General features: G+C 33.9%; 2 protein-coding genes across 2 annotated transcripts; one reads left to right on the top strand and one right to left on the bottom strand.

Moving 5' to 3' along the window:
* Nucleotides 1-5264: 5264 nt before the first annotated feature.
* LOC145626769 (uncharacterized) lies at nt 5265-14198 on the bottom strand. The gene is made up of 6 exons (XM_081679247.1): nt 13903-14198; nt 11784-11995; nt 8138-8455; nt 7907-7981; nt 7546-7620; nt 5265-6069 (listed from the first exon to the last, which is right to left on the bottom strand). The coding sequence occupies exons 1-6, from the start codon at nt 14114-14116 to the stop codon at nt 5509-5511; spliced, it is 1455 nt and encodes a 484-aa protein (XP_081535373.1). The 5' UTR covers nt 14117-14198; the 3' UTR covers nt 5265-5508.
* A 31188-nt stretch (nt 14199-45386) lies between these two features.
* Nucleotides 45387-48472, top strand: LOC145627729 (uncharacterized). The gene is made up of 4 exons (XM_081680081.1): nt 45387-45539; nt 45622-45693; nt 45791-45936; nt 48424-48472. The coding sequence occupies exons 1-4, from the start codon at nt 45414-45416 to the stop codon at nt 48470-48472; spliced, it is 393 nt and encodes a 130-aa protein (XP_081536207.1). The 5' UTR covers nt 45387-45413.
* Nucleotides 48473-52098: the final 3626 nt, after the last annotated feature.

Below are 52098 nucleotides of genomic sequence, written 5' to 3' on the forward strand. Positions count from 1 at the left end.
AGAACCTTCTAGAAGAATCTAGAAGACTAAAATCATTCCTAATTGCATTAGGAATGATAAATCTATATTAGGCCCTCCCCTGGATCATTGGGCCGCATATAAGGCTCAAACCGGGCCCAGTTCAGTAAATTGGCCATAACCTCCTCAATATTCATCGGAATTGGGTTTATAATATACCGTTGGAAGGCTCTTGTCAAGCCCCATCCAACTACACAACTATTGGACCCATATCATGGACCAACCAAACTGGATTGGATGTTTTCTTAAAATAAGTTTTAAAAAACAGAGAGAAGAGAAAAGAAATTAAAACTATCTGCAACACTAAACTTTCCACACTTTCACTTCATTCGATTATGATTCAACATGAAAGGTACTCATCATTGGGTTTGGTTTTGGGGAGACACAAATGGGTGTCTACACTTATCCGTCGAGTCTTCATATATCCAGTTCTTCAATGATTTTCATTAAGCGCTCAACTACTTACTCGTATTGCCTTAACTTTGATCCAAATCGTTGATTTTTCTGTTTATTTTTCGAATATGTGTAAATTGCCGAAGTTACGATTTTTATTATTATTATTATTATTATTTGATTGAAAATTTTAATTTCAATTGTTGTAATTAGGGTTTTTAGTCGAATTTGTATAGTAGTATAGTTTATTTTAATGTAACTATTGTTTTTGTTTGATTTTCATGTTTTATTGCTGTTATTTTTTTGCTTTCAACTTATTTGTCATGTTCCAAATCTTAGGAATTGCATTCGAGTATATATCCTAAGCTTAAGGTTTTCATACTACCTGGTTTGAATCTTTCCATCATGTGTAAGTTTATTTGTTATATGGGGTTGTATGATTTGTAAGTATGTTTACTCTACTTTGTTTGGGAAATCGTTACATTCTTTGTTTCTGAGATTGCTACATCCTGTAATTGACATATTAGACTGTCTTCTGTCATGTACCTGAGAGTGCACTTATGCTGATGTTTGAGTATCTGTAATGGATGTTGTGATTTATCCACTCCATGGGTCGTTGCCCCCGGAGTTACAGGTTCGTATTTTTAGCCCTCCTCTGAGTAATTGTAGGAGATTTATTGTTTCAACTAATATTGCTAAAACTTCTTTGACCGTTGATTGGGTTTTGTATGTTATAAATTCTAGTTATGTTAAGCAAAGACAGTATAATCCTCAAAATGGGATGTATTCATCAGATACTATACATATTAGTAGAGTGCAGGCTATATTAGAAATGTTAGTTATAGGTTATATTCATCTGTTGTGTATAAAGATGATTTTATGGAGGTCGCGGTACTTGCAGGGAGTGTCCTGTATTTGAAGTCCTTGGACCTCCCTGGCATTGATATTCTTAAGTTTGATTTTTAGGATCCACCTTCTTACGCGTCTTTAGGTGATGCGTTTAAGCAGTTGTATCTCATTGATGTAAAAGATGAGAATGGAGCAATAACGAGTGTTGGGAGAACCATGGCTGAGCTTCTGTTGGAGCCTTCTTTGTCTAGGACTCTAAAAACGAGTGTTTGGGAGAACCATGGCAGTTGTATCTCATTTACTTTCTAGTATTTTTTGTATCAATTATATTTGAAATAGATTATGGATGGATACAATGCGAACCAATGGACTCAACCCCAATGCACTCAACTGAATTCACTCAGGCAAACCCCATTCCCAAAGACCCAATTGCCACTTTTACATTAGCTAAGAAAATGTGGAAGAAGAGAGAGAAAGTATATATATATTCAACTAGGACAAATACCACTGAGATAATACTACATCCCATTGCTGCAATGATGTCGTTAATGTTGTGGTACTTATGATATACAGGATGAATACCACGTGGTTGAGACTTTGGATAGATATGTATTACGAGGCGGAGGTCCATGCGGCCCAATCTATACAACACATTTGTAGATACTCATAATTATAATCCCTCCGATGGCTAAAAGTTATTATTATGACCCTTAAAACACCAAACCTAGTTCTTCATTTACACAAAGACCTTAAAAATTGGTTGTCATTTTTCATGTGATTTGAGCATGGTATGTGAATGCTTTGTTTTGGCAATAGTTGTAAATTATTTTGTAAATTTGTAGTAACCCATATAAAGCATCAAGTTCAAAAACTTACATTTTAACCACTAAGTTATTACATGTTACATGTCATTCTTTCATAAATTAATATGAAATTTGAATCATGATATTAATACGATAACTTGGGCAATACTCAATTTCAAAACAAAAAAAAAAAAAAAAAAATCATGATTGAAAAACAAGTAATTAAACAAAATGAGATAAGCAAAAAAATCAATCAAAAAGCTAGGTAATAATTAATCTAACGAACTAATCAAAACATCCCTTTAATGAGATTCAATTGCTCGCTATAGAATGATTTTGCAATCAATCAATCAATAATAACTTTATATACTAAAAGACACACCAGCAATGACACATATCAATTTCTGGTGTGTTTTTAGTTTTTTATAATTTTTTTTTAGAAATTTTATTTAAGGAAGTTATTTTGAAAAAATCTTACAAAAAAAAAAAGTTATTTTGAAAAAAAATTGTTTTTGTCAACAATATATATGAGCAACAATATTTACCTTTTTGTTTTTTTAAAGTTAATATGCAAGTAATAACTACGGTTGATTAAGGAAATAAATTATCATTTGTAAAACAATGTAATTTTGATGGAATATTTTTAAAAATATAATCTCGATTTAATTTACATTAACCCATTTACAAAATTTTTTATTTATATTTTTCTATATAGAAATCACTATATACTCCCTCCGTCCCTAAATTAGTCCAAAATCTTTTGACGCATTAAATAGTCCAACATAATATCATTTTTTTTTCATTTTATTAAACTGTAGGAAAAAAAATAATTGTGACTCTCTTAATTAATAATTACAATGAATATCGTTTCAAAAAAAAACATTGAATATGGAGTAATAAATCTATTAAAATATGTAGATGTGAAGCTAGAAAGATTTCTTTTACTACATATATATGAAAGAAATTCATACATTGAATATGGAGTAATCTATACTAATATATTAAAAGGCATTACTAAGAACGTCTCTGTGCCACGTAGACCACGCCAGCCATGTCACCTACTCCATCTCCCATTGTGCTACACCATCAATACTCAATTAACTAGAATATTGCTTCATATAAAAAAAAACGATAATAAGGGGAATCAAACACCGAACCTTTTATAAGAAAGATAGTTACTTAACCATCTAAGCCAATCATAAATTATGTTATAAGTATGAAAATAAATGTATATAATTGATAATTACAAGGTCTAATTAAAGTAGCAACCGGTACAACGCCCGGGCTACACACTAGTAAATCTATTAAAATCTATACATAAAAAAAAAAAAAAAAAAAAAAAAAAAAAAAAAAAAAACTATGTGAAGCTAACTTTTTTCAAATTGTATACACGAAAAACATTATTGACCTTGCACTATCGTTTGACTGACTTGATCACTGTTATTCATCGCATTTAAGAATTTCAATTCAATTAAATTTTTTTCAAAATAATATAAATTTTAATATCTAAAGATAATTTTAGCTCTTTAAAAAAGATATTGTTTATTTTTTTTATATAAATTAAATCCTAATAAATTACTATTCGTTATTTTTATCTACGTGGAAAAATTCTTAAATCTCATTCGTCACTTTTGCTTATGTGGCGAGTGAATTTTTTTAAATCTAAAATAAAATACAAATCTAATTTTCAATTGGTCTAAATAATACATCTGCTTATGTGGCGTGTCGAATACTCCCGAAAAATTCCTACTTTATTTATATATATTAGATTAGATTAAATTATATTATATACTCATATTCATCTATAATAATTTAAGTATCTCACTTTAAATGTTGTACAATTTGTACGTACTTAGACTAATCAGTCGAGTCAGATTTAGGTCAAGTAACTCCGGGTCATAGGTCACTTTGGGTCATGGGTCAAGGTTTGCTCGACCCTAACCTAAAGTTTTAAGTAGGGTCAACCAAACACGTTATGAAAAAGTTTTTTTTTTTTTTTTATTTATTTAATTGATTTTGGCTTATACTCTAACATTCTCACTAATACGAAGTATTAATTTTAGTCCCTACATGTTGAGAGAGCCCCGTTTTATCACCTTTGTTTATCAATAGGCAAAATCATTTAGGGGTTAAAAGTGTGGATTTTTAGGGACTACTTCAAGGAATTAGTTGGGGGAGCAAAAGTTGGATTATTAGTTTCAATTTTTCTGAAATGAACTGAACTTATTAATTAGTGATTTTTAACTACGAATTAGTGATATTTGATTATTTATTGATTATTTATTATTATAAATATGTGTGTATACAGATATACATATAAAAATATTTAAGAAAAATATACTATTATTATTATTATTATTTATTGATTATCATCATCATCATTATTATTATTATTATTATTATTATTATTATTATTATTATTATTATTATTATTATTATTATTATTATTATTATTATCGTCGTTGTAATAAGAGCTTAAAAGAATGAAATTTGGCTTTATATCATTAGCAATAACATTAGATATAAACCGAACTGAATTGATTAGAGCTGAACTGAACTGAACTGAACTGATTAGAGCTAAGCTGAACTAACTGAACTGAACTGAAAATAAATGTATGAGAACCGGCCCTAAGTAACTTAATTGAAAATTTGTAACTTAATCCCTCGATCTTTTTTAATTGCTTCACTTTGACCAACACGAAGTTTTATGCCATTGAGTTAAATATGGTGAAATATTGCGCAAGTGGGTTTGTTGGAAATTAAAAGATAAATAAAAGTGATAGTATATGAATACTGCGTAGCATATATAAAGTAATAAATGTAAGAAAAAAAATTTTAACGGATCATAGATAATTTCATCCTAAATATTAAATCTTTGCATTTCATTTTTCACAGATACTTACAACTAGCCTAGAAACCCATACTTAGGGTCTGTTCTCTTAAGTTGAAATTCAGTTTAGTTCAGTTCAACTCAGTTCAATGCCGCTCCTAATTTCCTTCTCTTATAAAATATTCAGTTCAGTTCAACTCAACTCAGTTCAATTCAGCTCAGTTCAATTCAGCTGAGTTCAGTCAATGAGAACAGACCCTTAATGCGTAGTATGAATTTTAATGAATCCAAACCATACTTAATATGCAATCAAATATCCCCAAGGCGGACATCGAAATAATGTCAATGAAAACACAGGTAGATGAAATACAAAGTTATAATTCACAAAAATGGTGGCTATCACTTGCAAGTACAGCATCAAAATACACACATCTCATGTCTATTAGAAGCACCCTTAACACTATAGTATGAGCTAAAGTTAAGTTCATTCACTCCCAAAGCTAACAAAAATACAGAATACAGATGAACAGGTCAGGTAAAAATAGAATCTTTAAGAGCAACCATGCGGGTCAGAAGTGGGCTACAATATCTGAGATGCACCTAAAATCATGTACCCTAAACATATTTCCCTCGATATTTGGGCTTCGATTCTTTGGAGAAATTTGATTCCCCATTTTCTCCCTGCTTGTAGCTAGTTGGAGCTGGAGCAAAAACAGCAGAATGAAGGTTGCCTTCATCTAACCACTTCAAATGGTTTGCCTTAAAATCTAAATGCATAACTTTAGCAGCGTCAGCAATTTTTTCAGTATATGATTCTACCTTCACCATCGTCAATAATACCCTGCTGTAACGAAAACTAAGTATTTGCTCAGAGACAGCAACCAGTTTGAAACATGGATGTTCTGGAAAAGTGGGATCAGGTGAATCCTCCTCTCTTAGCACAGGATAGAAGTAAACAAGCCTTCCGCCCATTACAAGCATCCTAGCAGCTAGATCAAGCAGATCATGGACACATTCAACCAAGCTATATGCTGCAGTCGATGGTATGTGGCCCGCTCTTTTGTCGTCAGGAACTGTGTAAGGGCCCACCACACCCTTGAGCAACTTTCTACCACCAGATTTACGTCCCCCAGCACGAACGCCATAAGGTGGATCGCAAATTATTGCATCAAACATCTTGCAAAGGAGCCAAAGCATCAGATTATTTGGAATGCCAAAAAAAATATCAAATTGAAGGTGGGGAGCAAATAGGACAAAACTATGAGCTCTATTCCTTTTATTTTTAGGCAACAATATAATGTGAAGATAAAAGGCATACTTGGAAAAATTTCTCAAAGCTTCTTCATCCCTTTTCCCTCTCTTTCATTCTTGTTCTAGAATAGGGTCAAATTCCATAAATCTTTATGTTACCTAATTTATAGTACACTTTGCCATGCAGAAAGGGTACATGCAAGCAATTTGCTACCAAATGTGTTAAATTAGTCCAAAAGTGTACCACTGTACCAATCAGTATTTTAAGTCGTAGCTTGCAGAAAGATTAGCAAAGCAGGTAACAGTGTAACACCATTCCTCATATCGTCATGGGATACATTTACACATTTTTTATCAAAAAAGGAATAAAACTTTTATCTTCACAGAATGATGGAAAAGAATAAGTACTTTGTTAGGGCATTATCAGGTACTGTATACTATTGAGCATTGACATATTCAGCTTTTGAAAAGTATTCACAGCTTGACAAACAGATTAAACTTCCATACACAGTATGTCAAAGATGTCCACAAGGGTTTATATTTACCCTTGAGAGCCGCCTAGAAAAGCAATCAACATGCTCAGAAAATAAGGTTACCACTTATGTGACAATTACTAATGCATCAAAATTTAAGCAGAATGTTCACTTTACCCTGATCAAGAATTTCAAGAGGAATATGGAGATAAATATTCACATTAGCTGCTTCATGACATAAATATTGAACTGGCAGCAAGATACTAGGGTCATTGCGGAGGTTATTTCTCAGCCAGAAAACAAACATCAGCCATGATCAGTTGTATACCTATTCAAGACAATAGAAAGACTGGAGAAAAAAGACATTGGCTTTATGATTACTGACATAACATGCTCATCATGCTACTACAAACAGTACATAGCCCAAAATCCAATGTAGGCTAGAGCTAGAAATTCCAATCAATCAATAACTATATATTAAAAGACACACCAGCAATGACACATGTCAGTTTTTGGTGTGTCCTTAGTATTAAAATTTAATTACTGTATAAATAGAAATGATATTTACCTTTTTTTTTTATATATATATATATATTCACATTCAATTAACTAATTAATATGGAAAATAGAATAGCAAAATATAATCTTTGTAAATATTTTTAAAAAATACAAATCTTCTACTATAAGTTTTTATGTGGCGAACATAATATCCGTTTCAAAGATACAATTGAGATAGACAAAAGTTAATGACCAAAAACGAGATATTACAATATATGATCACTGATAAGTATATACGTACATAATTTTTTTTGTCAATAACCGTGCATGGCAAGGGACCTAACCTAGTAACATCAAATTATCAGGTTTTATTTATCCGAGTGTTCACACTGATATAAGAAATGCACATCATATAAGAGTAAGAAAGTACCTCTTTAAGTCCAGCACGCCATGGAGGAAGGTTATTATCGGCCCTCAAAAGGGATATCGGTTCTTGCAAGCCATACTGCATAAATTACATGAATCATAGTCATAAAAAAAAGTGCCAGCACAGAAAGCAGGACTCAAACTACCTTTAGATTTTATATAAAAATAAAAGGCATAAAGAGAGATTTAGATCGAATAAACAACCACGTGGCTTCAAATTCTAGCTTGCCAAATACAATGGTAACTTAAACATTTTGAACAGTGAGCACGAGATCTTTTGATGCATGCAAAAAAATTACTGCTGGTTATCTTTGACATGTCCAAATATTTTTCTAGTAACTTTAAGAATAGGAAGTTGTGATTACCTGCTTAAAATTACTCCAAACATTACGGTCAGGTCCTCGTCCATCACGAACCACCCTTATATCTATGTCTGCACCCTAAAATTTACATCAGTGTCCTTGCCAGATAGCCATAATATACGTAACAGAGAAAAACACACACACACACACACACACACACATACACACACACACACACACAAAAACTTCTACTCAAAGAAAAAAAAAAAACTCTCAAGTGCAAAAAGGACCAACCATTGTCATTGCACCAAAATGTGCAGCAGCAACTAGGACACTCCCAGTGCCAACAAATGGATCATAAACAAGCTTCCCAGGGGCAGCAAGTCCTTGATTGGCCATTAGAAATGCCATTTCAGCATCCATTGCAGTTGGTCCTATGTAAACTCTGCTTTTTAGCTGATATGTAGGCAAGAGTTTTCTGTCTGCTGCACCAATCTCTCGCCCAAAGAAGATTCTCTTTTCAACAATAGGTGGCAGACCATTATTAGCTTCGTATTTATCAATCTCTATGAACCAAAAATTATGATCTGGATTTCGAAGATCCACTCGACCCTGAAATAGAAATTCAACATCTAAAGTAAGTGGTACATCTTAAATATCAGCTATCTCTAAGGATTATATTAAAAGACCAGAAGATAGCGACAAAATTAAGTCTTATATAGAATTAGGTTAATTTTTAAATTACCACCAAAAAATGTAACCATTTTTGAACTAACCACCCGTTTAATTTTTTATTTTAAATTACCACCCCTTAAATTAAATAAATGCTCAGATCACCACCCATTTCAAAAATCCAGTGGATTTTCCGTCTGTAGGCCCCACCTAACACTTATTCAAACCATTTTGACTTATTTTTTCCCCGATTTTTCTCCTTAAAAACGCTCTCTATACTTTAATTCACATTTCCATCCCCAAATTCAACCAAATTTCAAAGAGAAAAAATGTGAATTGGAGTTAGGAGAGTGTTTTAAAGAGAAAAATTGTGGAAAAAAATCAGTCAAAAGGGTCAAAATAAGTGTTAGGTGGGGCCCACATACGAAAAATCCACCGAATTTTTGAAATGGGTGGTAATCTAAGCATTTATTTAATTTAAGGGGTGGTAATTTAAAATAAAAAATTTAATGGGTGGTTACTTAGAAAATGGTTACATTTTTAGGTGGCAATGTAAAAAATTTCCATAGAATTATGAGGGCACAAAATATATCAGATAATTTATATATTTTTTTTTTTTTAAATATGGATGTTAGTGAGCAAAGAACTGTAACAATGTGCAGGAACAAATCAATCAATCAGAGCCTTAATCTCATAAGTGGGGTCGGCTACATGAACCAAAAGCGATAAATCCGTCTAGTCATCGACAAAAATCTTCCTCCATCCCTTACTATCAAATGCCTCATTCTCATGCAAAACCATATATTTCATATCCTTCCTAACTCTTTCTAACCAAGTCATTTTTGGTCTCCTTTTCCCTCGTTTAACCCCTCCATGGTCCCACTCCTCCACTCTACATACCAGTGCACCCTCGGGTACAAATGCCAACAAAACATCAACTAAAATATAAGAAGTTTGAAAGGGGGTTTTCAACACTTCATTTCCTGTCTAGGTGGGGAGTCAATAACCACTGATAAAGTTACAGCAATCCTGAACTTCCTATCAAAATTACAAAATAATTTCTATACTGCTAAGATTACATTGATAATGGCATATAGAGTACAAGATGTGGTACATGGACCTGATACTAGGATAAACTGATAAAGCCACCAAAGAATTTACTCAAAATTGCATGGTCTTAGTCATATTACTCATATAGGCTGAATAACACTAGAAACATGATTGTGCATTACTAAGCACAGCTGAAATTTTTAACTATATTAATCGTTCTATCATTCCTCAACATGAAACTTACACTGTCCAAGTAAAAATGGGGATCATCTTTTGATAGTGATACGAGCAACTATGACAACTAGTAAATGTACAAGTAATTGATATTTATCGGTGTAACTGCCTGGAGCAGGGGTATATTCTCTCTTTGTTTGGTCAACAGGAAGGGGGTGAGGGTTAAGAAGGGATGCTTTTACAATTAAGATCAGCACTAGCTACCCAAATGTGCAAGGCTGCAAGCTACATATGAGAAAAGCGAAATAATGAACCTCCAACTTAGTTTGACTTTCATGTTTGACAATGCACAACATTGACCATTAATATCTTTAGTGTTTTTTTTTTTTTTTTTTTTTTTTTTGACGAGAATATCTTTAGTTGCCTACAAGTAAAAATAATAAAAAGTTGATTTTTGAAAGTACATGTCAAGGTGAATCTAACATGATCTCACACGACTATATTTTTCCTTATATAGATCACAAAACATGGTCAAAGAGGTGTGTGAACAAGATCTCACATGACTATATATTTCCTTATATAGATCACAAAACATGGTCAAAGAGGTGAGTGAGAAAAGCATTGAAATGGTTTCAAAAAAAAGAAAAGCATTGAAATGAACAATGAGTAAACTAAAACAGGAAAGGGCAGTATAAATGAGATCAGTAGTTTTCTGATAACTGAGAAGGGCAGAACTGCCAATCAAAAAATATAAAACTAAAGTCATGGCAAAGTGTGGCCTCAAAATCATAGAGTATATCTCCGGTTTTACTTTTTTCACTTGTTGAAGCATAAGGTAAGAAAGGATTCAAGGAGATCATATAAATAGACCATTATGCTCCAATATGAACTTTTACAAAGACTTTGAATTGAGAAACTCTTTCAGCCTAATATTATTTTTCAAGTCTCTTTCCTTGTATCTCGCTTTAGTTCGGAGAGAACCTTAAATATTCTCAATAGGAAAGGCAGATTGCAAATTTGTAGGTCACAAAAACTATGACACCATTTGTCTGTGGTTTTAATGGTGACAACGCAAGCACCATTACTTAACATTGCAGCATAGCTACTCAGTTTCACGGGTAGTGTGGCTGGCATGGTTGAGTCATATACTATTTTAGAAAATTGCAAATTTCCAGTAGGAGTGCTAAGAGGCGTAAGAAGAGATTCTATAGCAGGCACACAGGACAGCTCTGTAGCTATTTTGAGAACCCTATGGTAAAATAGGAACAACAAAAGTTTTGAGATCATGCTTCTCGACAATTACTTTCGAGGAACATATTATGGAAGTCCATGGTTAAATGAAAACAAAAAAAATGTCTGAGATCATGCTTCTCGTCAATTATTTTCGAGGGACAAATCCTTTTACTTGGAACCACATCAGATTTTCAACTCATGCTTACAGGCTTTACCCTGGAATGCCTCTAAAAGATTTGCAGACTATCTGGGAAACTAACTTTGTAGCTTCTCTAAAATAGGGAAGTTTGCAAATTTATACCCTTCTCAATTTGATTGATTACTAAATTTTTCAATTATTTATTCCAGGGAAAGGGTTGCAAATCTTGTCATTATGTTAAAAGGTTTATGACACTGCCATTCCATTAATTTACCGGTCCAGCAGAAGAGAGCTTAGAATTACATGATGGACATAGATAAAAACTTCTATTCCATAATAGTTTTTATAGCTATCACAGAGAAAAAAATTGATAGACCATCTATTTCTTCAAAATGAAAAGTCAAAGGCCAAACAGTGAATAAACAATTTAGTGTTTTGTCTTTGAAATTCTAAGGGGTGAATGGCTTCAATTACAAGATTTATATCAACATTACAAGATAATATATATTGCAGCCTTTATCAATATCAATTCTAAATTGATATTCACCTAAATTCACTACATTATTAACACTTCATTGTGACATTGAAAGAAGACATGCAGGCACAAATAACACTACACTTGAATGCCCCAATATACAAATGATAAGCATGAATAACTATAATAAAATATACCTTAAAAGGAATGAAAGCTAGCTTCTGGAGGAGTTCTTTCTGCTCTTGGGTAGAAAAGGTCTTGCCAAAGCTGTCAATATTTATCTTGAAAGTATTTTCAGACGTCAAGTATGGCAACTTCCTATCATCAGGATAGGCATTCACAGCCTCCTCTAGCTGATCATAGCTAGTTCCTTCCCCCCATATCTCATACATTCCTTTTACAAGTATGCCTGCAAATTTTTGGTAGATAAAAGTGAAAACTAGCATAGCTTTTACTGACAGAGCTGAAAATTCTCAAAAGATTCAAGTACATTTGACACTACAACACCCTTTCTTTCACCTAACAAAACTGTTAGACTGCTTTGAAGAAAAGAACGTATTGATGGTATTCCTAATATGTTGCAAGTACAAACACATATAATTAATGTCATAGGTAGGTAACTGCATTTTTAATTTCTTTGTTATAACTTCAATTGGAACACACTTCATAGAAAAACTAGCTATAGGCTGTGTGGGTAATTGCATGTAATATGAAATGAAAAGATTTTTTTGTTGTATATTTAATGCAATTATAAATAAGTGGGGACAAATGATTTTATCATTTTGATGAGTGGTAAGAAAATATAATTGATGATAGTTTATGAATGTAACAACAACAAAAATCAGTCTTAATTCCAATATAGAATTGGCTACATGAACCAAGATTTTATCCTTTGTACACGCTAACCATGATCCTCTCCTCTTATTCCATTCTGTCTAAAGTCATATGCTCCTGCAAACCCAACTTCTTCATGTCCTTCTCAACTCCTTCCATACAAGTCATCTTTGGTCTTCCCTTGCCCTTCTCTAAGATCCCCTTGATCCCAAACCTTGACTTTTCTTATCAATGTGTCTTCCAACCTTCGTCTAGCATGCCCAAACCAAACACAATCAGCACTCCCTTATTTTATCCTTAATGTACACAGCTCTAACTTTCCTTATAATATCTTCATTTCTAATTCTATACTTAAAGGTGGTCCCACACATCCATCTCAAACATACGCATCTCTGCTACTGCCATCTTCCTATAATGATCTTTCTGAATGCAACATTCAAACCCATATAGCAACTGTGGTCTAATAACCATCCGATAGAATTTCCTCTTTAACTTTAAAGATATGCTACGGTTACAATGTTTACAATACCCTAGTTGTTGCTCTCCTTTTGAGCCAATGTGTTACATCTTGGTCAATTTCTCCAATCTTTTACAAAATCGACCCAAGTTCTTTAAAACAATAGCTCATGGGCACTTCCTTACCATCCAATGTTACCCATTGAATTTTGTGCACCTTTGGACAGAATAAATAAATTTGCATATATCAGATAGTAATTCCTTTTCTTTTCAAGTGAAAGGTCGTGGATTTGAGTCTTAATTGATTGATACATATTTAATGTGAAGATCATTTGAGTTGAGAGATTGTTATAGAAAAGGCATCGACATATGCCAAAATAGCATTTCTTTGTCTTGGATTTAAGTAATAGCATATATATGTTGAAAAGCACAAAACTCCTCAACAAATTTCAAATGATATTTTCTAAATGGTCAAGAAACCTCTATCATCCAATAATGAACAAGGTTTGTCACAGTTTAGTTTTGACTTGATCATCAAAGAATTCATCTACTACATGAAATGGACAATAGCCACTATCACATTCAACCTAATCTTCGTTGTATACTATGCTAAACATTTATCCCCCAAGGACCCAACATATATAAAGTACTTCTTTCAATCTAGAAATTTAGGACATGAGCTTCTTAATTTTCGGCGAAAAATACTCCAAGAACCAAAAAATGGTAATCGAAATCCTAAGGACAAAAGAAGGTTATTATGTAACTAGACATTCATTTTGGGTTTTTCCCCAAATGCCAATAATCTAACAACCAGTTTTATCACACTTGCAATCAACAAAATGGCACCAATATTCCAAAAAACACTGAATAGCAAACAAATCATAACAATCTCTACAAAACAAACCCAAGAACAAAATTCAATTCTTGAAAAGCTAGAGTACCCAATAAATGAAATCAAAACCAGAAAATTGTCAATGGCTAAAACCCACCAAAAAAAAAAAAAAAATAAATAAAATTCCTGCTTACTTCGTTTGGCGATGTTGCGAGCAATATCCTCAGAAGGGATATTGAAGAAATGGAAGGGGTTATCAGGGTGGAAGTTATCTGGTAGTTTCCACTCAAGTGAGTGGATTTCGCCATTGTTGTCCTCTGCAAAAGCTCCAAAAAGCTCAGCAAGAGCTTCAACTTCAGGCTTGCGATAATCTAATAATCTATGGAAGAATACGCACATATACCACATTTTAAACTCTCCTTCTCTCTGTTCTCTGACTCTCTCACACTCCTCTTTTTTCTGGCGATTCTCGATTTCAATGGTGGTTATTGAGGTTCAAATAAGGGTTTTAGAGTGTAGCGACTATTTTCGTTTCTAAAAGTCTAAAACCCAAATTTACTTCATTTATCAATGAAGTATGCCTAGTTAATTGACTTAATTCCCTATATAAACAAATTTGTTTAATTGGGTTATAATCGTCTTTTCAAGTACCAGTGGAGGGGTACATGTGTTATTTTATGTACTAGTTAAGGGGTACATGTGTAATTTTATGACCAAATAGTTTAAGCAAGTTGCATACCGTTATTGGACACCTCACCAAATTACTGAACAAATGACCACACTTTTTCAATTTAACACCAAATTAACAAAAATTCGTTTATGTGGCAGATAAACTTGTATTTGTCGTTTATCAAAAGGGTTAAAATTGTAATACGAAAGTATATGAGCAAAATCGGTACTTTTAAGGTAAAAATCGCTACTTGATTCGAGGCGGGGTTATACCTATGAGGAAACACAATTTTTTGTATGCGGCCTGATGTATCGTGTGGTAGGTTACCCAAGTTTCTTGGTTAGGGGTTACTCGAGTTGTCGGGGTTACTCCAGTTTCTCGATCAGGGGTTATTTGAATTGCCGAGGTTACTCAAGTTTCTCAATCAGGGGTTATTCGAGTTGCTGGGGTTACTCGAGTTTCTCGGTCAGGGGTTACTCAGTCAAGAATTACTCAAGTTACTCAGTTAAGGGTTACTTGAATTACTCATGACCTAATAACCCCTCGAGTAATCCATGACCGAATCACTCGAGTAACCCCTAACCGACTAACCCCTCAAGTAACCCCTGACTAAGTAGCCCCTTAACTAAGCCTTGATCGAAGTCCTTAAGTAACCCCTGACTGAACTTCTTAGTCTGTTTGGATAGAAGGAAATGGAGGGAAAAGAAGGGAAGGACAATGGAGGAAGGGAATATATTCTATTTGGGTAGCAATTTAGGGATGAAAGGAATTGGAAGGAACAGAAATGGAGGGATTAAATTCTAAGAAAATGATCCCTCCAACAATGGAGAGATTTGGAAGGAAAACTCTCCATTCCTCCTTCCCCTTCACCTCCCTTTCATCTCCCTCCCCTTCTTTTCCTACCCTTAACTTAACCCAAACAAGTTGTAAGTAACTCCTGACCGAAATTACTCGAGTAATCCCTGACCGAACTCCTTAAACAACCCCTGACAAAGTAACTCGAGTAACCCATGCAAGTAACCCCTCGAGTAACCCCTAACTAAGTAACTCGAGTAACCCTTGACCGAGTAACCCTTCGAGTAACCCTTGACCAAGAGAAACCTTCGAGTAACCCCTGTCCGAACCCCTCAAGTAACCCCTGATCGAGTAACCCCTAACTAAATAACTTGGGTAACCCCTGACCAAAAAAACTCGAGTAACCCCTATTAAAAAAACTCTGGTAACCCCTACCGCATGGTGTGGCCTGCTGCACCAAAAAATTACTAATGAGGAAAAGAGATGGATTTATTTACATCTTGGTCATTTGAAAAACATATTTTGTTTATCAATAAGAGAAACTTGAAATTTCTCCACGGTTACTACCTCTAATTTAATTGACGGTCGGGTAAAATTGTGAATTTGTGATTAGAGGGTTAGAGGCGTCGATTCAAATATATGGGTCGTGTTCAGTGAGATCAAATCAGGTCAAATGGAGTCTATTTTAAAGTTAAATCATGCTTAATTATTGTATCCATATGAGTAGAAATTGAATTGGGTTTTAATGGGTCCGATCAAATCAGTCAGTCGGGTCAGATTTTGACACTTTTATTGCGAGCCTATTTATCATCGTCTTTTTACTGGTGATTTTCTAAAATAAACATGATATTGATTGGTATAGGTTTGATTAATCATCAATAACATAATACTAAAACAGACACCAGGAATGACACATGTCACTCCTTGTGTTGTTCTTTCCCTCCAAAACTACACCTCCCTTTTTAGTAAAAAATTTTTTTTTTTGAAATATTCGTGTAATACAACTATAATAACATAATACTAAAACAGACACCAGGAATGACACGTGTCACATCCTGGTGTTGTTTTTTCCCTCCAAAACTACACCTCCCTTTTTAGGAATTATTTTTTTTTTTGAAATATTCGTGTAATACAAATATAATAATATTAATTATTATTAAATCAGGCTATGCTTACATCGATCATTTTGGACATATGTATAGCTAAATTTTCTGTCAATACAATAAATGATTTTGCTTTAAGTTTCGTATTTTTTAAAAAAAAAAAAAAAGAATTATTCTACTTAGCTTTTTTTTTTTTTTTTGGAAGTACATTGTATAGTATTTTTTTTAACTAAATTAATTCATTAATATGTTTCAAAAAAAATAATTAATTCACTAATAAAAGGTTAATTTTAAAATTACCACCCTTAAAACACACCTTTTTTTAAATAACCGTCCGTTAAATTTTTTATTTTATTTTACCACCCCTTAAATTAAAAAATCAAGTTAAGTCCCACCTTTTTCAAAAATCCGATGAGTTTTTCAGTTAGTGGGCCCCACCTAATGGCTATATTAAGCCTCTTTATTTTTCTATAAAATAGCTCCCCCAACTCAATTAGTTGATTCTTCTCCAATTTCTACCAAATTCTCACATACTTTGCTAAGTTGTATTTGAAGACAAACCCCCCACAAGTGCAGACGCAGAATTTTGCAATCAGGTATGATCAATTCTCTGTTAAAATTAAGGTTCTTGGCACATTATAATTGGGGAATTGGGGGATTACTGAATTAGGGTTCTTCGCACAAATTAATTGGGGAATTTCGTCAATTAGGGTTCCTATTGCTGATGAATTAGGGTTTCTATAAAATTTCAGAACAAAAGTACAATTTTATAACAAAAGTTTTGAAGAACCCTTATTTCATAAAAACATCCAATTAAATTGTGTCGAGAACCCTAATTTCATAAAATCCCCAATTAAATTATGTCAGGAAACCTAAATTTAGAAAATCCCCAATTAATTTGTTTGAGGAACCCTAATTCCAAAAAACCACCAAAATTATTTGCCAAGATACAAAAAGAATTGAGCTTACCTAATTGGCACTTAAGTGAATGCACTTGGTTGGGTCAAATTCTTCAAATTGAAGCTTATAAAAATTGGGAAAATTTGAGAAAAATGGTTCCAAGGCCGGAAAAGTGACTGGAAAGAAAAAAAAAAGGTGGTGATTTAAATATTTTTTTAATTTAAGGGGTGGTAAAATAATATTAAAAATTTAATGGGCGGTTATTTCAAAAAAGGTGTATTTTACGGGTGGTAATTTAAAAAAATTTCTTAATAAAAAGCCATACAACATTTACATTGTATAGGTTATTGGGAATAACATGCATTATTGATGTAATATATTGTATACTATTTTTAAATATTTTCAACACAATTAATCAAAAATCATTTTTTATTCCTCAATTGTAGTTTTAATAATTCTTGAATTATTATTTCATCTTTCTTATATACATTGCATTTATTTATTCCGTATAAGTTGCCCCATTTTTATATTATATTACAATTTAATTATGGGAAAATATTATTACTATCAGGCATTGCACGGGCACTAATCTAATATTAATTAGTTTTAGGGCGCCCTGAGTATAGCATGTCTATTTCTATCTTATCATTGATTTTTGTTTATTATGCTCGGAGTATCTATTTTGTTCGTAATAAAATCCATGTATTATGACATATCTCAAAGCTTAAGTTTTCGATGTTTACACGTGGATTTGACTCAAAGCGCGGTTAAATATTTCGTTCGGTTCAAATTAGATGATAAGTTTTGAATATTGATACTTGTAGACACCTATTTGTGTCTCCCAAAAACCAAACCCAGTGATGAGTACCCAATCATAATCGAATGAAACGAAAGTGTGGAAGGTCTCGTGTTGCGGAAAGTTTTTATTTCTTTTCTCTTCTCCCTGTTTTTGAAGACTTTATTTTAAGAAAACAACCAATCCAGTTTGGTTGGTCCATGATATGGGTCCAATAGTAGTGTAGTTGGATGGGGCTTGCAAAGACCTTTCCAACGATATATTATAAGCCCAATTCCGATGAATATTGAGGAAGTTTTGTCTAATTTACTAAACTGGGCCCGGTTTGAGCTTTATGTACGACCCAATGATCTAGGGGAGGGCCTAATATGATTTATCATTCCTAATGCAATTAGGAATGGTTTTAGTCTTCTAGAAGGTTCTTTTCATTCCTAATTCAATTAGCATTGATAAGTTGACTTTGTTGACTTTTCAGAGTTTTAATCAAAATCAAATAGCATTTTCGAAGAAATTATATTATTTTATCTTCCAGTATGGGAAATTTATTAGATTTTCGAAAACGCGTTGAAATCCAGTTTGGCGTCCAACCCCAGGCCTTGGCGCCTGGAACCAGGCTTGGCGCCAGGCGCTAGCCATTGGCGTCTGGCGCCAGCTAGCCAGGGTTGGCGCCAACCCTGTTTTGCGATCGTCAGACTCTGTTTTGTTAAATTATCTTTTTTGGATGATTTTCTCTATAAATATCGTATCAAAAACTCCGTTTTGATTCACCAATTTTCATTCATCTACAATTCATTCATCTACGATCATCATCTTTCATTCACCAATTCTCAACAAACATTAATTCTTTAGCATTCTTTACTTTCTTTAATTCTTTCTTACTTTTTCATACAAAATTCCGCATTCACAAGATCTAGAAACACCTAGCCATATTCGAAGTTGCCTTCGCCCTAGACGTGAAAGGTTTTAATTTCTGAGGGTTTGGTCCCAAATCTCTCTTTCAATTATTTAATTTAATTGCTTTGATTATTATTTTCCTTGAAGTTACTAACGTGTGTATTTTGTTATTAGAAAGAGGTACGAGGCATCAAAGTAAGTACTTTAATGGTTTTATTGATATTATGATGTAGAAATCATGTTTACATTGTTATTATGATTCCTAGTATCATGTCTAGGGTGATTTTAATATTAAATATGATTGTTATGATGTTTCCTATGTTCTTTCTAATATTAATTCATGTTAGTATCATGTTAGGGTTAAAGATTTGATTTTTATTGCTTAGTGACATGCTAGGGTTTGTTATTAATCTTGTTAGTATCATGCCTAGGATCTTGCTATTTTTATTATGCTTTAATATTAACATGAATATGATTATGATTGTTACAATGATTATGAATATTATTATTTTGATGATTATTTTATTTATGATAATTATTTCAATTATTATTAATATGATGATTATTTTCTTTTATGATTATTATCATGATTATTTCAATTATAATTTATTTTTATGATGATGATATTCATTATTATGTTGCTTGATGCTTATTATTTATTGCTTGATCACACCTTTTATGCATGCTTAAAGGGAATTTGGTACTTGTAATCACGCTTAATAAGATAATTAATAATCTTGTTAGGGTTAATTGTGATTAAAATTCAAGTGATCGCCAATAATAGATTTATTTGTGCATTAATATTCAACCAACATAGATTAAACAGGTTTAGGGTTAATCTATTGATTGTATGTTAATTAGAAAGCGCACATGAATACGAGCAGAATAAAGTAGAGGCCTATTATTAGGGCAAGTTCAATCTCTTTTAGGTTGGATTTGTACCATCATCCCCGAACCCTTATTTGGTTCATGACCTTATGGAGTTGACGATCTCTTGGATCGTTAAGGGGTGTAACCTTCACCTCGTGAACGGTTTACAAGTTCCTTAAAAACTTGTTGGCGACTCTTTTGCTCTATCTTCTTCCCTTTTGGACGCCGCCGTACTTTAGTGTATGATCACAGTGGGGTTCAAGCTAGTGGGATTTTTAAAGGCTTGAAATTATTCCCTACAATACTATTCATAAATTTTGCTTTGATTAACATTTGTGGTTTATTAATAGGAAAATTTACCAATCACTACTATGTATTAATGTCATTTTTGAAAGTTACTACCGCAAATTAAAAACTAACTAATCAATACCGTAAAAAAAAATTTAAAAATTTTATTTTATTACTAGACTTTAGACCATTTATGACGTCACTTTTTCCCCTTAACCCACATTTAACCCTTAGTTAAACATTTAAACAACCAAAAAATAAAAAAAAAAAATTCCTCCCTAATCAATGGTTATCCCAGCTTTTTTTTTTTTTTTTTTTTTTTAATCCCGGCTAAACTAAAACCCTCATTTCCTTTCTTTCTCTCTCATAACTCACTTTGACCCTCTGACCTTCAACCTCCACTAGGGAACACTCTACAAATTGATGCCACGAATCTTCTGCTCTGCAATGAATTCTTTACTTTGCAAAATTGACCAGTAATTCGAGCAATGAAGGAAAAGAGAGGGATCAGTGAAGGAGGAGACCGAAACAGAATCAATTTAAATTTAATCTTCTGCTTTGCAATGAATGTGTACGTAAGTTAAATTATTTTTTGAGAGTGAGATATGGCTCAGGTAATTAGAGTTTCCATCCTGGTTCCATGAGATCTTGGGATCAATTTTTATCACCCGTCCTAGTGGCTCTCTAAACAAAAAAAAAAAAAATTAGTTCTATTTTTAGTACTTTGGTACAATAGTATAATTAAAGATATTTTTGAATGAATTTTGCATTGGCAGAGGTGATAAAAGAAGCGGTGTGTGAACTAATTTGGAATAAAGGAAGTACATATATTATAGATTCAATATTCTATTTAAATCTTATGAAAACTTAAATCATAAAACAAGGGCTTGTTTGCCAAAAATTTTTTGTCTTCAATTTTTTTTTTTAAACGAACAAAAATAAAAAACATGAACAACTATTGTCATTTTTCAAAAAAATTTCATGATTTTAATAAATTTGACTTTATTTTTTTTTTTTAAAAAAATTGACTAAGTTTTTATTCATTATATGAAAAAACTAAAAAATAATAGAAAATCACAGCAATGCCAAACAAACCAAAATATTAAAATTTGATTATGAAGCAGAACATGCATAATTACCGAATTTGCTGGAATTACATAAGTACATGAACAAATGTGGAGCTTATGCCCAATTTTTATTTATGAAAATAACAATATGACAAATTCATCCAAGTTCCTCTTATGACTGACTGTATACTTTTAACCTTAGGGCTTGTTTACTTTACCTTAATTTTGCTTATCTGATTTGATCTAATCTGAATGTCAAATTTGACCAAACTTTGACTTTTAATATACAATAATCTATACGGAAAAATAATATCAAGTGGGGTCTTGTTAGACTCGTAATAATGTGTATTTTATTAATATGTGATTTTTATAATTTTTTTCATTACGAATTTAAAGATATTTAGCGATAAAAAACTGCACATAAAACGATGATCTGATTTAAACTTATTTTTTCTGATATGATCTGATCTGAACTTTTTTTTTTTTTCTGAAATAAGTATTAATAATTAAGGTGAACTAAATAAACAAGGCCTTATTCTAATTAGATACACACAACAACACAATCGAAACTGGCCTGGTATGACACGAACAATGAATTACTAAGTGAAACACGAAGTCGATACAACACAACACAAAACCAACCCAAACACGATCCTTTTTGATAAATTGGTCAAATTATACATGCAAATACTGAGTATCCTACATTTTACATGATGTTTTTATACTAATCACGTGCTGAGTTGCCGACACATATCTACAAACTTGTTATAACAGGTTAGATGACCGATTAGGACCAGTAAAAGCAAATACCCCCCTAAAGTTCATATTATTTAAAAATAACCAAATTTGGGATTATTTTAAGGGAACCAACCAAAGTCGGGATTATTTTTACTTATATTTCCAAATAAAAATTGGTTAGGGTGCGTTCTATTCTCCTGATTTTTACTTATCTGAACTAATCTGAACTTATCTGATCTTATCTGAACTTATCTGATCTTATCTGAACTAATCTAATCTTTTCTGAACTTATTAGCTCTTATTAGAACTTATTTTAGTTATAAATTGAACTTGGGTAGTTCTGATTAACCCTTATTACAACATATTAGAACTTATCTCATCTGAACATATCTGAAATTAACCCTAATCTAAACTTATCTAAACTTACTTTTCTTGAAATAAGTGAAAATTAGGTGAAAAGTATATACAGATAAATAAATTAATTTTGATTATTAATTGTTTAACAATTAATCCGTATGATCGTGATTACGATTTTTTTTTTTTGCACACCCTTTGGTATGGGTGATAATCTTATGATTAAAAGAATTAAGTGTACATCACAATACACAAGGTAGGAATCAAGATTTTCAATCTCGAAGCTAAGAGCATTGCCACCAATGGGGAGAAAAATGCCCATGGGTAGTTTTTGGGGTTTAATAAAAAAAAATAACTCCCCATCAATGGTCTAAATTAAAAATGCCCATGGGCAAATCAATTTTTGATCAAAGTTTGGGCAAAATTAAAAAACTGACCAAGAAGAAGTGGGCCCCACGTGCATAGCTGCATTTTAATTTTTTTTTGCTAAGCTTACCTCAAAACGCAGCGTTTTGAGGAAGCGTATGCTTTGCTTCACCTCAAAACGCTGCGTTTTGAGGGTAGGAAAAGCAAAAAAAAATTATATTCGCAGCCCTGACAGGCGCGTCAGCACGCCCAATCAGGCGCTGACATGCGTCCTGTCAGGTGAGTTGGACCAATCAGGAAATTCCTGATAATTGCAACGGTAACAATTTTGTAACGGGTATTTTGTGCTTATAAAATTAAAAAAAAAAAAAAATTACCAACGGCTAGAAAAAAAAAATCTCTACAAATAGAGACCCATTTTGCCTATATTTTCATATTTCCAAAATTCACATAAATTTGTTGTATTTACATTTTCTCTCAATTTCTCCCTCATAATTAGTCATCCTTTTATTATTATTATTATTATTATTATTATTATTATTATTATTATTATTATTATTATTATTATTATTATTATTATTATTATTATTATTATTATTATTATTATTATTATTATTATTATTATAATTATTATTATTAAAATAAATATTATTATTATAATTATTATTATTATTATTATTATTATTGGAAGTATAATTATTATTGTTATTATTTTAGCTTATTAATATTATTATTGTTGTTCGTTATTATTTTTGTTATTAATATTATTATTATTATTATTGTTATTATTGTGTTAGTTTTTGAAATTAATAAAAAAAAATAGATATGGATCCCAATAACCCCTTTTACTCAATACTTTCTCAAAATTGTAATGATTTTGATGAGAATTTCATGAATCAACCTCAATTTCAACTTTTCCTACAAAGATTGAGCAACACCTCTCTGCAAAATCCTCCACAACAACAAATACCTCCACAACTTGAAATACCTCCACAAATTCCAACTGAAAACACTGATTACGAGCAATCACCTCCTGTCTACCAAGGAAGTAACTCTCAGTACGATGATAGCCAAGAAGAAAATGTGCCTGAGACACCTCAATACCCTTCGTCGACTCAAAGAATGCGGGTGGGTTCCAACCAACAACTCACTAAAGCTAGTCGTATTTGGTCAGTCGCAGAAGATGAAGCTCTTATTGGGCTATATTTAAAATACAGTGGAAATGCGATAGTGGGTACGGGCATGAAAGCAGCTGAACTTTGGCGACAAATATCTGCGGCGTACGACATGGTTCAAGCTAAGAAGCCAGAAATACTACCAACCAGAAATGCGAAGAGTTTGGAGAACCGTTGGAGAAGGATGGCGGCAGATGTACTGTTATGGACAAGTTGTTATGATGAAGCGAGTCCGTTAACTAGAAGTTGATTCAACGAAGTTGATCGAATTCAAAAGGCCTCGAAGTTGTTCCATATATCAACCAAACCACCACACAATTTTGTTTTTCCCCACGCTTGGGAAATGATAAAGAATGACCCAAAGTGGAGGCCGAAACTCAGATGGGCATTGTCACTAAAGGAACGACAGGATTGTCAACTGCGTCCGGAAGGGGACACCGAGGATAGTAGTGGAAGTGGAAAGAGATCGAGAACTGACAGTGAAGCTGAAGGAGATGTTCCCGTTGGTGGGTTTTCATCAAGAGGTATACCCAGACCCGACGGGGTAAAAAAAGCAAAGGCTAAGCGTAAGGGAAAAGCTATTGCTCATGATAGTGCAATTTTAAGTATTGGTGAACAGATACAGGCTTGTACTGAAGTTAGAAGTTTTGAGGCAAATTTACGGCAGCAAAGGTTGGAGCTTGAAAGGGAAAAGGAAAAGAGGAAAAACAAACAAGTCGAATTACAAGAGAAGAAGATGAAATTTGATATGTTGCAAGCAATTATGTCCAAAACGACGCCACTTACACCAACTGAAGAAGCGTGGAAGGAGGAACTAATTCAAGAAGTGTATGGTGGAAAGTAGAGTAGTTTATTATGCATTATGATTTCAAGTATTTTGTTTATTTTATGTTGCAATGAATTAATTTTTATTATTAATTATGTTCCAAAAATTTATCAAATTACATTACATTTTCATATATTTTGTTCAATTATGAGTAAAGTACTAGCTACTGTGTGTAGATTTTGTCTTATACAATTATGAGTCAAGTGGTTGGTTTTATCAACCATTGAACTGTCAAATCCCAAAAAGTAGTCAAGTCCAATTGTAGTTTTTGTTTTATACAAGCATTGAGTAGTCATTTCATACATAACTTCAACCGTATGACAAGCATTGGTATTGATTATTAAGAATTGAGTAGTCATGTATTTTGTTTTTACTATACATTGAGTAGTCAGTTCACACTCAGTTGAAGGACATGCACTGATAACATTTCCTATTTAAAGGTGTGAAATCCATAAATTGATCCACAACACCAAAACATTCAAAAACCAAACACAAAAAATGTTTTCCATAAGCTCAACCTCAAGCTCAAATTCTTCTGATTCAGATAAATATGCGGAATTTGATAATCTAGTTGACGAATTTGTCACAAATCACTTACCTAACATAATGCTTCCTCAACCACCTCCATCCGAGACCGAAATTGTAAATGAAGATGAAACAGTCCCGCAACATAGGGGAGATAGAGAAAGGGAGAAAGGGCATTTGCAATTGTACAATGATTACTTCGCAATAAATCCCGTGTATTCCGAAAATCAGTTTCGTCGTCGATTTCGAATGCACAAACCTTTATTCTGTCGGATTATGAATAAAGTGGTTGAGGGCGATCCGTTCTTCCAGCAGCGTAGGAATGCAGCTGGTAGGCTTGGCTTATCACCTCTGCAGAAATGCACCGCTGCAATAAGAATGTTAGCGTACGGTGTTGCTCCGGATGCCGTAGATGAATACATACGCATGGGTCAAACAATATCTAGAAAATCAATGCAACATTTTACTCAAGGGGTGATCAAGCATTTTGAGGCCGAGTACTTAAGAAGTCCAACAGATGAAGATTTAAGGAGAATCCTTCACCAAAATGAAATGCGTGGATTCCCGGGCATGATCGGTAGCATCGACTGCATGCACTGGGAGTGGAAGAACTGTCCTATGGCTTGGAAAGCACAATACGCAGGTCGTAGCAAGAATGCAACCCTTATCCTCGAAGTTGTTGCGGATCAAGATTTATGGATTTGGCATGCATTTTTTGGAATACCCGGCTCTTGTAATGATCTTAACGTCCTATACCGCTCTCCGGTGTTTGACGATGTTTTGAAAGGTCGGGCACCACCAATTAGTTTTATGGTAAACGACCATGAGTACAACATGGGATACTACTTAACAGATGGTATATATCCGAACTGGGCAACATTTATACAAGGTATCACATATCCTCAACTCCAAAAGGACAAGTTATTTGCAGATAAACAAGCTGCAGCTCGGAAAGACGTTGAACGTGCGTTTGGAGTTCTACAGGCTAGGTTTGCCATATTACGACAACCCTCACTTGCTTTCGACGAAGACATTTTGAGCGACATAATGAAAGCTTGTATCATTATGCACAACATGATTGTCGAGGATGAACGACACAATTACACTCGTGCCGAAGTTTTGAGAAGGTATTACGAAGAAGATCGCCCTCAGCTTCATAGAGCAAGGTCCGGTCCAAGTACAAGTGCCACAGTGAATAACAACGAGCCTTTCGAATTTGACATTGGCCGACCACCAAACGTTGATTTTGACGCGTATATTCAAAGAAGAATTACCCTGCGTGATAGCCAAACCCATTTTTCTTTGAAAGATGATTTAGTTGAGCATATTTGGCAAAAATACGGTTGTAATGAATAAATAGTTTTGTAATCGTTAATTTATTTGGTTTGTATGATTGGTGTACGATCATTATGTTCCAATGTTGTAATCGTTAATGTTGTACTAATGAAAAATGAAATTTCGCATAAAATAATGACACAAATAATTAATATTGTACTCATAAATAATTTAATCAATAAAAAAATTTAGTTAAGAATAAATATTATTATTTTATTAAAAAATACATTTTGCAAAAATTAATATTAAAAATAATTAATATTGTACTACTCATAAATAATTTAATCAATACAAAATTTTGTTAACAATAAAATTAAGAAATACTAAATTACAAATTTAATGATGTGTAGGAGAGATAAATATTGGTGGGGTATAGGGTTAAAAATAGGAGAGAGAATGGTGGGGATTATAATTTTTGACCATTGGTGTAGAATAAAAATGACCAAGAGAATGCCCATGGGGAGGAGGAGTGAGAAAGTGGTTAGAGAGAGATTGGGCAACCAAAAAAATGCCCATTAGTGGCAATGCTCTAAGGACCCTTTATTCATGGAGAGACAATTGACAATAGTGATAAGGATAGTAGAGATAGTTTAATCCTAAACAACCATTTATTTAATAACTTTAGTGCCAATATCCATAATTAAGGAAATATATTTAATTAAAACTACAAATATAAGTGAATATCCTCAAATAAAACTAACATAATATAAAAATTAAACCATAACTTAGGTAAAGTGTTTCTAATAGAAATCAAATAAACTTATAGAAGAATAGTTTTCAAATTTTAGGTCATAAACCAATAAACAAAGTTCCCAATAAATTCTACCTTTCATGGTATAGGGAGATAGTAGCTCAAATAAACATGTCAAATGATACATTTTATAGCATGAACAATATTGTTAACCATTTTTGTAGCCATTGATATCTTATTACTCACATTGTTTGTATTAAATGAGTTGTTTGGCGGCATTTGTAAGGCCACTGTAATCAAGGAGCCACCTGAACCTGAGCTGCTACTATCGGATGAACTTTCATCTCTTCCATTGAGAACATTAGGCGTGATTGTTGAGGCAAGAATTGGAACATTTGAACTATTCATGCCATTTGTTAATTCTATCACATTTTGTACATCAATTGGTGCGTACACTATCAATGACTCATATTGTCCCGTTATGACTTCTTGAAAGATCATTTTATTGCTCTCATTAGGATTAGGCTGCATGACACATCAAGATAACTTGTTGCAATTAATCACTAGAATGATAAAATAAATAATAATAATAAAAAAAATCCGCAAAAATGTTAGTGAGTATATTATAATACAGGGTACCTTGAATCAGAACCGAAACCTGTAGGTTCCGGTTCCCAATTCTCAGGAACCTGTTCAACAGGTTCCGGTTCCGGTTCCAGTTCCCATTTTGAGGAATCTGTTGCAACAAGTTCCGGTTCCGGTTCCTGGAATTTTTACAGAATACCCTGTTATGCTCACCCCTATTAATTACGTAGTATATTTCTAAACCCATTAGAATTTATCTTAAGCTTCTAGAATTATCTAGAAGGTTGTTTTAAGTTCTAAAGGCATTATGATTGATAATTATATTCTAGAAGCTTCTAAATTATCCTATTTTTGAAAAGATAATGATTAAGAATTTTATGTCCGATAAAACAAGTGTTTTTAATAGATTTAATTCTATTGTTTTAACAAGAATTTTATGTATGGATATTCGACTAACCCAATTTGTTTGAAATCGGATTCCGTACGAATCCTATCTTTCGAAAATCATCGCACATCGATGGATCTATCGCACAACGATGGATTTATCGTGACGCGATGAATCATCCCCCCGCAATGAAACTTGATTTACTCTAAACAGGATTCAGATCGTTTTTAGATCGTTTTCGGTCGTTTTTCCTATAAATAGAGGACGATTTCCTCCCTAACCAACAATCATCATCTCTTTCTCTCTTTAAGCTAAAACTTATTCTTTCTCTCCCCCTCTTGATTTTCTAAACCTTTTCACAAACACACACCGTTCCTCGTTCAAGAGTGTCGGGTACACCTAGCCAAGCTCGAAGTTGTCTTAGACCTCGATGTGAAAGGTTGATTGTTCTCAAAGCTTAGTCCCAAATCTATATTTCAATTATTATTTTATTATTGTTTCATTTAATAGTTTATTTAAGTTTATTAACGTGTATATTCTTTTGATAGAAAGAGGTACGAGGCTTCACAGTGAGTAATTTTATTTATCTATTCCTTTAGAAATCATGCTTATAATATTTTACTAGGTTTGGTTCCGTGCCACGCACGGTAATTTTCAACAGTTCTAATCATTAATTATTTAAAGAAATAACAAAATTATCATATGTTGATTTAATATTAGCATTTCATTGTTTTAGCATGGAACTTTTATTACACAATCAAAAAAATATATAATCTTGTTGTAATACATAGTACATAAAAGTATGTATTTTCTATTAAAAAAATAGGCCATGTCACAAATTATGTTAAGAATATTATTTTTTTATTTTTCTGTGTAAGTTTATAATTGTTAATAAGATTTTTTTTAAAAGATACATCAAATCTTTTTAATGTACATAATTATTACTTTATATAAATAAGAAATTAAAAAAAAAAAAACTAAAAAACCGAGGACACGCCAGGAGATGACACGTGTCATTGTTGGTGTGTCTTTTAGTATATACTAGGTATGAAGCCCGTGCGATGCACGGTCTTGTATATGTAATTTTTTGTAATAACTATTATAATTTTCAACAATTTTTATTACTTTTATTGATTATTTAAATTTACTTTATTTTGAAAAAATCCAAAAACATGCTCTAACCTTGTGATAAATTCCAATTTTTTATTCTAATAACCGACAAATGATATATACGTAAGGATTTAATACTATGTATGATAATTTTATTGGGAATTAATTTAATTATTCAATATGTATGATAATTTAATTAAAGTTAGTTAGAATTGGAAGATAGAATTATGAGTGATATTTGATAAGAAATAAATAATAATTATCTTTTGTTATTAGATTATTAAGTTTTGAAAGAGGATTTTTTTTGGGTAATTGATCTAATGATTCAAATACATATGATAATTTGATTAAATTTGGGTTTACATTAGAAGACAAAGTTATGAGTAATTTGACAAAAACAATATGATAACTATGACTTTGGAGTAGGTTGGAGAAAAACTGAGTGAATGTACCCAAATGTAATTAGTAAGACAAATAAAAATGACTTGTGATTCAATATATTAAATAATCATGCATTACAGTAAATAATTGTTTTTTTAAAAAAATTAATTTTTTTAAAGTAATTTAGAAGGACAACCTTTTCATAAATATAAGTTTTAAAACCGTACTTGCATCTTGACCGATTAACTTCTTAGCTTCTTCAACAAATATAATAAATATAGTCGAACCACTATGATCACCAAGCTTCAAATGAAACCTATTGATCATTTTAAAATAATATAATTTTAATAGTTAAGTAGACATGACAAAACATTTACACCAAAAACTACTTGTAAATCTCTAACCTTGGTATTGGTCTTTCGACAGAAATCTCGTAAAGGATGCACTAAAAGTCCGCCAATCTTGGGATGGTGACAAAGTGCTTAGATTAAATAGAAATATAGATAAATAAATATAAATAAGTAAATAATAAATAATAATAAAGTCAACTTACCATTAAACTCTTTCACCATTGTTGATGTAACTACAATAGGAAAAGGTTTTGTGAAATCATCAAGTTGGTTTTTTTTATTTCCTACATTCAACAAAAAGATTTTTCCAAAGTTAATTTGGACTCGATTCACCTCATAGATATTATTGGACGAAAGTGTTGAGCAAAAAAAACTAAGGAGGCTTAAAGAAATTTAATAAATATAAACAATTTATAAAAATACCTCCTCGTCGAATAGGATGATATCCAAACTTCAAACTTATTAAGATATCTTGTTTGCAGAAGTTTAGTACGTCAAATGGGTGAGAAACTCGTACTTTGATTTTCCAACCAATATTACTTGAATTTAATTCCTTGATTTAATTAGATCTGCATGTCAAAACAAAATTTAGTAAACAAAACATAAACATATATTCGTTAAGTACCCCAAATGTATAAGTAATGATTACGAATATAAATTTAACATGAATTTAAAAATTAAGCTAAGAACTACCCAGCCATTGTAAGCTAAAACTAACACAATGATTGAAAAATGAATACAAAACTAAGATTTTGGCGTTAATTAAATGACCACGTCGAATAACAGAATAAGAATTATGTTCACGTACAATAATTAATATAATTGTAAAATTAATATTGATACTACATCAAAATAATAGCATAAGATCTCTTCTTATCTCTTAACTTGACGTATGAATATGATTTATTTATAAAAATTGTGCATTTTTTTTTAATAATTCCTATTAATTTATAGGATAAATTCCTTTCCCAAAAAGAAAAAATAAGATAAATAAGATAATTTAATTTTTTGGTTTATAATATCTAATTTGTTACTTATAATATCTAATCACATTATTCTTAAACCCCATTCGTTAATTTTTCTTAGGTGGCGAATGAATTTTTTAATTCTAAAATAAAATAAAATTCTAATTTTTTATTGGTCGAAATAATACCTTTGCTTATGTGGCTCGACGAATGCTCTCTAAAAATGCCTACTTTATTTATATATATATATATATTAGATTATTGATTGATTATTGATTGTTTTCTAGTATCATGTTCGGATGCTTTTATTGTTTTCTAGTGTCATGTTTAGGAAAAAGCTTTGATTTTTATTATTTAGTGACATGCTAGGATTTGTTATTAATCATGTTAGTATCATACCTAGGATCTTGCTAATAATGTTATGTTTTGAGGATATTATGATGACAATTTGTTGTGTCAATAATAATTGTTGTTTGATATATTATTATTGTTACTGCTTGATCAAGCCCTCTTTTGCAGGTTTAAATGGAATTTGTACTTGAAATCACGCTTAATAAGATAATTAATAATTTGATATAGGTAAATATGATTATAATTCAAGTGATCGACAATAATAGATTTATTTATGCATAAAAAATCAACCAACGTAGATTAAAAATGTTTAGGATTAATTTATTGATTGTATGTTGATCGAAAAACGCACATAAATATAAGAAATAAAGTATAGGCCTATTTAGGGCAGATTCAATCTCTTTTAAGTTGGATTCGTACCATCATCCCCGAATATCCAGTCATGGTTCATGACCACTATGGAGTTAGCGATCTCTGTGATCATGGTTCAGGCCTATTATTCCCTTCATCTCAATAATGTAATTTTCACACTTTTCTTTTAGATTCATTTTAATTATCTAATTTCCACACTTCTATGATATGAACCTAATAATATGTAATCACTTTTTTTTTCCTACTACCAAAAAGTTATGATGTCACACCCTTACTCATTCAATTGAATTTCTTTGTACAATGTCCTATCACATGTAGGAGTGTTCGCGGTGCGGTTTGGGTGGTACGGTTTGCGGTTTAGCCATATTTTTCGAAATTATTAGTATTTTATATAAAAAAAAAGACTTTTATTTAATTTTGTGATTATTAAATTATAATTAACATTTTAAACTATCTTTTTTAACCTTTAATTAGCTAATACCTATTCAAAGATTAGCTCATATTTTTTTAGTTCTTTTATATACTTTTTAATTAAAATAGAGTATAAAAACCACAAATCACATTAAAGTGCGGTTTGCGGTGCAGTTTGGTCTAAATTTTTTAAAAACCACACCAAACTGCGTTTTGGTCATTTTCAAAACCACACCGCAATTTTCAAACCACAAAATTGCGGTCTGGTTCAGTCTAGACCGTACTCTGAACAACCTTAGTCACACACGCTTTTTTATTATAAATAACATGTACATACAAAAATTGCATTATCATTATAATTTGGAGAACAATTGTGTGACCGTCAAATTGGGATAGAAGAATTGATAGTTGATGACATATGAATACTATTAAATACCTATTACTCCCTCTGTTTTTCTTGATGTTGCACACACTTGAAATTTTGCACTATTCATATGTTAACTTTAACTTAATTGTTTTAGGAAAAATTGTCATGAATAATACGACTTTCACAACCAGACTTCCAAAAATTTAAATCCTTTTGATTAGTCCGAAATTAAACGAAATTTGATATGCATCTTCTATAAATAACATTTCCGGTTGGTAACCTGTTTTATAAGTTAATACCCCTGTAGGGAATATTTCAAGCGTTAACCCTAGCTTGAACCCCACTGTGATCATACACTAAAGTACGGTGGCGTCCAAAGGGAAAGAAGATAGAGCAAAAGAGTCGCCAACAAGTTTTTTTAGGAACTTGTAAACCGTTCACGAGGTGAAGGTTACACCCCTTAACGATCCAAGAGATCGTCAACTCCATAAGGTCTTGAACCAAATAGGGTTCAGGGATGAAGGTACAAATCCAACCTAAAAGAGATTGAACCTGCCATAATAATAGGCCTCTACTTTATTCTGATTGTATTCATGTGCGCTTTCTGACCAACATGCAATCAATAGAATTAACTCTAAACTTGTTTAATCTATGTTGGTTGAATATTAATGCACAAACAAAACTATTATTGGCGATCACTTGAATTATAATCATAATTAACCCTAAACAAGATTATTAATTATCTTATTAAAAATGATTACAAGTACAAATTCCCTTTAAACATGCATAAAAGGTGTGATCAAGCAATAAAAATAAATATATATCAAGCAACATAATAAATAATCATCATAAAAATAATTATAATCATGTTAAAGCATAATAATAGCAAGATCCTAGGCATGATACTAACAAGATTAATAACAAACCCTAGCATGTCACTAAGAAATAAAAATCAAAGCTTTAGCCCTAACACGATATTATTAGGAAAGACAATAAAAGGCATCATAGAAATCATAATTGACATTATATTATTTACCCTAAACATGATACTAGGATTTTATTGTTGTCATTCAAAACATCAAGCATCCTAACATGATACTAGGAATCATAATAACAACCTAGACATAATTTCTATATCATGATAACAATGCAAACAATTAAAACACTTACTTGGATGCCTCGTATCTCTTTCTAATAACAAAATACACGCGTTAGTAACTTCAAGGAAAATAATAAATCAAAACAATTAAATTAAATAATTGAAATAGAGATTAAGAAAGTTTAGACTAGATTTAGGACCAAACCCTCAGAAATTAAAACCTTTCACGTCTAGGGCGAAGGAAATTTCGAACAATGCTAGGTATGTCTAGTGCTAATGTATGAGGAATTGTGTTTGTAAAAGAGTTGGTTTAGAAAGAGAGAGAGAATCAAGAAATTCTTGATGAGAATTGGTGAGAGAGAGAGAATTGGTGAATGAAAACGGAGTTTTTAGAAGACTATTATAGAGAAAATCAGCCAAAAAAGATAGAAAATCAAAACAGAGTTCTGACGCGCATAAAACTTGATTAGCGTCGACGCTTGCAATTAGCGCCAGGCGCTAAAAGTTAGCGCCAGACGCTAATAATCAGTTTCACGTATTTTTTGTTTTTATCATATCTTTTGATCCAGAAGTCCAAATAAGGCATATAATATGTCGTTGGAAATCTCTTGAAGTCTACATTCCAACCAAATTAGAATCAGATAAAAATATTTTGTAGATAAAAAGATATGGCCGAAATAGTGGAAGGGTATCAGTTTTGGATAGAGTTTCATGTCTCATTCATATCTTTTTCGTTATAACTCGGATTTAATATTATAATATATCATTGGAAAGATAATTTCAAGATCTATCCAACCATATAAAATTTGGATAAATATTATGAGTCACGAAAATATAAATCTGAATATATTCCAATTCGTATAAAACAAGGATTCTCAAAAGGAGTAGTTTTATTCAATTTCAAACTCTTTAAAACATAATTATCAATCCTAACTCCATTAGGATTTAAAAGAACCTTCTAGAGTATTCTAGAAGACTATAATCAATCCTAATAGCTTTAGGAATGATAATTAATAATAGGCCCTCCTCTAGATCATTGGGCCGCATATAAAACCAAACTGGGCCCAGTTTAGTATTTTGGCCATAACTTCCTCATTATTCATCGAAATTGGGCTTATAATATATCGTTGGAAAGGTCTTTTCAAACCCCATCCAACTACACCATTGTTGGACCCTTATCATGGACAAAACTAAATTGGAATGCACGTTTTTCAAAAATAGGGCAAGAAAAGAAATATTTTCAAAAACAGAAAGAAGAGATATTTTAATAAAAACATCCTCATCACTAGAATTTTCACACTTTCGCTTTGTTCGATGATCAAATGACATGAAAGGTATTCATCACTGGGTTTAGTTTTGGGGAGACACAAATGGGTGTCTACAGAAGCCCCCACTTTGACTGAGTTTGGAGAAATGCAAGTTTCGAAAACAAAATTCAAAGTATTGATAGGGACGGAGAATGATTCAGAACGTTCTGCGATCCTAAATCATTCTTGTAACGCCGATACCTGCAAAGTAGCGTTAGTTAAACAGATAAAAGAGTTAAGAAACGCGTATCTTGCATCGTCTAGCACACGTCTCTGGAGATAACCGATTTATTGCTGCATTTGTCGTTGTTGACAACCTTCCATAATCTAGGGAACGCCATCTTGCTGTTTTGATGTTCACTCGTCTCTGAACATTATAGCTTTTTTGGATATGTCCACGCGCCTCTGAACAAAAGAACTTCTTTTAAATATGAGCTTCTTTATGATGTGTCCACGCGTCTCTGAACAAAGAGCTTTTGATGATATGTCCACGCGTCTCTGAACAAAAGAGCTTTTGAACAATATGTCCACGCGTCTCTGAACAATAGAGCTTTTGAATAATATGCCCACGCGTCTCTGAGCAAAAAAGCTTGAAAAAAATGTCCACGCATCTCTGAACAAAAGAGCTTGATAATAGGATGTCCACGCATCTCTGAACAAAAGAGCTTGATAATAGGATGCCCACGCGTCTTTGAGCAAAGAGCTTGAAAGAAATGTCCACGCGTCTCTGAACAAAAGAGCTTGAATGTTTATTGCAATAATATTCCAAAGAAAAATTTTCGAAGACCAACGCTTGTCGATCTCTAAAGCTCGCTTGAACTTTGCTTCTGCTATGCCAGTACGTCGGCGATTTGCTGCTTGTGAGCCATTATGTCGGTGCCTCTGCTGTTTATGAACCAGTATGCCGGTGTCTCTGTTATTTATGAACCAGTACGTCGGTGTCTCTGCGATGAGTCAATGCTTAGGCGCTTTAAGCTAAGTGAGACGATCTTTCGTCAAGTCAATCACTTATTGCGATTATAATCAAGCTGACAACTTGATCATGTCAAATTGCTTAAAAGGGCTAACTGGCGTACCAAGGAACCCAAAATTTGCTGAAAGAGGTTGAAATAACTGCTCTGAGTGGTTGAGCGTTCTGTCGCTGCTGAAATATCTCTGGCGCCAAGGATTGGCTTTGTCACCAAACGATGGGATCTAGCGCTAGGCGCTGAAATTTGTTGCTAAACGCTAGAAGTTGTCGTCTGGCGCTGGAGTCGGGTCTTCTCTTTCTGCCGCTGGGATGCACATGTATTTATCTTTGACTATAGGACTTTGCTAATCTCTTTAATTATTTTAGGGTTGACCTAAGGTTTAGAGTTGCTTGACTCATAGACTTGACACGACTCAAGGTATAAAGTTGACTCGCTGTGATTGACTTGAGGTTGACTCGACTCGATGTGACTTGTGTGTGCGTTGTATTGTGATTGTGCGACTCGAAAATGCAAAAAAGCAAAAATTTTCCGTCACTTTTGTGGAGGGTACCGACTTTCTCCTGAAAAAGAAAGACACGAAAAAGAATTGAAGTGAAGTTTTTGAAGGCGCATGTTGAATGAGCTTAGTCAAATGTTGTTTCTCACAGTACAAGGATTGTAACATCTTAGACTATCCTAGTTGACTCGATAATGAAAGTATTTAGGTAACTTAGGCGCGGAGGCTAAGCACTTCATACTTCGATGCAATGATGATTATGATTGATGAGTGATTTTGATATGACAAGGCATGCTTCAACGTTGTGTTAAGATTTCATGACAAAGGGTTCCTAAAGGAAAGTATATTTGGTCATGTATCTGTGCAGTGTGTGAAAGTGACACTAAAGTTAGGCCGCAAGGGCTAAGTGTGTGGAAAGATATTATTTGTTAAAAGAGTCAAATGGTGGTGACTCTTAGGCTAGGTAAGCTAATGATGTAGGGATCAAGCCCCCAAGTCTAGCTCTACATGGATAGGGATGAGCATAGGAGATCCCTTAATATGATCATGGTGTAAGTGTGTGAATTTGAATATGAATGCATTTTTTTTTACGGCCGCACCTCGATGTGAGGTTGCCTACGTATCCGTTAGGAATCAGGCCAAACGTAGCTCTAGCCGAACCTCGCACAAGTATGTGTATACCTCAAAAAGGTCTTTTTAAAGGTTGTAACGTGGTTAGGCTAAAGGTTATAGAAGAAGGGTATAAAGGCTCAAGACCCTCGATAAGCCCCTAAGGTGTGCAACCTTGCTTTTGAATATTTGTATTTTCATGCTTGAGGTTTTCTACTCTTTTTTAGCTCTTTCTTTTGCTTTAGCATTTATTTCATTTTTATAAGTGTGGGCAATCCCAATCATGCGGTCTATCACTCACTTGGCATTCATGTTTCTCAGGCACGGTACCGAGCACTCGATAAGAGACGCAATCTGAGACATGTTCATATTAAAGACATGCTCATATCAAAGACATTGGAACACTTGTCCTTTTGTACACTTTTATTTATTTTTATTATTTATTATTTTTTGCTATTTTAATCTTTTGAATCACTCAAGCTTTTGTTCTTTGAAAATTTCATAAGTTACACACCATCCCATCCCAAGGTTAGGTAGATGTAGGTTGAAAACTAAAAGGTTTATCGTTAGACGAGGCTCAAAGTGGTTTATGAATAAAGGATTGTATATTTGAAGGGTGAAAATGATATGATGTGGCTACAAGGGGTGCCTCAAATCATTGGTATACCTTGTGCTTAGTTTGATATGGATTTTTTTTTTTTTTTTTTTTTTTTTTTTGCAATACAATTATCATATGTAAGGAAATAAATGCTCATTTTATTAAAGGAAAAGAAATAATGATCTTACAAAATTAATCTAAGGAAAGAAAAGGTGCCTATGCTAAACTTATTAGGGAAAGGGTAAATAAAAAATAGAAAAAAGATCATGAAATCTTGTCGTTGAAGCTTGCGTCTTGTCCCTTGGCTTATCATCACTTGGTGTTTTTGCCGACTGGAGGTATTGGAAGCCCGTTATTGTCGATCAAATATTGGATTGCTTCCTTTAGCTTCCAACAGCTCTCAGTAGTATGACCCCTACCTTGATGGTACCTGCAGCGTACATTTGGGTTCCAACTAGGCAATCTCTTCTCAAGTGGAGCATCTTGAATGGGTCTAATAGGAGTAATGAGTCCCTTTGCATGGAGTCGATCGAAAGCATCATCGTAGCTAATTCCAATAGGGGTGAAATCCTTTCTTAGTTGCTTTCTAAATCCTCGATTATCCATGTCTAAGATTTCCTTAAGGTCAAAAGTACCAATATTGTTACTAGAGTAGGTGTTTTCGGAAGAAGAAGGAAAGTCGTTCTTCTTTCCTTTACAACCACTGTTACTATTGTTACTAATCTTGGCCTTCTTGTCGCGCGGGGGAACATGAAGGAGATTTGAATCAGTGAGGTCTTGAACACGATCCTTGAGGGCGAGACATGCTTCGATGGTGTGACCACGACCTCTATGGTATCGACAGTAAGAATTTGGATCCCAATTGGGAAATCGTTTTTCGGGCGGAGGGTCTTGACTAGGACCAATTGGGTGAATAAAACCTTGATCATGAAGATAGTCAAAAGCTTCATTGTAAGTCATTCCTATTGGTGTGTATTCTTCAATGGTCCGTTTTGCCCGTGGCTTAGAAGCATTGAGTTCTTCATTAAATCCTTGGCGAGAATTTTGTTCGATAACCGTCACCTGATTTGCTAGTCCTTTTACCACATTCAAGAGCCGACATCTTGCAGTTTTCGAACATCCTCTTTTAGACTTGACGAATATTCCCTGGTATTATCTAAGAAAAGACTTTCATCCTCCTCAATTATGGCCACTTCATCGAGAGAGGTTATATAACCTGTCTCGATCATGGTCTCACCTACAGGTGTGATAGGATCTTTGATGGGCCCTATGGGCATGACTAGTCCTTTGTGATGTAGCTTCTCGAAAGTTGTTTCATAACTCATACCGAGTGGAGTGAACACTCTTTTTGACCTTTGGATTCGCGATTTAGAGGCGTTCGTACCATGTACCTCATTAATGGGAGAGGAAGAAGAAGGATGGTCGTTCTTCTTTGCTCTCACACTATTATCTTTCAGAAGGTCATATTCAATGTCAATGCCTATATTATACACAGCCTTGAAAGTATTCAAGTTGTATTGGTATTTTAAGTGCTTTGAATACTTCCCTTGGAGATTCTTGATAAACATCCTCACAGATTCTTTTTCGGTAGGAACCTTGACCATATTAGCAGATGTTTCCCTCCATTTGTTGAAGAAAGAAGTGAACCCTTTATTCTGCCCTAATAATAGGCCTCTACTTTATTCTGATTGTATTCATGTGCGCTTTCTGACCAACATGCAATCAATAGAATTAACCCTAAACTTGTTTAATCTATGTTAGTTGAATATTAATGCACAAACAAAACTATTATTGGCGATCACTTGAATTATAATCATAATTAACCCTAAACAAGATTATTAATTATCTTATTAAAAATGATTACAAGTACAAATTCCTTTTAAACATGCATAAAAGGTGTGATCAAGCAATAAAAATAAATATATATCAAGCAACATAATAAATAATCATCATAATAATAATTATAATAATGTTAAAGCATAATAATAGCAAGATCCTAGGCATGATACTAACAAGATTAATAACAAACCCTAACATGTCACTAAGCAATAAAAATCAAAGCTTTAGCCCTAACACAATACTATTAGGAAATACAATAAAAGGCATCATAGAAATCATAATTGACATTATATTCTTTACCCTAAACATGATACTAGAAATTTATTGTTGTCATTCAAAACATCAAGCATCCTAACATGATACTATGAATCATAATAACAACCTAGACATAATTTCTATATCATAATAATAATGCAAACAATTAAAATACTTACTTGGATGCCTCGTATCTCTTTCTAATAACAAAATACACGCGTTAGTAACTTCAAGGAAAATAATAAATCAAAACAATTAAATCAAATAATTGAAATAGAAATTAAGAAAGTTTAGACTAGGTTTGGGACCAAACCCTCAGAAATTAAAACCTTTCACGTCTAGGGCGAAGGCAACTTCGAACAATGCTAGGTATGTCTAATGCTAATGTATGAGGAATTGTGTAATTTGTAAAAGAGTTGGTTTAGAAAGAGAGAGAGAATCAAGAAATTCTTGATGAGAGTTGGTGAGAGAGAGAATTGGTGAATGAAAACGGAGTTTTTAGAAGACTATTTATAGAGAAAATCAGCCAAAAAAAAAATAGAAAATCGAAACAGAGTTCTGACGCGCATAAAACTTGATTAGCGTCGATGCTGGAAATTAGCGCCAGGCACTGAAGGTTAGCGTCAGGCGCCAAGCCTTAGCGCCAGGCGCTAAGCCTTAGCGTCAGGCGCTAATAATAAGTTTCACGCGTTTTTTTTCATCATATCTTTTGATCCGGAAGTCCAAATAAGACATATAATATGTTGTTGGAAAGCTCTTGAAGTCTACTTTCTAACTCAATTATAATCAGATAAAAATATTTTGTAGGTAAAAAGATATGGCCGACATAGTGGAAGGGTGTCAGTTTTGGATAGAGTTTCATGTCTCATTCATATCTTTTTCGTTATAACTCGGATTTAAAATTATAATATATCATTGGAAAGATAATTTCAAGATCTATCCAACCATATAAAATTTGGATAAAGATTATGAGTCACGAAAATAAAATCTGAATATATTCCACTTCGTACAAAACAAGGATTCTCAAAAGGAGTAGTTTTATTCAATTTCAAACTCTTTAAAACATAATTATCAATCCTAACTTCATTAGGATTTAAAAGAACCTTCTAGAGTATTCTAGAAGACTATAATCAATCCTAATAGCTTTAGGAATGATAATTAATAATAGGCCCTCCTCTAGATCATTAGGCCGCATATAAAAACCAAACTGGGCCCAGTTTAGTATTTTGGCCATAACTTCCTCATTATTCATCGGAATTGGGCTTATAATATATCGTTGGAAAGGTCTTTTCAAACCCCATCCAACTACACCATTGTTGGACCCTTATCATGGACCAAACTAAATTGGAATGCACGTTTTTCGAAAATAGGGTAAGAAAAGAAATATTTTCAAAAACAGAAAGAAGAGATATTTTAATAAAAACATCCTCATCACTAGACTTTTTACACTTTTGCTTTGTTCGATGATCAAATGACATGAAAGGTATTCATCACTGGGTTTGGTTTTGGGGAGACACAAATGGGTGTCTACAGAAGCCCCCACTTTGACTGAGTTTGGAGAAACACAAGTTTTGAAAACAAAAGTCAAAGTATCGATAGGAAACATTTACAATCACCCATATACCTATCTTAATCTGTTGGCAATGTTGAAGCAAAATATACTCTCTTGGCGAGATTATTGATGATAGAATATGCATCTTCTGGTATATCTGCATTAATTCCTCATATATAGTTATAAAGAAATTAAATCATACATTAATTTTCTTAGAATTAATGTTACTATAAGAGGACATGTTACCAGCTGCAATGAGCCACTTCGACTTTCCAATAAACCAGCTTCTAGTACACGTAAAATTTCTGCTTTTGAAATAATCGTTGGAAAGTTGTTAGCCCACTTATCCTACAAAATTACAATGATAACTAAAATTAGTACTACAATAATAAGATTAATTTGATTTTCATGTACTCCTTCCCTTCCTGAAAGTTCGACTCAATTTGTATTTGTGCGGTCTCTAATGACCATCTTTGATATAGGTTTTCGAATTTACTGCATCTAATGATTTCGATTTCATAGCAATTATGTCTGTATACTTTGAGGATTCCATTCTCGAGTTTTGAAATCTATATTTCTTAAGCCCATCATAAAACTTTTCAAAACTGTCAAAATCAAGATTATAATGCCCATTTATTGGACACTTTATCCAAAAGGAATTATCATCTCTTAAATGATAATTTAACATATCCATAGCACTTGCAACAATTTGAACCATAAGCATATTTTCCAACTCTGGATGGGAATTCATCATGTTATTTGAATTAAGATTTTCATCATTGACATCACCAGCCAAATTATCAACTTCAGAGGTCACTTGCAAAAATTTCTAAAGCTAGAGCTAAAGGTGATTATTGGGCGGGCCGGGTCGAAGCAAAAAAAAATAGGCTCACTTCTCGGGCCGGTTTTGGGTCGGGCCAAGCTTCGGGCCAGATTTTGTTTTTGCCCAAACACGCCCAAAATGGTGGGGATGTGTGGACTTTTTGGGCCATTTTTGAGTTGGCCTAAAAAATCAACTAAATATGCATACAAATGCATTCCCGAACCCGCCCAAAAATATAAATTTTCCAGCTGGGCCCAACTCGATTTCGACTGAAAAATCTTCCCAAAACCCGGCCAAAATCGGGACGGGTTAGGCCGAACTGACTTTGGTCACCTCTAGGCGTAGAGCTTACAAGGCCTTGTTATATAATCAAAACTAGGTAAGACAAGAAGCAAGACATTTTTTTAAAAACAAAATATGGTGTTATCAAACTAATTTTGTTCTCTTAGAAAATCCACATACTTATTACAAGTATTATAACAATTGTTTTCTTCCATTTTTAATATTTTTTAAGGATTAGTAGCATACATGAAACACGACAATATGATTTTTTTCGATATAGCTAGTGTTCCTTGTGTTTTGAAAGCGTATATACATAGATGGGAAGAAAAGAGTTGGACTTTGTTTAATAAGAAGTTGACAAATTCATGAACAATGAAGCAACAAAAAGATAAAAAAAAGGCAAAAAGGTGAAAAAGAGCTGAGGAAACATACATAAAGTATCATCAAGAAAACGTGAATATAAGGTTTAGGGGAATTGTACATGATTAGATTTAGAGGTAGGCAACGTGCAGTGCCATGTTGGGCCGCCGCGAGTCGTGCCTCGCTGTGCATGTTAGTGGCTTGTGCCGTGTCGTGCCTGCATCTTGGTGTGCCGTGTCAGGTCGGGCCACTATTTAGCACACCTAAGCCCACGGCTCGGCGCGGCCCACGTGCTTGGCGTGCCGGGTACTAGGCCAACCATAATTTTTTTAATTTTTTTTTAACAACTTTTAAAATGGATATACTATTTGAATAATTTTATTAATTTATGTTTATGTTTTTTTTTATTATTATATTGTTATTGCTCTTTTTATTATTATAGTTCTTTCTTATGTAGTATTATTTATGTTATTTTATGACCATGCCTAGAGTGTCGTGCTGGCGGGCCAAACTATCGTGCCGCCCGCAGGTTGTGTCGTGCTCGTGTTGGATTCTTGAAATCGTGTTCACGGCACGAACCACGGCCCACTCCTTAGTCACCGTGCCGTGCCATGCCACTAGCAGGCGCATGTCGTGTCGGGCCAATCTCGTGCTGGGCCCGTGCCGCCCACGGGACGACACGACCCATGCCCACCTCTAATTAGATTAGTTAAACTCGAGTGATTGATTTGTGCACCCGGTAAAAATAAAAAAGGCGGAAAGAACATACGAGTGTTTGAAAAAGAACATACCTGTATTTGACAAAAGAACATGTTTGTGTTTGACAAAGAACATGGCATTACAAAGAGCATATAGTCTTTACAAAAGAATTAATTAATATTTTCATCAAATTAGCCATTGAAAAAGAAACTCTTTTGTTCATTCATTCTCGTCATAGTTACTCAGGTGGTTGAAGTCAATTCTTCAACCCCACTTCCTTCTTCTTCTTCTTCTTCTTCTTCTCTTGATCACGTTCTAAAAACTCAGACTTTAATTTGTGCTTTTATTCTTCTTTCTCATGATATTTTGATCTTCCTTCCAACCTTCACCTCGGCGACGATGGTGATGTTGATGAGGTTGTTTTTCCTTCCCGGTGATGCTCAATTGGATGATTCTTCCCCTAAATCGAATTAAGTGAGGATTATTTTATTTATTGTGTAAGAATTTTAATGGGTTTTGTTTGAATTTTAATTTTGTGGTGAATTTGGAATGTTTTTGTTGGGATTTTTTTTCTTTTTGATTTGATTGTTTAAGTGATTTTTCTATTGATTTTTCGGGGTTTTCTTTGATGGTTTTGTTCAATTTGTAATTTTGAGTTGAATTTAATATTTTTTTTTAATGTACATACATTAAAGAACATACTTTCACTAGTAGAAAAAAAGCATTAGGCACCCCCCATATGGCACCGGTTCAGCCTAAACTGGTGCCCAAAACCGGTCTAGAATTGGGCGGCTTTTTACCAAAAGAGAAAAGGCACCGGTTCAGCCTGAACCGGTGCCAAATATAAAAAAGGCACCGGTTTGAACCGGTGCCATTCGAACCGGTGCCAAATTCAAAACAAAAAAAAAACCGCGTCTTTTCCTCTTTTCTTCCTCTCTTTCTCTTTCCTTCCCTTCATTCGTTCATCCCTTCTTTCGTTCTCACTCAGAGTAGTCGTGCCTCCACCTTTTCCCTCCACCACAGCCGCCACCTTCACCGGCGCTTTCAGGTGCCCTCCACCGTGAATCTCCCTGCCCTGCCCTGCCCTCCACCGCCTTTCTCTGTGCGAAACAAACAACAACAGTACAGCTGCAGCGCGCACCGCCTCCACCTCCACCAGCGCGCACCGCCTCCACCTCCACCAGCGCGCACCGCCTCCACCTCCACCAGCGCGCACCGCCTCCTCCACCAGCGAGGGTCTTTTCATTCTCTCATCCCCTTAGCTTCTTCCACCTCCAACTAACTAATTTAGGGTAAGTTCATCTTTTCAAGTTAATGGGTTCATCTTATTTTAGATTAAAATTGTGCTTAGATTGTATATGAAATGCAAAGAAAATTAATGGGTTCATCTTATTTTAGATTAAAATTGTGCTACATTGTTGGGATTAAAAGTTGTATGTTTGTGCTACATTGCTGGCTGTGAAATTTGTTTATGATGCCTTGTTTTGGGGAGTTTGGTTTTTGATAATTGAATCAGTTTAAGGATTTATTACTGAATCAGTTTAAGTTCATCAGTTTGGTTTTTGATAATTGATCCTCGATTGATAATTGATAATTTGTATGTTTTAATGTGTATATTAGTGACCTTGCTTCTAATTAGTTGTGATTAAATTAGAGAATTGTGCATAAATTAGAGAAATAGTGATATTGCCACTTAATTAGTTGTGAATAAATTAGAGAATTGTGAATACATTAGAGATTTGTGAATATATTAGAGAATTAGTGACGTTGCTAATTTTTGTTTTTTTTTAATATATAGATTCATATGTGAATTGAAGCAAGAGTTTAATTAGCTTGAGGACTACGTACATATATATTGAGCTCAAGTGGGTATTTGCTATATTGGTATGACTACTAAACTTTACTTAGCTATATTTCTTTCTATTCATCCATTTAATAAAAGTTTATTCATGAAATTGCAACTTGTGTATTGTTTAATTGCAAATAAATACAACAATATATAAGGTGATGGGTCCCGAATACACAAAATCGGGTACATCTCGAGCCAGTGTTAACTCACCGGGGGAGTTGGATGCCAAGGTGGCATCAATTAAGGAACAAGTACGCAACGAGTTAGTTGGTGAATTTAATGCTTGGGCGAAGCTGATGAACTTACCGACTTTGCCGTTCCTCACGAGTACCCCGGTTGACTCATGTTCTGAACCAAAAGGACAAGGAGAAGGTGATAGACATGGAGGAGATGAGATACGTGGTGAAGATGTGTCACCTCAGGTAAAATCAACTGGGTTATTAAAAGTTTTAAAATACCGAGTTAATTGAGATTTTAGGTGCAATGATTGATGTACTGTTGTAGGTTCCTACTCCTACACATGCGGACTCGAGGGAGCTTGAAAATCCAACACCGCATGAATTTCCAGAGTTACAGGTAATTTGTAACCCTCTACCTTAATGAATTTTGTTATATCTATGTTGTTGTAAAAGTCCTACTTAACTATCTTCTTTTTATATATTTACTTGTGTAGGAAGACACCCGGTGTGCACTTCTAGCCCCGGGGCATGCAAATAGTACCGTGTTGAGTTTGGTGGCGTATGGTAGTGCCCAACCGACGACGGGTGCTACGGCGGGGCCACATCATTACTCTGTTGGGATCGATTCAGTGGTTGCGGGGTTCGAAGACATCCCACTACCCGTACCGATAGAGGAGGTTGAGATAACAGCACTTTGGCAAGCTGTAGGTAGCTTCGTTGATTGGCCACGTGCATGGGTGAAGTTGATTAATAAGGAGGTAAATTAGCTACTCACTTGACTATTTCATCATTTCATCAAAAAGTAGACATTTTGAGCCGAAATGGCTACTTACTTGCCTTTTTTCTTCATTTCTCAACTTAAAAACTTCTTGCATCTCAAAACAACTCATAATCACATATTTATAAGTGTTTGTCATTTCAAATTACATAAAAATCACCAAGTTCTAAGTTTTTGGGTCAAATTCATAAAAAAAAGCCATTTTGAGCCGAAATGGCTACTCACTTGCCTATTTTCTTCATTTCTCAACTTATAAACTCCTTGCATCTCAAAACAACTCATAATCACAAATTTATAAGTGTTTGTCATTTGAAATTACATAAAAATCACCAAGTTCTAAGTTTTTGGGTCAAATTCATAAAAAAAAGCCATTTTGAGCCGAAATGGCTACTCACTTGCCTATTTTCTTCATTTCTCAACTTATAAACTCCTTGCATCTCAAAACAACTCATAATCACATATTTATAAGTGTTTGTCATTTCAAATTACATAAAAATCACCAAGTTCTAAGTTTTTGGGTCAAATTCATAAAAAAAAGCCATTTTGAGCCGAAATGGCTACTTACTTGCCTTTGTTCTTCATTTCTCAACTTATAAACTCCTTGCATCTCAAAACAACTCATAATCACATATTTATAAGTGTTTGTCATTTCAAATTACATAAAAATCGCCTAGTTTTTCATTTTTTTTTTTTAAAAAAAATAAGCAACTTCCGCCGCACCGGGAGACCCGAGGGAGCCGCCCCCGCTGCCGGAACAGCAAAGGCAGCCCCAACGAGGCCACAGCAGCCCCGACAGGTGGCTGCCAAGGCTGTAGCAGCCACGGCAGGTGGCTGCCAGACTGCTGCAGCCTCGGCAGCAGCCTGCCTGGGCTGCTGCAGCCTCGACAGGCGGCTGCCATGGCTGCTGCAGCCTCGGCAGGTGCTGCTACAGCCATGGCAGCCGCCTGTCGAGGCAGCAGCAGCCCAGGCAGGCTGCTGCCAAGGCTGCAGCAGACTGGCAGCCACCTGCCGTGGCTGCTACAACCTTGGCAGCCACCTGTCGGGGCTGCTGTGGCCTCGACACGGGCTGCCTTCGCTGTTCCGGCAGCGGGGGCGCCTCCCTCGGGTTTCCCGGTGCGGCTGCCGTTGCATTTTTAAAAAATAAAAAAATATTTAAGCAATTTTCATCATTTCATCAAAAAGTAGCCATTTTGAGCCGAAATGGCTACTTACTTGCCTTTTTTCTTCATTTCTCAACTTAAAAACTTCTTGCATCTCAAAACAACTCATAATCACATATTTATAAGTGTTTGTCATTTCAAATTACATAAAAATCACCAAGTTCTAAGTTTTTGGGTCAAATTCATAAAAAAAAGCCATTTTGAGCCGAAATGGCTACTCACTTGCCTATTTTCTTCATTTCTCAACTTATAAACTCCTTGCATCTCAAAACAACTCATAATCACATATTTATAAGTGTTTGTCATTTCAAATTACATAAAAATCACCAAGTTCTAAGTTTTTGGGTCAAATTCATAAAAAAAAGCCATTTTGAGCCGAAATGGCTACTCACTTGCCTATTTTCTTCATTTCTCAACTTATAAACTCCTTGCATCTCAAAACAAATCATAATCACATATTTATAAGTGTTTGTCATTTCAAATTACATAAAAATCGCCAAGTTCTAAGTTTTTGGGTCAAATTCATAAAAAAAAGCCATTTTGAGCCGAAATGGCTACTTACTTGCCTTTTTTCTTCATTTCTCAACTTAAAAACTTCTTGCATCTCAAAACAACTCATAATCACATATTTATAAGTGTTTGTCATTTCAAATTACATAAAAATCACCAAGTTCTAAGTTTTTGGGTCAAATTCATAAAAAAAAGCCATTTTGAGCCGAAATGGCTACTCACTTGCCTATTTTCTTCATTTCTCAACTTATAAACTCCTTGCATCTCAAAACAACTCATAATCATATATTTATAAGTGTTTTTTATTTCAAATTACATAAAAATCACCAAGTTCTAAGTTTTTGGGTCAAATTCATAAAAAAAAGCCATTTTGAGCCGAAATGGCTACTCACTTGCCTATTTTCTTCATTTCTCAACTTATAAACTCCTTGCATCTCAAAACAACTCATAATCACATATTTATAAGTGTTTGTCATTTCAAATTACATAAAAATCGCCAAGTTCTAAGTTTTTGGGTCAAATTCATAAAAAAAAAGCCATTTTGAGCCGAAATGGCTACTTACTTGCCTTTGTTCTTCATTTCTCAACTTAAAAACTTCTTGCATCTCAAAACAACTCATAATCACATATTTATAAGTGTTTGTCATTTCAAATTACATAAAAATCACCAAGTTCTAAGTTTAACATTTCTGCGTGGTGAAGGAATTTCTGCGTGGTGCAAAGCTTAACATTTCCCTCATTCAAACATTCATGAGGTAACTTCAATGCCTACATAAAGTTCATACTTTTTTCAAGTTATTCAAATTGATGGTGATTATCCTACATCTGATAAATTAATCAATGTTCATGCACGCAGAGCACTACAGGAGCACTTAACTGACACTGATTCTCCGTGTAAAGTTGGGTGGTTATGCCCCGAGCAGTTATCCACTACTAAAATCATAGGCAACCCCCATGACGTGTTGTACTATGTTGAACAAAGTATAAGGGAATCAACGCGTGCGGGAGACAAGTTCATATTCGCCCCATGTTATAGAGAGTATGACTAACCATGTCAAATTCAATCGATTTGGCCTCATTATATGTTGACTCCTAAATATTAATTACCTTGTCTATTGTGAACTTATGTAGGGAGCATTGGAGCCTCATGGTGATTTGTAATTCCACTAACACAATTTATCACCTTGATTCAGCTCGATCATCGGAGAAGTGGCTCGTGAAGTCTATATTGCAAAAGTAAATATATATAGCAACCTATAGTGATGATTATTGCTAATAATAACTAATTTAGTAATCATACGACTAATCAAATTTGATTGTATTTTTTATACTACAGTGTTATGAAGAAGCTACATTGTCGTGCTCCAAAGGGTCCAACATGGAAGACACCGTTGGTAATTTACATGATATTATTGTGATTATCTTGAAAATCTATGGTAGTAAATATTTGCTCATTTCCTTTGCATGTTTCACTGATGTGATTTGTTTGTCATATGCTAGTGCGCACAACAAGAGAATGGAGTTGATTGTGCTTTGTATGTGATGAGATTCATGCTTGACATTGTGACTAATTGTACGGACACTCAACAGCTTGATGAGGTAAGTCCTAAAATTTCTTGAAATGCTATATTGATGTGATTTCTAGCCTTAGACACCTAATATTATCCAACAATGACATGTTATGAGAAACAAAAAGGCTATTTCACAAGAAAGGTAGAAAATGGGTTGAATAGAAGTCATATGGGCCATATTAGGGCCATTTTGTGTTAATATGCTCTTTTGATGTGATTTCTTTCCTTATACACCTATAACTAGATAATATTGACTTGTTATGAGATAAATAAAGTTCATTTAATAAGAAATGTAGGAAATGGGCAAAGTAAGGTCATATAGGCCATATTCGGGCCATTTTGGGTAAAAACCGTCATAAACCTTAATAAAATGCTCTCCTATACAATTTTAGGGCTTATACACATACAAATACCCAACATTGACATGTTATGAGAAAGAAATAGTTCATTTGATAAGTAATGTAGAAAATGGGCTATATAGAAGTCGTATAGGTAATATTTGATTAAATACATATTTTTTGCCTAATTAATTATTTTTAAAATAATGTTTTTGTATTTCAAGTTTTGCAAGGTCCAAAAGGATGGTCCGTTGACAATCAAGGAGCTTAATGAAGTTCGTGACATGTTGGCGTCTTTCATCACCTTCAACATGTAAATGGCATGCATTGTAATTGTAAATTATTTATGTTAACTTTTGAACTATATATAACTTATTATTCATTATATATGTGTACTTACTATTATTTGTATATATGTAAGCAACTTTTTTTTTTTTTGTATTGCGTTTGGGAATATTTATATCTATATATATATATAATTGAATTCTTGTATCTAATATTATTTTTGTATATAATAATTAATAATATTATTATTAGTTATTATAATAATAAAATTATTAATTATTATATTTAATATAATTGCTGGAATTACAGGGTATTATTATTGCAGGTTTTTTGTAAAAAATATTATTGCACGATGGAAAAAAAAAAAAGAAAAAAAAAATATATATACAAAAGGCACCGGTTAGGCAGGAACCGGTGCCTAAACTATCCACCACCTAAAAAAAAAATGGCGGGAGAGCAGTATTAGGCACCGGTTAACCGGTGCCTATTCCACCCTATGGCACCGGTTAACCGGTGCCTATTAATCACTATGGCACCGGTTTTGAACCGGTGCCAAATATGGGGTTTTTGGCACCCCTCAAATAGGCAGCGGTTCAAACCGGTGCCTTAGACCGGGTTTGAACCGCTGCCTTATGCGTTTTTTCTACTAGTGTTTATAATTGTAGACACTTAAAAATGTCTCCCCAAAACCAAACCCGATGATAAACACTTTTCACCGCCATTATTGGTTGGGTTGAGTATTTAATCTTTGGAGTGCTTAAATCCATGTTTTATCCAATACATTTCATAAATCAATCCATTTCCTAGGTCATTTCCCTAAACCATAACTTGTTATCCACTTTTCGTGTCCACATCGCAAAACCGAGAGAAACTGATTTTGTTGGTCTTATAATTTTGATCCAATTGTTATTTAGTTGGATAGGCCTTGAAATAATCTTTCCAACCATATATCATAATTCCAATTCCAAGCTATAACAAAAAAGATATGAGCAAAACACTAAACTCGGCCCAAAACCGACACCCTTTCACTAAAACGTCCATATCTTAAAATCTAAAAAATATTTTGACCTGATTCGAATTGTGTTGGAAAGTAGACTTGATAAGATTTCCAATGATATATTATATGCCTTATTCCAAGCTACGGATCAAAAGTTATTGCAATTTTAAAAACGCGTAAAAAACTAGAATCGTCACGCAGGCAACAAAACCACGCACCGCGCCACGGGGGAAAGTGACGTGGCACAAGGCCTGGTACCGTGACACGGGAATTCTCAACGTGTCACGGTGCTTGGTGCCGTGACACGAGAATTCTCGTGCTTGTTTCCGTGTTCTTTTAATGCGTAAATTCCCCGCGTCACGGGAGATGATGACGTGGCACGGGGTAGGTACAGTGACACGGGATTTTTCACCGGGTCACGGTGCTTTCCCGTGTCTTTTCCGCGTTTCATTCCCACACACTTAAGAATCTGGACGCAAAAACTCCACCGTGTCACCGCCACCTAATAATTCCGACCACCGCCACTGCCTAAACTCCTTAATCTCCACCACCAGCCAAACCGCAAAAACCACCAACCGACCCCCCAAAAACCGCCTTACAACCTAATTCCGACCACCGTCTAACCCCCATCCCATTGCGTAGGTTTCCTCTTTCCCACGTCGGTGTTGTGAACCCCCACCGTCCCTCTTTATTTCCGGCAACAATTCTCAATCGAAAACCACCATCCCCCTTTGAAACCTCTCCCTCCTCTCGAAAATCCCTTAAAGCTATCTCCCCCACTATAAAAAACCACCGAAAACCCCTCCCCCACCATCGAAAACCCTAGCCGCTAGGATTTTGGAGTGGTGGAAGGAAAGATTCGGGGTTTTTGGCAGTAGGGAGGGGTTTCGTTGGTGGTTTCGTGGTGGAGTGGGAAGGTCGTTCGGGGAGAGAGGAAAACGACGACGCCAGGGAGTGGGGGAAGCGTGGTGAGCCGGCGAGGGAGGGGCGGTAGGTTGGCAGGGCGGTGGAGGTTAGGGTGGGTCGGTTGGTGAAGTGGAGGTTGAGTGGTAGTTTGCTGATTTTTGGGTTTTTTTTTTCATTTTTAAATAAAAAAAATCTTTTTTTTTATTATTTTTGGATTAATCAGGACTTGACACGTGTCAAGTGACCTGATATAATAG

Source organism: Chenopodium album, chromosome 4, assembly GCF_948465745.1.
Source record: "Chenopodium album chromosome 4, dcCheAlbu1.1, whole genome shotgun sequence".
In the NCBI taxonomy this organism is placed as follows: Eukaryota; Viridiplantae; Streptophyta; class Magnoliopsida; order Caryophyllales; family Amaranthaceae; genus Chenopodium; species Chenopodium album.

What these genes read in the sequence shown, in the direction of transcription:
- LOC145626769 (XM_081679247.1), bottom strand. Translation starts at nt 14,116, where the DNA reads ATGTGGTATATGTGCGTATTCTTCCATAGATTATTAGATTATCGCAAG. An exon ending in TCGCAACATCGCCAAACGAA is followed by an intron (nt 11,996 to 13,902) that starts GTAAGCAGGAAT and finishes AAAAATTTGCAG; the next exon opens with GCATACTTGTAAAAGGAATG. An exon ending in ATTTTGGTGCAATGACAATG is followed by an intron (nt 7,982 to 8,137) that starts GTTGGTCCTTTT and finishes TGTAAATTTTAG; the next exon opens with GGTGCAGACATAGATATAAG.
- LOC145627729 (XM_081680081.1), top strand. Translation starts at nt 45,414, where the DNA reads ATGAACTTACCGACTTTGCCGTTCCTCACGAGTACCCCGGTTGACTCA. An exon ending in GTGAAGATGTGTCACCTCAG is followed by an intron (nt 45,540 to 45,621) that starts GTAAAATCAACT and finishes GTACTGTTGTAG; the next exon opens with GTTCCTACTCCTACACATGC. An exon ending in ATGAATTTCCAGAGTTACAG is followed by an intron (nt 45,694 to 45,790) that starts GTAATTTGTAAC and finishes TTACTTGTGTAG; the next exon opens with GAAGACACCCGGTGTGCACT.